The 52862-nt window shown below is 39.4% G+C and overlaps 2 protein-coding genes and 2 long non-coding RNA genes across 5 annotated transcripts; 1 reads left to right on the forward strand and 3 right to left on the reverse strand.

Annotated features, from left to right (window-relative positions):
- Positions 1-322: 322 nt before the first annotated feature.
- LOC113237331 lies at positions 323-2280 on the reverse strand. The gene is made up of 5 exons (XR_003311028.1): positions 1694-2280; positions 1279-1383; positions 1124-1201; positions 555-998; positions 323-462 (listed from the first exon to the last, which is right to left on the reverse strand). It is a non-coding gene; the product is annotated as an uncharacterized LOC113237331 (long non-coding RNA).
- A 19-nt stretch (positions 2281-2299) lies between these two features.
- LOC113237332 lies at positions 2300-4441 on the reverse strand. Of its 2 annotated transcripts, XR_003311030.1 has the most exons (4): positions 3672-4441; positions 3270-3390; positions 2836-3085; positions 2300-2448 (listed from the first exon to the last, which is right to left on the reverse strand). It is a non-coding gene; the product is annotated as an uncharacterized LOC113237332 (long non-coding RNA). The 2 variants fall into 2 exon arrangements; XR_003311029.1 differs by having other exon boundaries at positions 2300-3085.
- A 12236-nt stretch (positions 4442-16677) lies between these two features.
- LOC113237610 (ubiquitin-conjugating enzyme E2 S) lies at positions 16678-24567 on the forward strand. The gene is made up of 2 exons (XM_026474202.1): positions 16678-17151; positions 24095-24567. The coding sequence occupies exons 1-2, from the start codon at positions 16992-16994 to the stop codon at positions 24565-24567; spliced, it is 633 nt and encodes a 210-aa protein (XP_026329987.1). The 5' UTR covers positions 16678-16991.
- Positions 24568-29506: 4939 nt separating this feature from the next.
- LOC113237628 (lens fiber major intrinsic protein-like) lies at positions 29507-49483 on the reverse strand. The gene is made up of 4 exons (XM_026474235.1): positions 49390-49483; positions 31415-31986; positions 31257-31337; positions 29507-29778 (listed from the first exon to the last, which is right to left on the reverse strand). The coding sequence occupies exons 1-4, from the start codon at positions 49400-49402 to the stop codon at positions 29650-29652; spliced, it is 795 nt and encodes a 264-aa protein (XP_026330020.1). The 5' UTR covers positions 49403-49483; the 3' UTR covers positions 29507-29649.
- Between the last annotated feature and the right edge of the window lie 3379 nt (positions 49484-52862).

Genomic DNA, 52862 nt, shown 5'->3' on the forward strand with positions numbered 1-52862 from the left:
GGATATTCTGTATCTATAGTATTACGGCATCGGAATAGACTTTTTTTTAATTTGTAGGCAACGGTAACGTTTATTCAGCCGCAGCAAGTACCACCAGGGTACATACCAGCTACCTGTATTGTACTGTAATATAATATAATTATACTGTGTTGTAATTAAAACTGTTCGAATTTATAATAAATAAAACAAGTCTTAGAAATTCTTTTTAATGTTATTTATTGAATTTTTTGTTTTTAATTTTTTTCTTAAATTTATTCAATGTACACACAATGCTACAGGTTGCTGCCATTTACAGACAGCGCCTCGTAACAGAACGTGGTCTGTAAAGCTGTTGGTTTTTCCATTTAAATCAACAAATCCAACAATGTCGTCCTTGTAATTTGAATATGTTAGAGCAGTTTCTAGTGACATTTCATCAAATAGCACTGTACACAATCTTCTTTTGCTGTCCCAGCTTTTTACCTGTAATTTTATAGTAAAATATAAGTTTTTCATAATTTTATTACATACTACCAATATTTACAACACTTGCTAAGTAGTTATTAAATATTTACCTGATTTTTTATAAGGTCGAATATTTGTGGATTTATGCCAGCACCAATATTTAGTTGGCTTATCAAGTTCTTCAAAGTTGATTTTGAAGGCAAAATGAATATCTTTTGGAGAAACTTGTAACATTTTGGACCTTGCTTGTAAATTGAAAGAGCAATAAGTTTCTCTTCGGTTGTAAACCTTCTGGCCATCTTTTTTTTCATGTAAAGTTTCATTTGCATTGACAGAACATTTCTCGACAATGGGTTCATCTTATTTAGAACTTCTTCTAAACACTCAGTTTTACTGAAGGCCAGTCAGTGCCCTTTTGACTTGTGTGTTGTATTCTTTTTGGTTTCTAACCTTTTTATGTTCATTGTATAAAAGTTTGCACCTCGGTGTTAAGGCCTTTACATTCTTAATAAGCCTTCTTTTGACTACTTTTCGTGGTGTTTTACATATTGAGGCTAAAAAGATACAGTACATGTTTTATAAAATATAATAAAAGAAGTAAAACTAGTATTCCTGTTAACAAACAAAATATGTTCGTGCTTTCATAAACAATAATTATTTATTCAACTTCAAATATTACCTGATGCATAGTGCAGTGCGGAACTTGATGATGCAACGGGCACAAGTTGACCTGGTATTGTAGGCAAGACATATGTATCTGCAATGAAATAATTCATATTAATATGCTTCTTCTTTTGCGATCACATAAAACATAGAAAAGGATGATACACATACCAGAAACCTCAGTTTGTGCACCTTTATTAGGTTTTTGCTCATAAGGTAGTGTATACGAGTGATCAATGTGTCGCTTCCTTGAGTAACTGTGGTCACTGAATATATCTAAAAAAATAATAGATAATAGGTCATTAACACATTACAGAAACAGACACCTTCAATAAGTCTAGAAAATGAAATTTCTCTATACATAACTGCCAGTCAGTGTGATGTACAGTCAACAGCACATCAAGCTACACACTGATGAATCTTGTTCCATAGCACTGGGGGCGATATTCGAACTAAAATGTGTAGTTTGATGTGCTGTTGACTGTACATAGTTTGCTTTATACCTATTTAATAAAATTTTACATATACGTATAGACTAACAATCGAAAGAAATTTTCAGTATTTAGGTACTAGAAGTAAATTTTACCTCTTTCTCTGGAGGCAATTGATGGTCTTCCCGGGGATATCTCCCAGATCCGTAAAATAAAGTAGGGTAAGCTCCAATCTTCAGATGATTTGACGCTGTGTGAAACCTTTGCTCGAAATGTTTATGGCAAAACAAGCATGTTTTTGGTTTCACCCATAAAATTTTCACTACGTATACACTTTAACCACTGTATTTTCCTTTCCTCGTTCTTGGGAATATGATGCAATTTAACGTCCTGTCGTAAACTATTGCATTCGGGTGCACAACACTTTCGATACATTACGAAAACGCCGGCGAAGCTGTATTTGTAGATTAGAAGAGGCGGAAATTAATCAACGCAAACACTTTTCATCAATACAAACAAGCACAATGTCAATAATACTGTATTTGTGGATTTAAAGGGCGGAAATCAATCAACGCAAACGCTTCTCTTCGACACAAAACAAGCAATATGGCGCCCGCGCAAAATGGCGTCTGACTGTAAGAAGCGCGCGGGGTGAAGATTGCAGAGAGGGCGAGAGGGAAACGTCAGTATGCTAACGTGCACTGTCATCACTACGCTTTAACTTTTTCTTAGCGGCTTAACGGGGCGTAAAAAAAAGGGCGCCAAGCTTCAAAGTAGTTTGCTTTATTTTAATTAATTTTGAAAAATTACTTTTAAGCCCTTTTTGATTACAAATTACTGTCGAATTTACTTGCATATCCGTTACTATTAATTGGGTAAATGAGTGTCTCCAGTGACGGCATCGTCCGTCCTGGAAAAAGGAAAAACGATGAGAAGAGTGACTTCGTAGAATCTCCTCCCACGAAAATGGCGGCAAACTTTTCTCGAACCCGTAGAGGACTTTTCAGAGATTATAACCACATTTACACCGATAATGATAAGAAAGAGTATACAATCCTACTTTCATCGAACAATGGCCAAAATAACAAAATGGATTTACTCAAAGTTAATAATGTTTTGAAAACTACATCTGGAGTTATCTACGTCAAACAGGTCGGACCTGCACTTGTTAAAGTATTTTTTAACAACAAGAAGGACGCTAATAACTTTTTGCTTAACAAAAAGGCACTGGAAAAATTTGAATGGTTAGCAAGAATTCCATACAATAATCTCGAAAGCCAGGGCATAATACGAGCACCTGTTGATATTTCTGAAGAGGATTTATTAGAAAACTTGAAGGCTGCAACTGATATCATCGGAGTCAAACGTTTCAACCGTAAGGTCGCAGATGACTCCTGGGTTCCAACACCGACAGTCTTAATAACTTTTTTAAGTTCAACAGCGCCTGATCACGTCACGTTCGATCATATTTGGTTTGATGTGAAGCAGTATATCAAGCCGTTACTTCAATGTTTCACATGCTACAAATTTGGCCACAGCAGAGGGTCCTGCAAAAGTAAGCAAATCTGTTCAATTTGTACAGGAAATCACTTCTTCAAAGACTGTGACAACAAAGACACTGTCAAATGTGTAAACTGCAATGGCTCACATACAGCAGTTTCAACACTTTGTCCGCAAAAAGCTGCAAAAGTTGCTGAAATAAAAGGGAAAATAAAAGGTAATGTAACTTACGCCACAGTTGCTGCAAAAGTTAAAACTACTTCCGATTTGTATTCTAATCAAATTCCAAACAAAAGGGCTTTATTTAGTGATGTAATTAACTCCGTTGACATATTGGGTGTTATGATTAAAACTGTAATAGATGTTGTTAAATTACATAATACGAAAGATACTAGTAGTCCAGATCCTATCTCTGCAAAATCTATAAAAGAGTTGTTGATTACCAATTTTGCTGCACATAAATAATGGATAGCACTATTGGTGTTGGACAATTAAATATACTACAATGGAATTCTCGTAGCATCTTACCCAAATTAGACCAACTCAAAAATTTTGTTTATAGCAGTGATGTAGATATAGATTTGATCCTCCTCAATGAGACTTGGCTGAATCTTAATAAAATTTTTAGACTACCTGGTTTTAATATAGTGAGACGTGACTCTGACCATCCACATGGAGGAGTTGCAGTGGCAGTTAAGGACAAGTATAGTTTCTCCACTATTGCAACATCTTCAGATTATCATTTTCAAAACATATTAATCTCCCTCAAACTTCATGTATTTTCTGTAGACATATTATGTGTGTATATGCCTCCTCCTCCCAACGGGAAATTTAGAATTCAACAGTTATCAAGTGCATTGACGAAAATCGCTAACAGACATTATTTAGTTATAGGAGACTTTAATGCTCATCATACTTCATGGGGTTCTAGAAATAATGATCGCAGAGGTAATAGCTTACACTCACTAACAGAGACCCAAAACCTAGTCTGCTTAAATGACCACACCACCACTACCTTGGCTCCTTTTGGACAGCAAGGTAATGTCTTGGATTTGGTAATTGCTTCGCAGTCGATAAGTTCCAGTTGTTCATTATCGGTTCTTGATGACCCTCTCAGTAGTAATCACTTCCCGCTTTTATTGAATGTTATTTACAACACCGGCTCCACGGGTGCTGTCACACGAACTCAACCCAATTATGTATCGCCTCCGATAAATTCTTTATCTGAAATTAATTTTAAAAAGATTGATTGGTCTAAATTTACTGAATTGTGCAATGAAAGATTTTCTTTTAATCCCAATACAGATCCATTACAAAATTATAACAACTTTGTTTCTAAATTAGTTGACATTTTATTGACATTCCGTAAAAAAGTATATCCTTGCCACAGAAAACGTAAACCTTTACTGTGGTGGAATGACATATGTAACCAAGTTGTGCTTAGAGCCAAATTGGCATTGAACTCGTTTAAAAAGTATCCCACTATGGAAAATTTCATTTTATACAAGAACTTTGATGCTAATAAAAAAAAAAATCCTAACAGAACAAAAAATATTAGCATGGACTAACTTATGCTCCTCTTTTAATCGAATGACTCCCACTAAAGTTATTTGGGACTATATTAGGCGATTCAAATTCTCTAAACTAAATTCAACCGCTAATACTAATACACTTTTTTTGGAAGATCCAGTTAATGCTTTAAACTTTCTCAACAAAATTGCTTCTCGCGACAGCATCGCCATTGATATGCGTGAATTACAAATTTATTTCTTATCTCCTGGTGCTGACTCAGCACAATGGCTCACCTCTAATTTTCAAATGCATGAATTTGATGCTGCTCTCATGTATAAAAAAAATACTTCCCCGGGTCCCGATTTCATTCCTTATTTAGTGATAAAAAAATTACCATCCCAAGCTAAAATCATTCTTCTTAAAATTTTTAATCAATTATGGCTTAATAATTCTATTCCCCCTGTTTGGAAAGATCAACATGTTGTTCCAATTCTTAAACCGTACAAGGATATTCATAGCTTAGATGCATATAGACCCATCTCGTTGACATCGTGTTTTTCTAAATGTTTTGAAACTATGATCAAAAATAGGTTAGAATGGTATATTGAAAGCAACAGTTTGATTCCGGAGTTCCAATTTGGTTTCCGCAAAGGGAAATCCACCATGTATAACTTGGGGTGTTTAATAGGTGATATAAAAAGGAATATGAGGCGTAACAAATACACTCTTGCTGTTTTTTTTGGACATCAAAGGCGCATTTGACAATATAAATCATGCATATCTTATCAAGAGTCTCTCTTATCTGGGCATTCCAGGCCCCATTCTATTGTGGATATTTTCATTCTTAAATGGTAGAAATATTTCTTTAAAAATTAAAAATAATCTTTTTGGCTGTAGAACCACAAATAAAGGTACTCCTCAGGGTTCCGTTCTATCACCTTTGATTTTTATATTGAGCCTTGTTAATCTCATGAATCAAATTCCAATGTCTGTGAGATATTCATTTTATGCAGATGACTTAGTAATTTATCTCGAATGCGACAATATATACGTTGGACAAAAAAATATGAACAATTGCCTTTTTACATTACATAATCTATTGTCGACCCAATTAATGTTAGAAGTTAATACAAGTAAAAGTTCAGTCATGCTTTTTGCGGCAAAATGCTCATTTACGCCCAAAATTTATTACAATGACTGTTTGCTTCCAGTCCAATCTAAAGAAAGGTATTTGGGTATTATATTGGATCCTCAATTAACTTGGGAACCACATATTCTACATATCTGCAAAAAGACTGAGTTAGGCTTAAATATCCTTAAATCTCTAGTGGGGTTGAAATGGGGAGCTGATCCCAAGATTTTAAAAGTCTTGTATATTGCTGCCATTCGCAGCCACTTTGACTATGGATGTATGTTTTTTGCCGATGCTGCTAACCATTTACTCAGAAAGCTAGAAATAATTCAAAATAGAGCTTTGCGAATAATTTCAGGAGCTATGATGTCTTCCCCTATTAATTCCCTTGAGGTAGAAACAGGTGTAGTTCCTCTTATTGTCAGGAGGAGCTTTTTAACTGAGAAGTTTTGTCTTAGATTAGTTAGCTGCGACAATCCTGTAATTTGTAGTTTTTTAGAAGACTATGATATTCCTGACTTTAATACAGCTCCTTTAACTGCTACTACGACGCTGAGCCAATCTATTGCATATCTAAATTTTGAATTTCAGAATGCAATTTATTGGTCTCCAAAATTGCCTTGTTTTAACTTCGACTTTCACTGTTTAATTATGGATATATTAGTAAATACATCAAAGTTTAGGAACAAATTTGAATTTTATGAGTTTATAGATGCTAAGAAGGATTACATTAAAGTGTATACAGATGGTTCTAAAACTAAGGATAGGACAAGTTTTGCTTTTTATAATTCTTATTTAAAATGCGGAAGAGTTTTTATTTGTAATAATTTATTTTCTATTTTTTCTGCTGAGGTTTTGGCAATGATTTATGCTATAAACTATATTTTAAATTCTAACTTTAGTATTTCTAAATATTTGATTTTGTCCGATTCTTTGAGTGCACTGTTGTTATTGAAAAATAAGATCATTGATAGCCGTGTTAATTACTTAATTTACTACTTAAGAAATCTAGTTAACGAAATGTGCAATAAAGGTTTCACTATAGAGTTCTGTTGGGTTCCGGGACACTCCGGTATATTTGGAAATGAACTAGTCGACACCCTAGCAAAATCGACAGAAAATGTAGACTACTGTGATTTTAAAGTTCCTCATTCAGACTTGGTTTTATGCCTTAAGGAAAATATGATCAAAAGATGGTGTCTCACTCTAAATTTTACAAGAGAAGTTAAAGGAAAGTGGCTTGCCGAGATAGTCCCGGTGCCTTCAACCAAGGCTTGGTTTGAAAGATATCCCACATATATAGGTAGAGATTTTATAACGACTCTAAGCAGACTTCGCATAGGTCATTGTAAGATCCCTGCACATTTATTTAGGTTAAAGTTAAATAGTAACTCGTTATGTACATATTGTTCCCATAATTACTGTGACCTTAATCATTTGTTTTTTGACTGCCCACAATTTTCTTTACAACGTCTGTTACTTATTTCTTTAACTCAAGACCTTCTCCAATATAAAACAATTCCCAGTACTGTACAGGAGTTTTTAAAGCACACAAGTTTATATAACGTAATATTTGAATTTGTAAATAGCACCTTTAAAATAGTGTAAGTTGTCTATATTTAATTTATTTTTTTAACTTTCATACTGTAGTAGTTAGTTTTTTTTTATGACATTTAAAACTCTGTAATAAATATAATAATTCATGTTTAGGCTGATGGCTTTGCCAAAGCCTTAATAAATTAAAAAAAAAAAAATTAACGGGGCGTGTTAGAAAGATTTAGTAGATACATCCAGAAAATAACGTATTTATTTTTATTTCTCTTGGCTTTTCGCGGTAAGCGTTTTAGCCACTTATAAAGTGTTTTGACATACTAAATCTATGGTTTTGACCAACTTGTTTTTAAAACGGGGAAGCTTTTCTAATATTGTGGAAAGTAATTTGGAAACGGAATTTAAAAGGAGAAAAATTTAAAAGGGATCAAGCGAGGAATTATGAAATTGAAATAAGCAAATGGTATAAATATAGAATAAATATTATATTATTATTACAGCAGTTCAATTTTTATATTAAAAAAAAACGATTATTCGGTTTTTTTTTACAATATCATGTGACGGGCCGAACAAGTCGTGCCCCTGATGGTAAGCTACACGCCTGTCCTGTCTTTATCAAATATTGCAGTGTCCTCAGAGTCACCGTTGCCAGACTAGGCGATTTTTCGCCACTTAGGCTACTTTAAGTGGTCGTGTGGCGACTAAAAAAGTGATCACACATGAAGTATAATGCTCATATTATGATATTAATTATGATAGTATAATATGATTGATATAATAAAAATATTTTAAAGTGATAGATCTTTCATAGATTTCTCATAGATGGCGCTACGACTATAAAGTCGTTGAAAAACCAAATACAAAGACACGACGTAAGCACATAGAAGAATTCGTGAGGTCCGCTGGATCGTTCCGTTGCTTAGTTGGTATAGCGTCTGCCACGGTAAGCTAAAGGACGTCGGTTCGAATCCGGCCGGATCGAAGGAATTTTTTCTAAGTGTTCGATCTTTGTATTAATAATTATAACAAACTAGTGGAGTAATTTCACAAAAAATTATTGAATATCAGCTCAATAAAAATTTAAAATACAGTGAATATCGACATCTCTCGCCAGGACTGATAGCTGTAAAGGTACTAACTGGGTGATAAGTCTTTCAAAGATTTCGCATAGATGGCGCTACGACTATAAAGTCGTTGAAAAACCAAATACAAAGACACGACGCAAGCACATAGAAGAATTCGTGAGGTCCGCTGGTTCGTTCCGTTGCTTAGTTGGTATAGTGTCAGGCACGGTAAACTAGAGGACGTCGGTTCGAATCCGGCCGGATTGAAGGATTTTTTTCTGAGTGTTCGATCTTTGTATTAATAATTAGAACAAACTAGTGGAGTAATTTCACAAAAAATAATTGAATATCAATTCAATAAAAATTTAAGATGAAACCTAATTAATAAGAAAGGCGCCAAAAAAGCCGCAAAATTTTTCATGTCGCAAAATAATGTGTCGATGTCGCATGTTGTGAAAATGTCGCTAAGGGTCGTATTCTAGAATTCTACTCAATGCTCAAGTCAACTTGAGTATGATTTAAAGCACTAGAAATCATACTCAAGTCCTTGCCATTAAGGTCCTATTTCCAGTGCTTGAAATCATACTCAAATCCTGACTTGAGCATTGAATAGAGTTCTAGAATACGACCCTAAGCATTCGAAATCATACTCAAGTCCCTGCCGTTAGGGTCGTATTTCCAGTGCTTGTGTTTCCAGTGCAATCCTGACTTGAGCATTGAGTAGAGTTCTAGAATACGACCCTGAATCTAGCGATAAAAAGTCGCAAAAAATTGGCAACACTGGCAGAGGTCTCTCGAAAGTTTTTTTAAGAGTTTGACTTGGATAAAAGTTCTTTGAGCCATGTCTTCGTTTAATTATAGGGATACTCACATTGACTTACAAATAAATGGACGACGGGTCTAATACAAAAACCACGAAAAAAATGTCCCAAGTCAATCTATTTAAACGTAGTGACATGTAAAGGAATATAAAAAGCTAAAACGTTGAATTTAAATTGTAATGTCATTGCAGTACTGCCGAATTTTGCTTGCAACAATTGAAAGGCGCAAAAAAACACCATATTCAGCTTCTATTGGAAACTTACCAAAATGCACCATATGTAGCTTCTAGTGAAAACTACTTGAACATAGGTATAATGGAGTAGCCTTTATTATTTATAAATAAATTTTATACGTAAATGTTGAATTTTATACAATGCCATTTATTACGAGCTAGGGTATTTGACTTGTTTTCTTGAGTTTCGAGAATTCTCGTACCCAATTTCTCGAGTTATTCGAGAATTTGTTTTAAAACCGTAAAAAATCAGCTCAATCAACTATAAAACTAAATGTGAACTTTTCGAAAGTTGTTTTGACCTGGGTGTTCTGAGTTATGCCCCGCAATAAATTCAATCGTTCGTGATCCCAGGTTCGATTCCCAGTAGAACCAATTTGGGAAAAGAACTTTTGTAAAATGGTTCTGCTCTGGGATTCTGTTGGTCTGATACTCATGGGGAGTGTGTACAGGGAGTTTCCTAGTTTCAGACCAGGTAATTGTCTCACAATAGAATACCAAGACCAGATCAATTTAGAAAAGTTAATTTGTTAAATTGATCCCACCGGTATCGAACCCAGGAACTTCTCATCCAGTGCAAACCGTTAGGCTATCAAGGTTGTACTATTTGTATTATTATGCATTGTTTGCATGTGAAAGTTACAAATTGTTTAAACTTTAAAAAAAATCCTATTTAATTTGCACTGTCAGTTTGCTTCAATTACCTTCTTTGTTTCTTAAGTTGGTGTATTTTGTCATTCATCCAACTTTTGATTTTGAATGCATTTTGGCGGTGTAAGATGTTCTCTGTTAATACTTGTCACTTTCTTCTTAAGTTCAAGCTATGTTTCCCGGATAAATTCCTGTATTGTCTCCTTTCTATGCACAGCTCACTCATTGATGTAATCACATACCAAAGCTTTAATATTATGGTCTTTTATCAAGCTTGCATCAGCTCTGGTTTCCTTTCTTTTCTTACCATTTTCTTAAGCCGTTTGTGAATAGTCTGAAGTTATACTGCGCTCAAAAACGTCACCACTTTTCTATATGCCGTAGTGCTTACATTGATTCAATATAATTATTACGGTTTATCACTTTGATTTGGTTGATTCCATCAACAGCCATAGTCGTACTGCTCACAATTCTTGCAATGTGTCTTGTGCTTGAAAAAGCACGGCTATGACGTTAGTACGGATATGCCGTTAGGAGATAATTACAAAAATTAAATGCGCGATATTGATTGCGCAAGAGAAACGTTTTCTAAAATAAACACTTAGGTACTAATTAATAATAAAAATAATAATAATCCCAATTGTTTTGTCCGCAAATGGGTTAATTCCAGTCAGCCTTTCTAACAGCTTGAGGCGGTTGGATTTCTGTGGCGTGTCGCTTCCAGCACAAATGCAGAAGGCGGTCCTGCTCGATACGGCACGTATTGTTCGCCGATTCTTGGACCTGAGTCCCTGACCCCGGCCGACTGTGCCATAGCCGGGAAATACCGCCTCTCCCATTTAAAAATTCAAAATTAGTCTTTTAGGCCTTGGGAGAGGCGAGAGATTAAAATAAACATAATAATAAATAATAACGCTCACACTCAACATAGCCCCGCACTAGGGAAACCCTGTGTCGCGGGTGCCATGGACACACACATAGACAACCACAAATTACACCCAAACTCACGAGAGAAATAAATGTAGGCCATACAAATATTTCTCCCGGCCCGGGAATCGAACCTGGGACCTCTGCGTGGCAGTCCGGCATGGTAACCGTTCGGCCACGGCGGCAGTTAAAATAATATTTATAATAACGCACACATTCTACATTGCCCCGCATTAGGGAAACCCTGTGTCGCGGGTGCCATGAACACACATATAGACAACCACGAATAACACCCAAACTCACGAGAGAAATAAATGTAGGCCATACACATATTTCTCCCGAAAAACCTAAAAAAAATTGTTTCGGGATTATGGAAGTTCATGCAAATGTTATTTCGGGCAAATGTATTTTCCATCTTCTGATTCGTAACCCCGAGCCGTAGAAAGAGTACAACAATATTTGGAAGTATTAGTAATATGTATTAAAAAATATTTTAATAATAACATTAGCATCAAAGCGACTCTATGAAATTTTTGTTCTAAATATTTCAAACGCTTGTGATTCAAACAATTAAAATTGACGTGATGGGTCTCGTTCAGATTTTTACGCAAGCAATGAGTCGGAAAGAGACAGTTAGCTATTTGATTATTTTGATTGCTTTTGTAATTTATATGTACGATTAATTTAAATGTACTTTAATAAATACTATATACACTAATGCATAAAATAACACTTTTAAATGATAACTATGATAACACAATGTAGTACTTACTGAAAGTATGATATACCATCCTGTTTTTTCACTTTAGTTGAGTAATTTATAAAACAAGGTTTTACCACACAACACGGCATCATTGTCATCATCGGCATCATCATTTTCATTTCGTACTTGATGACGTTACCAAATTGAAAAAACTTCCAGTCCGGTTTCAGGTTTTGTTTCCAAAAAAATGTACCTATACTATGTACTAATCCACAAAAATGAGCAAAATGAGCGCACCTAGTTTTGAGACCTCATAGACGCTGCAAATGATTTTAAAGATTGGTGGAATATATCTACCTCAGTGCTAACCTTATCATAATTTCTGAACTTACGAAACAACGGATCATTAAATGACACGTTGTATGTTGTTAGTGGCACATAAAAAAGTTTTTGCGTGCGGTATCTTCCAATCATAATCCCAACCCGCTCTAACAATTCACTAGCATCCCACACAGAGTTAACCAATTTATATAACACGGCAAATGTGTGCAAAGAGCGTCTACTCTCTAAGGTGTCAATTTTAAAATACTTTAATCTATCTTCGTATGATGAGAGCTTACGTCTTAAACCCATTTTAGTGTTTAAATGTCGCAAGAAACGTTCCTGTATACATTCAATTCTATTTTTATGTCGATCGTAATACGGAGACCAAATCACTGAGCAATACTCTAAGACACTTCGAATCAATGTATTATATAAAATAACAATGCTGCATGGATCTTTGAATGGCCGCCCAAACCTTATTAGAAAACCCATAATTTTATTGCACTTTGACACTATATAGTCATAATGCTGTCTAAAAGAGAGACTGGAATCAATCCACACTCCCAGATCTTTTATTACTGTCTCACGTTTTAATTCTACTTTTTTTTAATTTTTTTTTTATATTGTATGTGTATTGTAAAGGATTTTTTACGTATAAATGTTAGTAGATGATAATTGCTAACGTTAAGCGACATATTATTATTTCGACACCAATCTGAGAGCACGTTACACAACGATTCGCAAGAGTGGATATTAGATTCTGGAGCGTCATTTCATGACTATGTGAAGTTGGAGAAGCCAGTTCAAATATCCTGCGCGAATAGGAGCAGAGTGGATGGTGAAGACCGAGATGATATTTGTTCGGATGAGTTGAACGTGAGTGTGAAGGGAACTGTCTATGTGGCGAAACTAGCTGAGAATCTGTAGAGTGTAAGTACGTTAGTGAGTCGGAACTTTGTGGTAGTATTTTCGAAGAGAAGTTGTGAATTATATAAAGCTAGTGAATGTCAAATGAGCGGTAAGGTTAGGTTGGGTTGGTATGTAAAGAACAGAAAGGGATCTATGTAGTGAAACCTAATTCTAATCCTGACTTGTTTTCACCTTTAAAAACAACTACTGATGATGAAGTTAAACTATGGCACCGCAGACTTGGACATTTAGGACTTGGCAATATGAAATAACTACGTGACAAACTGGCGAGAGGTATATGTTTCAAGGATTCAAATTCAGAACAGTGCGTGTCGTGCTTGAAAGGTAAGCTAACGACATTACCTTTTCTGAAGCAAGAGAGTACACGTGCTACTGAAATTCTTGAATTGGTCCATAGCGACATTTGTGGCCCTGTGGAGACTGCTTCATTTGCACGGTATAGGTATTTCCTGACGTTTATTGACGATAATCCAAGAAAAACTTTTGTTTACTTTTTGCGGAACAAAAGTGAGGTGCATTCTAAGCTGATAGAGTTTAAAACGCTTGTTGAAAATCAGAATGGGTAAAAAGCTAAAAGTAATTAGGACAGACAACGGGAAAGAATACGTCAATGAACGCGTAAATATTTTTTGCGGAATAATGGTACTGTTCATCAGTTGACAATAGACTATACACCGCAACAAAATGGAGTGAGTGAACGAGCTAATCGTTCAATTGTGGAACGAGCTAGAAGTATGCTTGAAGAAGCGAAACTTAGCAAGAAATACTGGGTTGAAGCGGTCAATATCCCAGTGTATCTGAAGAACAGCTGTCCTACACGTGCTGCAAAAGGGAAGACGCCTGAAGAAGCATGGTCAAACAGAAAGGTTGAACTGAGTCCCTTGAAGGTTTTCGGCTGCCGAGCGTTTATGCATGTTCCAAAACAGAAGCGTAGAAAATTTGACTCAAAGACGAAAGAATTGCTATTTGTTGGCTACTTTGAAACAACAAAAGTATATCATCTTATAGATCCTGTAACACATGGCTTACACAAAGCGAGAGATGTCTTCTTTGAGAATCAAATAAGAGTTCATGCAAACGACTGTGATGAAATCGTGGAAGTGGTGATATTAGATGACAGCTGCGAGAAACCTATAATGACTCAAGTCGTTAATGCTCCTGAAACTCATCGAATGGAACAGCCTGAAGATTTTTTTTACTGTTAAGATGTTGAACAGCTGTATATGGAAAATATTGTTAGAAAAGAGTTACAATCAGGGGAAATGAGAAATGAAATTAGAATCAGTAACCCCAATGAAGGAGTGGAAGTTCTTGAATCTGAAGTTCAAAGTGAAGAAGTTTCTGAACTGAGATTGGAAACCACTTAATATGATGTTCCTGAAAGAAGATATTCTGTTATAGAAAGGAAGCCGAAAAAATATAATGATTATATTCTTTATTATGCAGAAGAAGATATGAAGACCGATGCTTTAATAGTTGACGAAGTTTTATCTAGACCGATAGAGATAAAAAGAGATAAAGCAATCCAAGAAGAGCTTGACGCAATTAACAAAATCAGACCTGGGAGTTAGTAGAAAAGGCTAATGGCTATTTCGTGGATTCTAAATGGCTTTTTAGAATAAAAAGGAACCGGGGAAGATACTGTACAGAGCTAGACTTGTTGCCAGAGGTTTTACCCAAATAAAGGGATTAAACTACAATGAAACTTTTGCGGCTGTTGTATCACAGTACTCTGAGATTGCTATTAGACTTAGCTGTGGAGAATGACTTGAAAGTGGATCAGATGGATGTCGTTACTGCGTTCTTGAGTAGAGTCTTAAAAGAGAAGGTGTATATGAACCAGCTTGAAGGTTTCGAAGAAATTGGTAAAGAATGACGTGTTTGTCTATTGAAGAAGGTTATTTACGGATTAAAGCGGGCTCCCAGAGAATGGTATGACAAATTACACAAAGTTTTGTTAGATATGGGTTTCAAGAGATCCGAAAGTGAACCTTGTGTCTATATAAGGAAGAAACAAAACAGTATGATGTTTATTGCGATTTATGTGGATGATATATTAATTTTCTGGAATGATCAAAAAGAAAGGACATCAGTAAAGAAGGAGCTTCAATCTAAATTCGAAATTAGAGACTTAGGTGAAGTAGATGTTTTTCTAGGAATGAAGATCAAACAACAGGGGACGTCTATACAGATCAACCAATGGGAGTATCTTGAGAAAATACTTAAGAAATTTGGGATGTGTGACTGCAAGAGAGTAAAGACTGCTGTTGAAACTGAGTTGAAGCTCGTGAAACCAGAAGATGATAATTACGTTTCACCAAGTGAACTGCCATACAGAGAGTTCATTGGTTCGCTGTCTGCTCGAGGCTGGACATTGCCTATGCAGTCATCTATTTAAGCTAGTTAATAGTTGTTACGATCAAAGACATTGGACAGCTGCAAAGCGAGTGCTTCGGTGCTTATACGGAACCAAAGACCTTGGGCTGGTATTCAAGAAAACGGGAAGAAAACTTGTTAGCTATGTGGATGCAGATCTAGCAGGTGATGTGTGTGATAGGAAATCTTACACTGGTTTTGTATCCATAAAAGTCGCAATTCTGTCGACCACGAAAGACGCAAGCAAACAACAATAGCACTCTCCAGTGCTGAAGCCGAGTATGTGGTTCTTTCGGACGGATGCAAGGAGCCAGTATTTTGGACTGCACTTCTTGCCGAGCTGACTGGGATTAATGAAGTTGTGGAACTACTCAATGATAGTCAGTCTGCGATTCAAATTGCTGGAAATCCCATGCATCATCGGAGGACTAAACACATTGATGGTGCGAATGGGTGAGGTACGCTTAGAGTATGTGTCAACACAAGAGATACCTGCAGATGTGTTAACGAAAGCATTGAGCAGAGAAAAGCATGAAAGATGTTTGAAAGGAATGCCCGTATAAGGAGTTGGCCTGGCTCTACTAACTCATTTAGGACGGAGTGTTGAAGGAGGTTAAATATTTTTAATTTGAGCAAACCTTTTTAGTATAAATAAGGATTCCTTTGTAATTAAAATTTAAATATCATTTCATGCTTCTATGCATTGACTTACAATTATATGGACGTCGGGTCCGCGCTAAAAAGTGTCCGCACTTGTAAGGCGCTAAAATCGTATACAGAGCGCGACACTCCGCTTTAGTCTTCATTTGTTCTACGGACAGCGCGATACTGCGATGACATAACAATTTAAATTTCGAATAGGTTGACTTGGGACATTTTTTTCGTGGTTTTTGTATTAGACCCGTCGTCCATTTATTTGTAAGTCAATGCTTCTATGTCGTTGTTTTTATGACATTATACTTTTGACTGCAGTCCTAAATCTTAGAGGATGGAAAAAAATAAAAGAAAGGAGCTGCCCTAAGTACAGAATCAACGTGCATATTACCAAAATTTGAAAGTTACAAATGGCCGATTTCTTTAGTGTTGTACCATAATCTATCGATAAGTCATTATCGACATGCAAATGTAATCCTAAATAAATGTGTTTTTGCATAATTTACTTAGATCTATTTTAATGTTTCTAATTCGAATGTCCTAGATCTCTGTGAGGTATCCATAAACTCTGGATTCCCCACATTATTTTTGGGATATTTGTCAGCAGCATCACTCTGTCTACGGCAGCATAAAAAAAAACAAAATGACAGAAAAAAACTTTGGTTTTTGAACGTAAACATGTTGTGACGTGATGAAGAATGAACCAATTTTATTTTGTTGTTGTAGTCACGTTGTAGTTAACTTAGTGTTTGGCATTATATGTCATCACCGTATTTGCCATAATTTTAATGTATATTAATTGGAAATCTGTGCTAAAAAGTTAAAGTGTGCATTACGCTTGTTCTGTTGTCCGTATTCTCTATTATTATTTTGCATTTTGATGAGTATATTTAGGGTTTCAGGTAGCGTTTTTGACAAGGACTAGTTATCGGTGGTTCGACTGAGTTACGAATACGTATAGCGTCAGGGCGAATATCAAAGAATCGAGTGAAACGGTGCAGAGCAAAACTCGGATGGCGATGGGCGAGGAGCGCCGTAGCTGAGGCGCGTCGTTGGCTGGGGCTGACGAGTAGTGATGGGCTCGGAGGAGAACGTATGCCCGCAGGCGTGGGGCGGTCGCGCAGGCGGGTTGGCGCGAGAACTGCGTCGGTTGGCAGAACGACCTCCGCCCGGTGTTAAGCTGCTGCTGCGCGACGACGACCTCTCCGCCATCTCAGCGCTCATCGATGGGCCAGGTCGGTACACATGGCAAGTGACGGTATTAGCAGATTAATTTCTAACCAAAGAGATTTATTACCTCTATAGCAATTCTTTTGTGAAAAGTTGCACATATATTGATACCTCACACTTAAATTGTTGTAGGGCTCAACTGTATGTTACCAATGGTTGAGTCGAGAGTTGAAATTAATATGGTGAACAGATTACATACATATAGTAGTGTAATTCTAAAATATTAACTTATGGAAACTTGTTACATTTGAAAATATAAATTATTGAATATTATTATATTTGACTGCCTCCGTGGCCGAACGGTTACCATGCCGGACTGCCACGCAGAGGTCCCAGGTTCGATTCCCGGGCCGGGGGAAATGTTTGTATGGCCTACATTTATTTCTCTCGTGAGTTTGGGTGTAATTTGTGGTTGTCTATGTGTGTGTCCATGGCACCCGCGACACAGGGTTTTCCCTAGTGCGGGGCTATGTTGAGTGTGAGCGTTATAAGTTATAATTGAAATTATTTTAAAATGAATTATTTATGTATGGTTCTATAGGTCGTTATTGCACCAAAGACGTTTAGATGTTCCTTATAGAATGCCTATGTCTTTCTGGACAGAAACGAATGGGACCAATATAGGTTAGAAGTGGTTAGACTGTGCTTTACTACCACCTTAGACACTTCGTGGTTTTTTTTTTATACAAATGGAGAAGTACTTCCGTGGACTACACTGTCTCTGTGGCCGAACGAACGGTTACCATTTGGGACTGCCACACAGAGGTCCCACATTTATTTCCCAGGCCGCAAGATATATTTGTATGGCCTACATTTATTTATCTCATGAGTTTGGGTGTAATTTGTGGTTGTCTATGTGTGTGTCCATAACACCCACGACACAGGGTTTTCCCTAGTGCAGGGCTATGTTGAGTATGTTGAGTATGTGTGTTATTATTATTATTCTTAGAATAATAACGCATAGAATGATAGTTTCATATCAAACGAACTGTCACAAGTGAGGCAAAAACCAAATTCATGTAGGCGTAAACAACTTGTATCTACGCTCGTCGGCCCGCACACAAATATACAAATAATGATGCCATGGAATAACATTTCCCTCAAAAGTGGGAAAATTGTTTCTTGCTTAACTCATCATTAAGTTAAAGGTGCTGATAGATTTGCCCGACATTGTTGATCAGGTGCCTACAGATGTGCTTGATTTTGTCGATCGTTACTGTCGATCGACAATGTCCAGTGACGAGTGCAAAATTTATTTTTGGTAATCCTTATGGAAATGGCATTTATATCTGAAGACACAATGACGGACACGACTTTTCAAATAAATGCAATATGGGAGTCATTTTCGAGGTATTCGAGGTGCTCATTACGAATATGGCACTCATTTCTAAATTGAAGATGGCGGGCACGATTTCTCGCATTTTAATTGCAAGTTGGGTATCGTTTTCAATGTATTTGGGGATGCTCATTACAAATATGGCACTCATTTCTAAATCCAAGATGGCAGGCACGATTTTTCAAATAAATGTTATATGGGTATCATTTTCGAGGTATTTGGGGATGCTCAATGTGAATATGGCACTATTTGTAAATCCATGATAGCGGGCACGATTTTTCAAATAATGGCAAGTTGGGTATCCTTTTCGAGGTATTTGGGGGTGCTCATTACGAATATTGCTTTTGTTTGAACTGTCGTGTCTGGCATCTTGGATTTAGAAATGAGTGCCATATTCGTATTGAACATCCCCACCAAATATCTCGAAAAGGATACCCATATAGCATTTTTTGAAAAATCTTGTCCGCCATCTTGGATTTACAAATAAGTGCTATATTCGTAATGAGCACCCCCAAATATCTCGAAAATGATACCCAGCTTGCCATTATTCGAAAAATCGCGCCCGCTACTAACAACTAGACAAAATTCCAATTAAAATTAATATTAATAATTCAAAACATTTTCCTATAATTAAATTACATCCACATCTTCAGCTTGTTTACTTTTAATGGAAAGTAAAAAATACTATTGTGTGGCTTACAACAACTTATGTGTGAGGTATAGATATAAAAAATATGAAGGCAATAGCAATTGATGTAGCTGAAATAAAGACAAGTTAATACATATTTTTGATTGTCATCTCAACAAATAGTAATATAAATAGTAGTCATAAAAAAAGCTGCTATTACTATTGACAATTGCCATTTTCTTCAACTTGTTTTTAAATGTCTGCATGCCTCGTTCTATTTACCCGTTGATACCACTTGGTAGGGCGGGGTGTACTGATGCCTGATGTAGTTTTTCTTCAAATATAAATTTAATCCCTTTGAACTAAATCCTTCCATTGTCAGAAACCAATTCATCTCAAAATTGTGGTATGAATCGAGCTCATCTCATAAATGGAACTATTTCTGCCTCCTGCTCCTAATCAATTCATACAGCAAATGCTAGCCATTTGCTGTATGAATTGATTAGGAGTAAAAGTGGTTTTCCTTGAAACCAGGGCCAGCAAAATCCATGTGTTTAAGCCTCCTCGGCTTATACCAGATAAACCCCTATATTGTGGATCTTTAGTTATTCCTCACTGATTCGGCAGTCTTCACATTCAGCCACCACCTTCTCTATTTTCTTGGACTCTGTTCCACAACAATAACCATTCATAATCTGATGACTCACAAATCAATAACAAATCTTTAGTTAGGTTGTATCCAACTAAAGTACTATCCAACGACAGAAGGTTCTTCGCGTTTTTAAATGCCTCTTGTTGTTTGGCAGCCCACATCCATGGTATCTTCACGTCCAGCAAACTATACAATGGTTCTAATGGGAATGTTGCCTTGTGGGCAGGTAAAAATTTCTCATACAAATGGTAGTCCCAAGAATGCTTTCAATGTCCCTTTGTTAGTGGGTGCTGCTTTACTTGGTACTTGGTGTAACGGGCTGGTATCCGCAACTCGACGTCAAGGCACCTATTTTGCGTGTGGTGGGTGTACTACTCCTACTCGTGCCACCCAAGCTCCTCCAGGAATCTCGGTTTGCTGAAGACTACGGGGAGCGACCTTGGCACTCCAAGGTACTTCGCCCTGTAGTTGGCCACGCCGGAGCACTGTAGTAGGATGTGCGCAGCCGTTTCCGCCCCCTCCATGCACGCTCTGCATAGAGGGCTGTCTGTGATACTTAAATTGAAAAGGTATTTTGTATGGACCATGACCCGTTAGGGCGGCAGTTAGAGTGCGAAGCTCTTGCCTTTTGAGTTTAATTAAAATTCGAGATAGACTGGCATTGAGCGTTGGGAGTGCTTCCCTCGCCTGTCTACAAACCGTAAGGGTGGTCCATGTATTATTATGTGAAGATGTGTTCTGGACCATTGGTAGGAGAGGGACACTATGGGTTCTGGTCCTACAGCAACCGTCTCCGACCATTTTCTGGCTAGTTCGTCTGCTGCGTCATTGCCACGTGAGCCGCTGTGTCCTTTAATCCACTGTAGAGTTATATGGTTTTGTATAAATACCTCCATGAGTGCTTGATGGCATTTATAAATGAGCCCTGAGTTTATATCATAGCTGTTCAGTACTTGAAGTACTGACATACTGTCGGAGAGTATTCGAATGGAGTGATTCTTTATTCTTCTCGCTATGATTGCTTCTGCCGCAAACTTGATGCCCATGCATTCAGCCTGGAATACTGTGTTGTGGTCACCAAGCGGTGTTGATATCCTGATATTGAGTCTTCCGAGAATACCCCAGTACCTGTTAATTTGTGAATTTGTTTTAGATCCAATAGCGAAGACGCGGACCTCTCTGGGGTTCAATCCTTCGTTGGGCTCTTCAAACAATTGTATCTTGTATTTTTTGTCAAAGATGTATTGTTTTGGGAGCCTATCCACAGCCGCCTCCAGTAGCGGTTCCTCATTGACAGTCTTATAAAGGATTTCTGTATGTGGGGTCCTCATGTGCTTCCAAAGGCCGGCTCTGTTTAGACGCACTGCTGTTGACGCCACTTCCTGTCTGATGAACAGTGGGAGGGGTCGCAGGTCCAGCATCGCTTCGAGGGCCGCAGTTGGAGTTGTCCTCATGCAGCCGGTCGCCATGCAAGCGAGTCTTTTAATTTGTCCAGCTTGTCGGTTGCGGTCGTCAGTTTGGTTCGTGGTCACCATACTATCACGCCGTAACTGATCATGGGTCTTATCACCGCTGTGTAGAGCCATAGTGTTATCTTGGGTGAAAATCCCCATTGTTTACCTACCATTCTATGGCACTGCCAGATGATAGTAGCTTTTTTAATTTTGTTGTCCAGATGCTTGTTCCAGTTTAACTTGTTGTCCTTTATTACTCCCAAGTACTTGACTTCGATTGATATCTGTAGTTCTGTACTGAAGAGTTTGGGTAGTAGGTAGTTACTCAGTAGTCTTTTGTTTGTAAACATTACTAGTTCCGTCTTTGTTGGGTTTACCGATAGTTCGTATGCTTTACACCATATTTCCACAATCCGGAGTGCAGCTTGTGTAATGTCGCAGAGTGTATTTATTGGCTTAATTTCCTGTTACCAGTGTAGCTATGTCATCAGCATATCCTACTGTAAAGAAATTATCTTTCTTTAGTTTAATGATGAGGTCATTTACTACCGTGTTCCACAGCAGAGGCGACAGTACCCCTCCTTGAGGGCTACTCCTACCCCTTCGCTACTATGGCCCATGGCGTCTCATTTGCTGTTGTTTTCAGTGGATTTGCCTTGGCTGTATGCATGTTAACCAACACGCATACAGCGTATCCGTGTACATACCACGTTCATAAGCGCTCCATCCCTCATGAGTGCTGGTTTGCCCTGAATCTTTTCTACTTTATTGGGAGATGGATGAAGTCCGTCAGCATTCAGCATATGACCCAAAAATAATTATACTCTGGGAGGAAAAGATGATTTTCTTAATGTTTACTTGAAATCCCATGCCTAGGAGTTTATTCAATACCGCAACTAATCGTTGGTTAAGCTCTTGCATAGATCTTACTGTAATAGCTACAATATAAATATACTTCCTCCGCTAAGTTTCCAAACGCCTCTGTTGGTGGTAGAAGAGTGTATGTGTCAATATTTATTAATACGTTGACCGTAGAACGGTAATCTCCGCAGATACTCAAAGATCCCTCATCTTTCTTAACAATTCTCAAAGGAGTGGCACATTTAGAATATTTGATTGGTGTCAAAACGCCTCCTCAATCATTTGACGCAGTACGTCTTTCGCTTGCTGCTTCAGCGGGAATGGTACAGGACGCGCTTTCATTAACCGCGGCACCGTCCTGGGATATACGTGCAATGACACTTATGGCCCCTGAATTCACCCAAACCTTCTTTAAAATTACTCCACTAGTTTGTTATAATTATTAATACAAACATCGAACATTTAGAAAAAAAATTTTCCTTCCATGAGGCCGGATTCGGACCGACGCGTGACGTCTTCTAACAAACCGTACCAGACGCTATGCCAAGTAAGCAGCTGAAGAATCTGGCTTCACAAAAAATAATTGAATATCAATTCAATACAAATTTAATTACAATTAATAGCGATATCTCTAGCCAGGGCTGGTAGCTGTTAAGTTACCTAAATGTGTGATGAAATATTTTTATAGATTTCTCATAGCTACAGCTAAAAGTCGTTGAAAACCAAATGCCGGCAAACAAGTTCAAAGAAAAATCCGTGAGGTCCGCAGGTTCGAATCCGGCCGAATTCTTTCGATCTTTGATCTTTGTATTAATAATTATAACTTCTTTAAACAAATTCCGATATTTCTTCTTCCATGTAATTAGTCTATCTTCTTATCAACACACACCAACCAATACCCTGACCCTGACTTGTCAAACTAGTTTCTACCAAGCAACCTCAGTCGAAGAAGAAAATTTAGAATACCAATGAAGTAGACAATCTGTATTTACATGGAACATAATAGTAAACATTTCGTTGATCAATAATTCAATAATTAACTAAATTACTATTTGATTTTGAAATAACAAAGTAAATTTATAGCAAAAGCTGTGGAGAATGTATTGTGTTATTTGCAATCTTTTTTTTCTGAATAAATAAATGAACAATTTTACGTAAGAAGCAACATAATAAATTTTTGTTCAACTAGACCGAGATGACCATATCTGAATAATACATTGTGGACTGACCCATATGTTGAGGGTGTAGGGTTTCTAATTGTCATGCATGACCCACAGATATAATTTAAGGTCGTTCGCGTAAGTCGCTGTGAGTAAAGCATTTAGAGATATTATTCTAGTATAGGTCGCAAATTAAAATCTCGAGAGAACCTCTGTGGCCAAATGGCTGCATGCTGGTCTGCTATCCAGAGGTTTGATTGAGCCGGGTTTGATTGCCGGGCCGGGGAAATGTTTGTTTGGTATACATTTATTTTTCTTCCTCAGTTTGGGTGCAATTTGTTGTTGTCTGTGTGTTCATGGCACTCGCGATACCGTTTCGTGTACCAACCCCCGTAGCATGGCTACGCATGATAGTCGCGACGCGCGCGATATAATTGAAATAAGCGCGCGCCATTGGCTGTCCCAATCAGGTCTAATTTAGATAGCGCGCCCTTATTTCAATTTTATCGCGCACGTCGCGACTATCATGCGTAGCCATGCTGCGGCGGCTGGAACCCTTACAGGGTTTCCCCAGTGCGGGGCTATGACTGCGTGCGTTAAAAACTTCCACTTAACTGCATAGCACTGAAGAAGTTCCAGTGAATTAAAACCTGTTATAGATGAAGGACGGGGACTTTGTCGGGCTGCCGGCACAGTCTTTAACAAAGAAGTTATCGGTCTAGCTTTCGCGCGGGTCGCACGGACCGGCAAAGCGGACTCCCCGAGAAGAAATAGTATCCTATATCGCAAAGCCATCTCCGGAGTCGCAGGCACTTCTCCGGCGGAGAACCCGTCCCTCAGACGTCGACCCGTTGCAGCGGAGACCCCGTACGAGGGCGGCGTGTTCCGCGTGCGGCTGCAGCTGGGGCGCGGCTACCCCGCGGCGCCGCCGCGCGCCGTGTTCGCGACGCGCATCTTCCACCCCAACGTGTCGGCGGCCGGCGAGGTGTGCGTCAACACGCTGGCGCGCGACTGGCGGCCGGAGCTGGGGCTGGCGCACGCGCTGCTGGCCGTGCGCTGCCTGCTCATCGCGCCCAACCCCGACTCGGCGCTCAACGCGGAGGCGGCGGCGCTGCTGCGCGACGACTACCCCGCCTACTGCGCGCGCGCGCGCCTGCTGGCCGACATCCACGCGCGCGCGCCCGACGCGGAGGCGGCCGAGGGGGCCGAGGGGGCCGAGGGGGCGGGGGACGCGGAGGGGGCCGACGCCGACGACGGCCCCAGCGCCAAGCGCGAGCGGCGCGCGGCGGGCAAGGGCCGCGACAAGCGCCGCATCCTGAAGCGATTATGAGTTATGTTCCGTTGTGTGCGTTAGTGATATTTGCCTGTGTACCTTTCAAACTCTAGTAAACTATGATTGTAATACTTGTTTTTACATTCTCGTTTTCGAGCACCTCGCAGAAAGTCGGCTCGTCCTCTGGAAAAGAGAGGACCGAAGCCCCGACGGCGGAGCGCGATAGGTGTTTTCGATAATAATTGCTCGACGACGCCGAAGCCGGTTCGTCAAATAGGGTAAAAGATTGTTACGAGACGAAGGTAATTATTTTTGAACGTAACTTCCGAATCGAAAATAATTTAAAATAAATTATACAGAGTAATAAAACAAACCACGAACGATTAATAGACGTCATTGCGTCGGTGGCTGAACGGTTAGCTCTGCAGACGCTGAGGAGGTTCCGGATTCGATTTCCGGTAAGATAGGGTGATTGCTGTAGTTGGGCTCCATAATTTTCCAAGCAACTACGGTCACTTTTTAAAGCGTCAAATGTTCGTCTCGGCTTTGAGCTTTGTTGAGATCCGTTAAGCCCTGAGCTCGTAGACGGACGGCGCTCTCGAGTTTCGTGAGGACTCCAACCACTTACGATAAAACACGAATCACTCGTAATACCCCCGATGAGAATACATTGTTACGGAATTAACCACGAGCTATGCCGGAAACAGTAACGGACATGTACCCTATTTGCAACTCTCAAATCTACTAGCAACCATGCGTCGGCGCCGTTTGCCGTCGCGGAGACAGGCTGGTGCAAGATACGGCGGCGCCAATCGTTTTATTTACTATTTTGAGGAACCACGCGTTAGAAATTATTGGGAACTGTTAATATTTTAAAACTGCCAAAAATGGTGATTTTCAATTTTATTTCACTAATGGGTTGTATTATTGAATCGAATGTACAGGAAGAAATAGACAGTGATTTTTTTATCACCTGTATATATATAGATAAACATTAATACATATACATTATATTATACACACATCAAAACTGTCTCTGGGGATCAAGTATTTTTTTGAAATACTTGGTTGCTCTCCCTCTTTCCCATTTTCGTTTGCCTTGCCATTCATCAATTTGATCAGTTCCTAACAGAAAACCATCTAGTAAAATTAATTAAGGCAGTCGCAAGTTCTTAATATATGTAATGACGTGCGTTTTCATTATTTAAGTTAATCAATAAGGCCCTCTATTAAGATATATAATAAGCTCATTTTATTGGAAGGACAATAATTTTAATATTTGAAGTCGATTAAAAATTAAAGTCTTAAGTAATCTAAAACAAGTAAAATAAAAGACTTAACTATCTTATTGTAGTATTTTTCTACTATATTAATATCACGACTAGGTACTTGTAATCAACAAATACTTGAACAAAAGTTATTCTGTTTAGAATCGATTAATTGAATGGAATACGCGTGTTTACGCGAGTGGCAGGTTTCCATCACTAAATAGTTCTTGTGACGTCATAGAGGGTACAAAAAATGTGGCACGCTTGGTTTTCATGCAAATTGCTGTACTTGCGGTGTCTATCTAGATATATGTCTGTGTTTCAAACACAGAGTTAAAACTCCCGTGTGCTAATATGAAATAGGTTTGGAAAAAATACTCAGTTCTTACACCTTTTATACCTAGAATGTAAAAAAAAAAACAATTTTATTAAACATTTATTAACATGATTTTAACAGAAAATTAGAAACACTATTTACGTAGGTATGTATCTATCACTTTTCCAAAATGCAAGCTGAATTCAAGACCACTGCGGCGCGCGAAACTTTCATCATTGACGACCCCCTCATACCAGTGCCACTCACGGGTGGAACGCGTTGCAAGCCAGCGGTAGTCAACTCGGGGTAAAAGTCAAACTGATCTAAAATAAACTCACTGTGTCCAAGACACCTATGGCCATTTAGACAGCCTGTTTAGTCGTGTGAGTCAGACTCTGCCTCGGTTGGCACTGGAGAGAGATTATAATTCAGTTATAACTGTTTGAGGGTCGTATTCCCGAACTGTACTCAATGCTCACGTCAGGATTTGAGCAGACTTGAGTACGATTTCAAGCACTGGAAATACGACCCTAATGGCAAGGACTCGAGTATGATTTTCAGTGCTTTAAACCATACTCAAATCCTGACTTGAGCAGTGAGTAGAATTCTAGAATACGACTCTGAGTCCCTGAGTTATTCGTGACTGCGAACCTAGGTACTTACACGCACATACTCGCAACGCCGATTTACCCAACTTACAATAATACTAACTATTATTTACTCGTGCCGGTGACTGTAATTATGACGTAATCACAATATTAAAAAATATGGAAACGACTGTCGATGAAGAGCGATTGTCGAACAGTGTAGTATTTTTATTCCGTCCATTTTTTGGGTTATTAACAATAAAAGATGTTGGTTTGCAACGAAATATGAATCTAATATTCTATGGACATCGTAATGTCCCTCAGTAGACATGTATCGTATAAGTAATAACTGGGCTCGGGGATCATTTATCTATATCCAACGGCGACAAATAAAACAAATGTAGGTATCAGTAAACAGTTTTATTTATAAAGAGTATTTTTTTATATAATAAAAGGGACTCTGAAATTGAACTACGACACACGCTACTCCTACACATGTCACATCGACATGATTTTACTCCGACATTACGCTACTCCGACTATATGTTACTTCGACATTACTCAGACACTACGCTACTCCGACAATATGTTCCATCGACATGATTTTACGCAAACACTACGCTACTTCGACAATACAGACGAGATGTTTCTAAAAAAACCTGAGTATAATACTCAGATAAGAAAAATCATCATTACAAACCCACGTAGGAAATGGTTACTTACACATATTGATCAATATAACAAAAAAAAGGACAACATTATATAATGGGAAATTTATTTTATTAAAATACAGTGTTTTTTTTTATGTGACAGTATGAGGAAAACGAAATCATAGAAGAAGATACAAGGAAACTATCTTAGGAACCATAAAGTCGCCTTTTTTGTGAAAATAATTTAAACCTACCCTCAAAATTTAAAAGTTATCGGTAATAATGTAGTATATTAATATAAAATTTTACCATATTATAACCAACGCCATTACGTTTATTCGAATTTGAATGAATACCACTTTTTGTTTACAAAAACCTAATTACAGTAAACAGAAAAATCATATATTATTATTTTCGGGACGGAAGAAAATTTGAAACTGCTTCTCGAAGCAGAATTTTGGATAATGGATTTTGAAATAGTATATTTTGTTTTATTTTAATAATTTTTTTTGTTACACTTTATACAGTGTTTTTTTAATGGGATAATATGAGGAAATCCGAAACCATAGACGATACAAGAAAACTGTCTTAGGAACTTATTTGAAAAAAAAAATAATTAAATTTTGTTTAGTGCTGATCGACTCCGAATCATGAAGGATCATTTCATTGTATGGGACGAAAAAATCGGGACAACAGAAGTTGATCAAATTCCATAAAATATTGTTCATACAACATAAATAAAATTGAGAAATTTTTTTTTAATGTTAGCATTACTCATATTCTTAAAAGACTGACGACTTCACTGTACCGGAAGAAAAAAATCGGGGCAGCAAAAGGGCAGTTAGTCAAATTTATTTAATAAAAAATTTTCATACACAATAACATTTTGTTAAATTTGACCAACTTCTGCTGACCTGATTTTCTTTGTCCCATACAAAGAAATGATTCCGACATGAAACTGAGTCGAACGACACAAAAAAATATTTTGATCAATTTTATTCGCTTTTTATGGACAAGTCACGCTTGACCAAAAATTTTACAATGCTAAAAGTGTTTTCACAAAAAAAGACGACTTTATGGTTCCTAAGATAGTTTCTTTGTATCGTCTATGGTTTTAGATTTCCTCATACTGTAATATCATTTTAAAAAACCACTCTGTATTTTAATAAAATAAATTTCCGATTATATAATGTTGTCCTTTTTTTGTTATATTGACCGATATAAGAAACCATTTCCTACGTGGGTTTGTAATGATGATTTTTCTTATCTGAGTAGAAATTTTTTTTTTAAGAAACATCTCGTGTGTGTTGTCGAAGTAGCGTAGTGTCTGAGTAAAGTAATGTCGTAGTAACATATTGTCGGAGTAGTGTGTCGAAGTTCAATTTTAGAGTCAATAAAAGGCAATCTGTCAGCAGAGAAATGAGGGCGATCGCCATGAGGTATTAGTTGGCTATTGGTGGTACGTAGAATAAATGTGAATTGTTTATTTGCAATAAATACATGGCAACGCCTAATTACCTGACGTCATAATTTGGGAAAAGGTTTTCCTTATAAGGGTCAATTTTCAAAAGGTCTAAAGGTGGTATTCCACCGGCGAGGCGATACGAGAGTTGAAATTTGTATGGCAAAATTTTAATTCTATTCTAACGCATCTTCGGTGGAAATGGTCTGGATTGACGAGGATGGGCGAGACTTGGATTTAAATATTTGTTGATGTAATATTGAACCGTAATGCCGCCTACATAGGGTATTATATTCTGTAACGGAAAGATGATTTCTCGTACGTCATAATATGTTACTTCAGCCGCGCGTTTATCTCGACCGCTAGACGATCCGAACAGAACTAAATAGTCACTATCCAAAACCACAGTGTGAGCTCGCGCGAGTTTTTGGTGGAAATAGGCCGGCGAGATTTCTATTCTCGTCTGGTCTCGCCTCGCCGCTGGAAATCACCTTTAAGCTACTCGTTTAAATATGGCTTTGTTTTTGAAGATTTAATGTTACAACCTTCGAAAGAGGTCGTTCTCGCAGTTCTGTTGCGTAGCCGACGACACCCCGCGCAGCCGAACTCTAGGCTGACAGTACTCACGACTAGGTACATCTCAGTCAGTTTAGGTATCAAACCGCGACCGATCATTCGAGCTTTCGATATCGAGTGAAACAAAACGACACAAGGGTGTCCCTTAACCGGTACCTAACGAGTGAACGAACCTTCGATAGGTGATATCGAAGTCGGTACAAAAATGCAACGAGGAGGTCGTGTTCGATGAAAGCGACCGCTTCATCGAGCGGGATCGAGCGGCGGCAGGCAGAGGCGGTCAGAGGTCCGGCTTGTCGCGCAGCGGCAGCGCCTCCGCGGGGCGCGGGGGCGCGCGGCGCGGCAGCAGCACCCAGCGGTGCAGCAGCGCCGCCAGCGCCGCGCCGCCCAGCGGGCCCGCCCAGTACACCTGCCGCACAACTACATGTCAACTGCGCATTTGCAACTATCTAAGGGCCCAAAGACACTGTATTCAGCTTCTACTGGAAACTTAACAAAACGCACCATATTTAGCTTCGACTGAAAATTACTTGAACACAAGAGTAATGGAGCAGCCTTTATTGTAAATTTAATTAATTTTTATATATATTATTATGTCAAATTTTGTACAAATTCACTTAAAAAAATAATTAAGAGTTGGGCAAATACATACAAATATTACAAATGTGAAAATAAGCTTGTACTATAAGAAATGTACTGATATTTAAACTACACGTAAACTTAAATATCCGTCAGCCAGTCGAACGAACGAATACTGTTGTGCGATTGACGCTCTGTATGCGTGTTTAACCTCCCATACATTGATTTACAAATAAATGGACGACGGGTCTAATACAAAAACCACGAAAAAAATGTCCCAGGTCAACCTATTTAAACGTAGTGACATGTAAAGGAATATGAAAAAGCTAAAACGTTGAATTTAAATTGTAATGTCATCGCAGTACTGTCTAATTTTGCTTGCTTCGCTGTCGTCGAACAAACGAAGACGCGATGAATGACGCTCTGTATACGATTTTAACGCCCTATAAGTTCGGACCCGTTTTAGCGCGGACCCAACTTCCATATAATTGTAAGTCAATGCTCCCATAGGAAAAAGGTTCGGTCAGAGCGATTGGAAGATACACTTGCGCTTTTTTCGCTAAAGTTTTTGCTGTCTATTTTCTTACTGTTTGAACTGCGAATTTGTTTATTTTTGTGGATTATATGTTAGTGTTCTAAACTCGATATGTCACATGACGATCTTCGAGAATTAGTTATCTCAGCAATGATGATTTCTTCAGTGAAGGCGGATTTTGGACGTCCTTCACGGGATTTCACGTCACCAAGGGTCGTATTCCAGAACTCTACTCATTGCTCATGTCAGGGTTTGGGTATTATTTCAAGCACTGGAAATACGACCCTAAACGCAAAGACTTGAGTATAATTTCTAGTGCTTTAAATCATACTCCAATCCTAACTTGAGCATTGGGTAGAGTTCTGGAATACGACGCTAAGACTGGTATGTCCACGCTGGAATTCTAAATACCAGCGTTCGACAGTCCGCAGAGATGGGGCTTCACCATGGAACACAGATGTTAGCACTCGAAAACACTGAAGCCGTGTAGGCCTCTTTTAAAGTTGTACAAAATTATTGCACGGACATTTTCCTTAGTAAGATTCATTTTCGTACGTTCGAAGTTCCAAATTCAAAGCTGCCGGTAAATACGTAAACGCCAGAACTTAAAAGGCATGCCGCGTATAATAGTCTACCAGTACATGATGAGTGCTGAGAAAGGGCCGGCCTGCAAATCCGCCACTGAGTGAAACGGTCGTCTAGATACACGAATGAGTTCATAAGGATATGCTGCAAACGGTAACCCGACGAGGAGGCGCACGCCCCGCACTCACCCAGTGGCCGGTCCAGGAGCCGAGCCACAGCGCCGGGCCCAGGCTGCGCGCGGGGTTGAGGCTCGCGCCCGAAATCGGCCCCTGCACGGACATTGCAACGTCAGTCACGTCAGTCACGTCAGTCGCCGGGGCGGGCCTAGCGGTAGAGGGCCACTGACGCCGGCGTAGACGAGGCCGGCCACGGTGAGGCCGAGCTTGACCGGCGCGGAGTGGTCGGGGCGCGCGGGGTCGTGGCCCGCCCACACGGCGCAGGCCACCAGCGCCAGCAGCCCCGTCAGCAGCGCCTCGGTCAGCAAGGCGGCCAGCGCCGACACGTGCGGCGCGGGCGCCGTGCAGCCGTGCACGCCCCGCACGACGCCGGCGTCGTCCAGGTCCAGCAGCGCGTGCGGCGGCAGCACGCCCACCAGCACGCCGAAGCCCAGCGTGCCGCCCAGCAGCTGCGCTAGCACGTAGGCCAGCGCCGGCAGGGCGGGCAGCTGGCCGTGCAGCAGCGCGGCCAGCGTCACGGCGGGGTTCAAGTGCGCGCCGCTGACGGGGCCCAGCGCCTGCACCAGCGCCGTGACGAGGAAGCCGAAGGCCAGCGCGGGGTGCGTGAGCGGCCGCGGGCCCGCCACCGGCAGCAGCGACGCCACGCCCAGCAGCACGAGCAGCGCCGTGCCCAGCAGCTCGCCCAGCAGCGGCCGCGAAAGCGCACGCGCTCGTCGCCAAGCCCCGCCCTCGCCGTCGTCGCCTGCGCAACGGTCGGTGCTCGTTATGTGCTTTTTCCGAGCGGCCGTGTCGCTTCCGCGCTCGCCGCTTACTCGACGTCTTTCTTATTTCTTTCGTACAGACGGTCTCGACGAATCTCGCGATCGTATTCTGAAACAAATAACCTCATGCGGCGAGTTCAACATTGTTCGTCCGTAAGTACAATTATCCGACCGGTTTACGCTTTTCACAGATAGTGTTGACATTTGTCGATGTGTGATATTTTGATGCGGCCGGTCCTCGTCGGTCGTCTATTTATATGCCTTTCGTTGAACTTTACATTTGCACTCGAAGGTCGACGGCCTGCTCCTATCTAGGAGGTGATTCATTTAATAATAGTAATAATTATACAATAACAATAATTCATTTATTTCCTTAAAACACGGTAGGTACACGATGAAACAGTGCCACTATAAAACATGTTTCGCGAAGGTAAAGTCCTTATAAAGTCATGTTAAATAACGTGCAACTGTCTAGCTACACAATGTTAATTTACTACTAAAATTAAGTATTGTGACATGCCATTGATATGATTTCACAAATTCAATATGTCAAGAATGGTACACGCGTAGGTATAGTACGTCATTACCTTACCTTACAATATGCCAATTTTTTCGTTCCAAGTGTTCATTCGCACTAAGAATTTTGTCATTTTTAGCAATTTGTATTTGCCAATTCAGCTATCATTTATTTAAATATAAATATTTTTAATTCATCCGGTATAATTATAGGTAGCTGCACACACACACAAGTCAGTCTTGAAAACCCCAAACATTGTTTTACATGATTCCCGTGGACTAATTTATGTATAAGTATGAAGGGAAATTACATATTTGTTAACTCGATTTCAAAGTGTTGAACAATACTCTATAGTAAATCTTGTATATTCAGTTGTGCAAACTAGAGGCGTCAGGCAGAGTAGCGCTCGCCAGGCGTCGCCTGCGTCAATGGTTTTTATTTCGATCGTGCAAGTTGAAGGTGAAGAATTGATAAAACACTAATTTAGTACGAGCGCTGGATTCTGTCACTGTTTGGTTTTGGTCAGAACAGAATGAACTCAAAGCGGAGGACAGACGTCACACGGTCACTTACGGGTAAGTAACCTACGATGCAAAGAATCACAATGTATGCGAACACGCTTCCTGGCATTCTATGCAAATTACGTTCTATTAACTAAATAAACCGAATATCTACATACGCAATAATTTCTGCGCAGATACCGAACCTGTTGAATCTGGGTGTATTGCACAGGTGCCGGCAGGGAGGGCGAACGCTGTGGGTACCACAGTACGGATTGCTTTCTGATTCAGCATTCGCAACGAGGATAACCCGTGGATAACCGCGAACACAACACAGTTTTAATTTCCTATTGACTCCCATTTTATTGTTATTATTAATAAATGTGACATGATACTCCAGGTCGTATTCCAGAACTCTACTCAGGGTCGTGTTCTAGAACTCGACTCAATGCTCAAGTCAGGATTTGAGTATGGCTTTAAGCACTCGAAATCATACTCAAGTCCCTGCCATTAGGGTCGTGTTTCCAGTGCTTGTGTTTCCAGTGCAATCCTGACTTGAGTATTGAGTAGAGTTCTGGAATACGACCCTCAAAGAGCTACTCGACTAGATACCTAGAAACCTTAGAGGATGGAAAAAAAATAAAAGAATTGCCCTAACTACGGAATGAACTTGCATACCTAAAAAATTGAACGAACAAAAGGCAGATTTGTTTAGTGTCGTACCAGAATCTATCGATAAGTCATTATCGACATGCAAACATTTAATTAAAGTAGATCAATATTCCATTTGGGAATATTTTAGGTTATTATGAGAATATCCGGGAGCGTCACATGAAGTTTTGAATTTATTGTTTTGCATTTACAAATACTCAAATATTATGAAAAGTGAATTTGCACAGAAAAAATAATTTGTATAATTTAAAAGTATATAAAAAGAGAAAACTGAAATATAAATCCTATGCATTTCCAACCTCAAGATTCATATTTTCATACAGAAATTTTTAAACACATTCCGATAGTGAAAGCTTTTTTGTATTTATGCATTGGTATAGAATTAATATCAGTGACTGATTGAAGTGAATCTTTAAGACCTCCATTTAATGTTGGATATTATGAAAGTAGTAATATTATCAATAATAATATTATTATCATACGTTTATTTGCTTAAAACATGGTATAACAGGAGATGTAACCAGATACAGTGTTAGTATAAACATGTTTCGCGTATATTATATATAATATTTTATAATATACATATAATATTATATATAATAGCATGCAAATGTCTGATTAAACAATGTCAATTGACTACTTACTATTAGTCGAGCGCCTTCGATTCGTGCAGAAAAATCGAACTTGAAATAGTAAAAATAATAATAAAAACCTGGTAGTGAATTATTTTAATAACAGAATATCGATAATATGTTGGAAGCATACTTATTGCATAAGCGTACATAGAACAACGCTGTCTCAAAATAATCAAATCATCAAAATATACAAACAAACAGGCAATCTGAAGAAACCAAAGCAAAATTTGGCAAGATTTATGAATAAACTACATAAATATGTCTAATTACGTGAGATATGTGGGCTTTTGTGTGATTTATAGACAGAAAAATAACACGTGAATGTTACATTCGGTCGATCTTCGCATTTTCAAATGCCACATCCCGTAATGCTACAGCGACGTATTTTTATTGATACTTAATTGTTCTCACTGTCAATATTTTTGTCCATTTTATTACAATACATGGTCAATGAATACATGCGAATAATTCAATAAAACACTTGGAAAAACATTTGTTTTGACATTTGATGTACTTCCCTTTGACAACCGTATCATGTACCTCATGTACTGCGAAATGGACACAGTTGGCATTGAAGATGACGTTACGTATTTTCGATTCCCGTGTTTGACACAGACCAATGTAATGCTATCTCTTTTGGCTTAAGACGGCACGCAATAGTTAAACAAAGACAATAACATGTTTATGTTTTCGACGTCGAAATGCATCATATACATATAAAGTCTGATTTATATATGTCAACATAACTTGTCCTTTAGTTTCCATAATCTAAACTAGAAACCCATTGACTTACAATTATATGGACGTCGGGTCCGCGCTAAAAAGTGTCCGCACTTTTAATGCGCTAAAATCGTATACAGAGCGCGACTCTCCGCTTTAGTCTTCATTTGTTCTACGGACAGCGCGATACTGCGATGACATTACAATTTAAATTTCGAATAGGTTGACTTGGGACATTTTTTTCGTGGTTTTTGTATTAGACCCGTCGTCCATTTATTTGTAAGTCAATGTAGAAACCCAATCGCTTTAGGTTGTTTTGACTTCTGTCTTCGCAATTTTTAAGGTTCTAAAATTTAACGGTAAATAGTATTTTATGCAATCGTTGCATAATAAGGACTCTGCCTAAGTAATAGGTAGGTACCTACGGGATTTTAAGACCTAATATTATGTAATTATTGCATACAATACTTTTGTTCGAGTAAATAAAATAATGAAACAGAACCAATATTTATTGTATATTTTGTTAACAATGCAGGACAACAGACGCAATCTTTTTTTAATAAAATTTAACCCGTTTTACAAATCTGGAGGCAGTATAGCGTTTGAGTAGGGTCTAATAGATGATCAAACAAACTTCTTGAAGTGAAGTTCGATCACTATTATGTGAGTTGCTTCATTCGAAGATATAATGTTTAACCAGTTAGTTTCCTTAACTTGCTAGCGAACACTGCACGGTTTTTAGAGAAAAAAAAATGTTTTGACGTTGACACTCCCTACCAGACATGAACCGCCATTTTCTATCCTCATTCCTTTTACAGTGGGAAGCAAAACTTATTTGAGAATTTCAGAATCTTTACCATATGACGATGTCAAGGGAGGGAGAGTGTTGATTATATCTTCGAATGAAGTGACTCACATAATAGTGATGGAACTTCATTTAAGAAGTTCGTTTGAGCATCTATTATATTTCGTCGCTTCATTCTCGATATAATGTTTAACCAGGTAGAGTTTTAGTGTTCAGTTTTGCTTCTAGTTGATTTTATATAAATTAAAAACCAGGGGCTTAATGGGTAATATTATATTTTTATTAAAAATATATATAGATATGAACATATAACGGTTTCTCTCCTGAGATCACAATCATAACAATTTTTAAATCGTACAATAATATCATAATTTTATTTTATAAATAAAGATTATTATTATTATTAATTTAGAATAGTATAATTTGCCGTTTTATTATGTTGTAAGCAAATGGTTCTTGCGAACGTGTGTTCGTCTTCAGTAAGCATTAGTCTATTATAAAATCTAGTAAAGGATGTGAGATGTCGGAGTCCAACTCGCAGCCTTGCGTATGAGCTTTATCGGCACCTCAGCCGCGCGCGTGGCCGGCGTGGAGGCGAACCGCGTGCTATGCGCGCCGAAAACTGCTGTGTCCACACCCGCCGCGCCGCATCCAGCACCTGCCGTACACATTGGCTCCCGGTCTGACTCGTGGCTACTCTGTGGGGAGCTCTGTGTTGGCAAGGCAAATACTTGGATCCTCTCTAAAATATGGAAAATTTAATGTGGCCTGTACGCGACCAGACGCAGACGTTTTGATTAAATCAGGTATTGCAATTTTAATCGGAATATCTGATATTTATATGTTTTTCATTTTAATCAATGCCAGTTTGTACGCTGTGCGCAGTACAAAGTGCAAGTAAAAAAACATGGTTTTTCATAAATTTTTCAAGAGGAAGTTCTGTGTTGGGAAGCCACGTTGAAACTAATGCGAGAACGACTTGGGGATTCCAAGTATTGCTATTTTTTTTTTTTTTATATTAAAAATGGACGTACTCTTGACCACTACCTAACCCTAGAGCAAAGATGAGGTCTACGTTGGTACGAGTTCGCCCAGAAGATGCCTATTCAATCGCACCTTGAAAATATTCGGGTTGTATGTACTCGGAAAAATAGACGCAGGCAGGGAATTCCAGTCACGGGCTGTGCGCATTATAAAAGATGACGAAAAGCGCTTAGTACGTCTTAAAGGAATATCAACTAGGTGAGGGTGATATCCCGCCGTTCGTCTAGATGTCCGATGGTAAAAGGGGGCGGATGGAATGAGCTGGTGGAGCTCATGGGCACACTCTCCGAAGTATAATCTGTAAAAAACCGACAGACCCGCGACCTTACTTGGTACTTGGTGCAACGGGCTGGTGTCCGCAACTCGACGTCAAGGCACCTTTCGCCGATGGGCTAAACTATGAAGTTTATATTCGAGCTCATCGTCTCCAATAAGCCTCCTGGCTCTGCGATCAATCGAGTCAAGAGCCTCTAGTTGGTATTTCGCTGAGCCATCCCACAGGTGACTGCAATACTCCATGCAAGACCGGACCTGCGCTTTATATAAGGTTAAAAGCTGTCCAGGCGAGAAGTATCGCTTCACCTTGTTAAGGATACCCAGCTTCTTGGCTGCAGTTTGCGCTTTAGACTCTATAGAAGCGCCAAAGTTGAGGTTTGCGCTTAATGTCATGCCAAGAAGCTCTAGGCGGTCGGTAACTGGGACAGATACACCCCGAAAAGTAGGAGTCAGATCAAATGGACTCCTTTTTGCGGAAAAAAGACAGGCCTGCGTTTTGGTGGCGTTGAAGCTGACCAGATTGTTGTCACCCCACTGGGCAACAAGACTTAAGGTCAGGTTCGTTCGCTCTACCATAGCCTCTCTCAGCGAACGAATATCTTCCCTGCCGTCTCTTGCGCTAGACAGATATCTCTCGGTAACTGTACTGTCATCTGCATACCCAACTATACCCGGGACCAATAGGTCATTGATGTGTAGCAGGAAAAGAGTCGCCGAGAGAACAGACCCTTGAGGAACTCCAGCATCAATAGCCATCAAGTCAGATGAGCAGCCTTCAATGACTACTCGAATCGACCGTTCCCCAAGGAAATCTGATATCCAGCTGCAAAAGTCGGCAGGGATGCCGTAAGCAGGAAGCTTGCTCAGCAAACTTGCATGCCAAACCCTGTCGAAGGCCTTTGAGATATCGAGCGATACGGCCAGTGCCTCACCGTGTTTCTCGATGGCCTCGCCCCAGCAATGCGTAACATACACGAGAAGATCCCCAGTTGATCGTCCCCGGCGGAAGCCATATTGACGATCACTGAGTAGGTCATTTATTTCAAGGTATGATAGCAGCTTACCGTTCAGAACTCTTTCCATAACCTTGCAGAGTATGGAAGTTATGGCGATTGGTCTGTAATTACAGGGGTCGGCGCGGCTTCCCTTTTTAGGGACTGGTTGCACATTTGCAAGCTTCCATGATTTAGGCACTATTCTCGTTTTTAGTGAGAGGCGGTACAGACACGTCAGTACAGGAGTTAGCTCAGGCGCGCAAAGCCTCAGTACCCGTGCTGGTATACCATCAGGACCACTGGCCTTATTCACATCTAGACTTCGCAGAGCTCTACGAACCTCTTTTGCGTGGATTGTGATCTCCGGCATTGAAGTGTCACAACGAGGTAAATTTGGTGGATGTTTTGAGCCTGCATCTAGATGCGAATGCTTGCAAACATTGCAGCAAATAAGTTTGCTTTATCCGTTGCAGAGTGAGCCAGTGATCCGTCAGGTTTTTGCATGGGAGGCAAGGTGGGACGGCAGAAGTTGGATTCAACTGCTTTGGACAGGGACCAGAACTGCTTGCTACCAGGAGGGTAGGATGCAAGCCTGGTCCCGATCCTGCTGATATGGTTGAATCTAGTCTTCCGGAATTCGCGTTTGCAGGACTTGGCGGCAGAATTAAAAGCTCTCTTTCTCGCGCGAACCCTCCGGGCTCGAACTTTGCGGTCGCGAGCTTGTACCCATGCTTGGTAAGCAGACTGCTTACGGGCCTCAGCACGTGCGCAGTCCACGTTATACCAAGGTCGGGCTTTGTGACCCAGTGGAATGTCGGAGAATGGAATAAAGTACTCCATTCCCTGCCGGATCTCATCTGCAACCGCATCAGCAGAACACGAGGGATCACCTGAGGAAAAGCAGACTTGCCGCCAAGGATAAAACGCAAAGAAGTGCCGCATCTCATCCCAATCTGCTGACTCGTATCGCCATACTCTTCTTGTACCTCTTGGACAGTCATCAGGAGGAGAGTAAGTGCTATACTTCGGTGCACTGGGTTTCAATCTAAATGCGCCCTTAAGTAATATTTTTATGCGGGCGTCTGAGCCTGTTTCAGACTGATAAAGCGGACAGTTATTTTTGCAAAATTCCCACCAGAGCTTTAGGGATACATTATTTTGTCTAATTGTATTTTAAGAAAGAGAAGATAAGGGTAAAGTCATCCCCGCTTGTGGGACTCCGCGGGAGGCGAAGGGCGCGCTGACAACGGCAGAAAGGGTAAGGCTGGTGTGCAGTCGATGAGGCCGCCTGCAATAAGATTTAATAATGATTCGCTTGAGTTAAAATATATCACGTCGGAAACCGACAGGCTTTGCAGCAGGAGGAACCGTGGCTGGGAAGGCCAATATGGAAAACCAAGAGTACCATTTGCTTGGTCATCAATAATTACATACGCAAATGCATTTCAATAATAAAAAGAAGGATGGGAATGCGTAGAAAAAAAATTTGAACTCCGATTAAGTGTAAAGGCACCTACGGCAAATGCATCTAGTTCCTGAAACCGAGAAACAAAAATAGCGGATTTGGTATTGGTGCGGCATGCAAAAAGATCAATCTCAGGTTGTCCGAAATTTCTGACAATGGTCTGGAAGGCGCGAGAGGACAACTCCCACTCTGTGTCGGGATTAGTCTTCCTAGATTCTATATCAGCGCGATTATCTTTTGTATTTACATAATATGCACATATGCATACAAAATTATGTTGCGCTTTTCGCACCATTGCCAAATTGGTTTACTTAAATTTAAGGGTACGTTAAGGGGGGTATTAGATCCCACCTTTGCGATTCATGTAACTGATCGTCGTAGTATTGCGTACTTGCAACAATATAAAATAACCAGATTATACTAATATAATATAAGAATACTGCAATTCTTAGTAATTGATAATGGTGCTTCATCTCAATAGCCTTCCGTTGGCCTCTTGTGCTACTCGCGCCACATACGGAATCCCAACCGATGCGCGGCGCATCTGTATAAATTCTAATTTATAACTTGAGGTTCTCATATACGATGAAGTCGAGTAAATATTGTCTGTCCACCAACGCAAATCACTTTCTCATCACGCCTTGAACCTCTGCAACTGCGTAGAGACGTTGCATCGCTTAGCGCCTTTTACCGCATGCACCATGGTGAGTGCTCTGAAGAGCTGTTCAACCTCATCCCCCCTTCCCCGTTCCTGCTCAGAAGCACGCGTGCTGGCCTTCGTAGTCACCGTTTCACTACCTGCCGCATTCCATCGCGTACTAAAAGGTTCGGTGGCTCCTTTCTCTGCCGCACGGTTGACAAATGGAACTCCCTTCCGGCACATGTCTTCCCTCCCTCTTATGATATGGGGTCCTTCAAACGAGGCGTGAAGAGGCATATTGTAGGCAGGCAGGGTGGCGGTGGCTAGTGCAGTGAGGGTTTCATCGCTGCACTAGGTTCCTTCGCGTTTAGATACCACTTTCCACTTAACATCAGGTGGAGTGGAGTCATTTGCCTGTCATGTATAAAAAAAAAAGAATTAAATCTGGAAGATAAATTGTTGTTTCATAGTTACCGTCATATTATTAATTTTGTATATAACCAACAAGCGGCAAGCTGAGATGAGGACACCAATCAATTGAGCGTACTCCCGTATGGTACATCGGGGTAACCTCATTATTTTTTAGAGTGGTACATTTTTTGACGTTTTTCTAAAGGTAAACTTATACTTAAATTTCATGAATCAAAGTTGAATCTTAGAAATTTACAAACTTGACATGGTTGTAACACAGACTGGCCGTTATTAACGATGAAGCCTAAACATTGCAATAAGTTAACATTAGTTGCATTAACATTATTGATGCATCGTCATAATCAGCTGCTATACAACAAACATCATCTAAATATACCACGAACTTAATCCTTGTTGTCTCAAGTGTGTTACAACTTCTTTCATGATTTTGGTAAACATTGTCGATGCTGTGGACAAGCCGTATGCCAGAGCAGTAAATTCATAGGTTTCAATGTAATTCGAGCCACAAGGTAAATACTGCAATCTGTGGTACTTTCGATCTGCTTCGCAGATAGATGTCAGTGAATACACCTCTTTCAATGCGAGGTATCATTTTTAATAATAATAATAAATAATAATAAATTTCTTTATTTCGGACTAAGTCCATAAGGGTTAGTAACAAAACATTTAAAAATAGGGTTAGTATTACAAATTGCTTATTTTACAATTTATTATTATAGGCCACAAAACCAATGTGCATCCTAGACCAGTGATTTAGGAAGCAACCCTGTACACGGTTTGCAGTTATACTCAGGAGGCTGTTATCGCCACCCCGAATCCTGCGCAACAAAGAAGCCGCCCTTTTTTGCATGATAGCTAGCTGAAAAGCCATCGAAGCGAGTCACGGCGAACATTCCCGATTAACTGCAAAATAGAGGGAGCTTCAACAGCATCCTGAATAAATTATCATACAACACACGGAGTGAGCTTAGAGCTTTTTGGGTGTAATTGACTCATAGGCTACATGTATAAAATGACTGACAGTACGCCTTGAACAACATAAGTTTGACGTCGTCAGTACACCTAGCAAACCTACGAGCCAACATGTTGCCCCTCACTGCTAGCGACCTACGCTCCCTTTCAACATCTAAATTGTCCTTTAAAGTCTCAGAGACCCAGTGCCCTAGGTACTTAAATTCGGTGACTTTTTTAAGAGGAGTGCCACACAGAGTAACTTCGGGCACAGTGCTACAGGTTTTGCTACCCGATTTAAAAACTAGCAACTCACTCTTACTCGCGTTGTACCTAAGACCATGAGCCTCTGCATATTTTGTACATATGCCTAACAATTTCCGAAGAGCACTTATTGAGGGACTCAGCAACACCATGTCATCCGCATAACTAATTTATTCACCATTATTCCATCTATCGAGCATCCGACCTTGGTGTTGCTAAGCTCATCAATTAAACGATTCATGTAAAGGTTGAAGAGACTTGGCGAACTTAACCCACCTTGTCTCACTCCACACTCTAACCTGTACATGCTCGACATTGAGCCTCCCCATTTTACAAAATTATTACTAGTTACAGTACCAATACTTAAATAGACCTATACACTCCCTTGGAAGACTGGTCTCCTCCTGCAGCTTTGTCCATAACCTGTCATACGATAGAAGATCGAAAGCTTTGGACAGGTCAAGGAAACAAGCATAGATTGGAGTCTTCCTAGAGGTATAATACTGGACAGTGTGCTTGAGGCAGAGGATAGCAGCTTCTGTAGATAGACCTGGTCTAAACCCAAATTGTGCATCATGTAACTTCAGATGCCTCCTTAAGTGCTTGTCAAGGAAACTGTCCAGTACCTTTCCAATGATAGTAGCCAAGGATATAGGTCTATAGTTTTTAAGGCAAGAAATGTCTCCCGTCCTGTTCTTCACTACGGGCACTACAACTGTTTTCATAAGTTCCTGAGGCAAGTATGAGTGGCTGACGCACAGCGTGAAAAACAGGGCGAGTACACTGTGTAGGTTTTCACTACCGTACTTCAAATGCTCCACACTGAGCGAGTCGTGACCCGGTGTACATGCGGCTGCCCGTTTACTTCGCCATCAAGGAACTGACCCACCGCTGGCCCCAGAGGTGACTTTAACTCAAAATGAGTTTTAAATAATTCCGCAATCTGGACTGGCTCACACACACCCTCAATACTGACAGGTAAGCTCGATTTCGGGCTTAGCTTATTTGTCTCTTTCCAAAAATCTGATTTTTTTTTACTTGAATGGAGAGACGTTAATAAATCCATACGTATTTGGTTTTTATTGTCTTGGCACCATTTAAGTTTTGACTTAAATAGGTTCCTAGACTTCTGCATTCTTTTATATACAGGCCCGTATCTAGGTTTGCCACAGTACGCCCACTCTAAAAAATAAAGTCGTGCCTCTCTGTGATACACAGCAACATATTTATTCCATCCGATTCTTGGTTTTTTATTTGATATGTGCTTATATTTAACTATATTACTCTGTATTGCTGCTTTTGACAGAATATCTATAATTAATCCATACATGTCATCTAAGATTTTTCTATGCTGTACATTGTTACGCATCTTTTCACTACACCTATTTAATTCATGAGGAAAATTTACATCTTTAAAATGATTAAAACAATAAATTGTAAATAATTCGATCTGCCTCTCATCTCTCTCCCCCATGTAATTTCACTTTTTTGATTAAAATTTGTTGCAATTTTAGGCCTAAGGATGTTTGGGTTACATTTTTATATCACGGGATAGTGATCCGACCAGGATACATCATATTTTACATGCACATCCTCTACTGAACTTCGTACGGCTTCCGACACTACACAGTGATCAATCCAACTTCTAGTCTCATCTATGTCACTCTGGAACGTATACGTATCTGATGTTTCACCCAACCAGTCCAAATCAACACACCTTTGATCTACGCAAAAACTACGCAGTTCATCACCAAATCTTTTTCTCATATTCGCATTAAAGTTCCCCAGAACAAACACAGAATCGACACTACTTTCTTCCACAATGGAATGAATTTCACCTAAGCACTCTGAAAATTCAACTAGATTATCTAACGAACCACTGACGTCAGTAGGCATGTATACTGTAAATAACAGAAACGATCTGTCAGCTATCTGCACTTTTATGGCCGCCAAACGATCACTACTGCACACAATAACTGACACATTATTAAATACACTCTTACGCCATAAAATCGCATTTTTGAGGCAATTCGATAGTCCTCCATTTAAAAATGAGTTTTTGTTACAAATTTGATAAAGAACGTTATGTTCAATATAAAACGACTACTACCGTTGCGTTTTGGGGCTAAAAAAGTTCTAAAAATGTTTTAAGACTTTCGTGGTTATTCACTAAATGATTATCACTAGTATCAGGTTTCTTACCACGGTATGACTTCTTTTTATTTTCCCGATATTTCGGAACAGTTGCACGCTCCATGATCACGGGTTGACTGGACGGCGGCAGATGACAACTTTAAGAGCAGACAAATCTGTCTACCCTCTTGCGCTGTCGACGACTACCTTCATCGCGATTTGTTGTGGCGTTACCATTGTCACTCACTTTTTTCACACAAACCACACTCGCTGTATCCACACGCGAAACTGAACTCGAGGTGTTTTTGTTTTTATTACTGCACGCACTAAGGACCGGATTCTACGCACTGGACAGTTTAAAACCATCATCACGGTTAAATGTTTTGTACTTCGTGATCTCGATGGCTTCTCGTAACCGTGGTATGTAGTGACGTTATGTCGAGAGTACCTGGGGGTTATGCAACTCGATCCAGTGGTTGGTGTCAGTCTGTGTGAGATGTTTAATAGAATTTTTTTTAATTTACCATAAATGTATTGATGTTTTCTAGGATAGCACTTTGTTACTGCTCCCAAGTCAATTAAGTTTTTAATTGTGATATGCAATTTTTTCTATTGTCGTCTGGCGATAAACTAATGCCGGGTATTACAGACTAGTGTTGGTACCTGTTTACATAATGGTATTGCTGGCGAAGCTGCATATTGGTTTTGCACGTGGCTGTCGCCTAAAGCCATTAACGATCTTCTCTAGAACTGTATTAGATAGGTAATTGACTTTTAACTACGTTGTGTGTTATGTTAAAATAACTCGCAGTTGATTTCTTATCGCAGTTAACTCATGGTTAACTCCAACTAAATTCGATTTTAAATATACTTTTCTTAGAATAATATAATTATTAAAATCGGCTCTTAGTCGACTTCATTATCGCGATTAACTCACGGTTAACCCTGACGTAAATTTATTTAAAATTAATTTTACTTATTAGCACTTAGGTACTAATATTGTTCAAATTAAAATCGACTTGCAGTCGATTTCATTATCGTGGTTAAATCGCAGTTAACCTCGACGTATTTTTTTTTTAAATACTTGACTTATTAGCACGTAGGTACTAATACTGTTCGAATCAAAATCGACTCGCAGTCGATTTCGCTATCGTGGCTAACTCACAGTTAGCCCGGACGTAATTTTACTTAAAAAATATGCTGTACTAATTACCACGTAAATACTCATACTATTTAAATTAAAATCGATTCGCAGTCGCTTTTATTATCGTGGTTAACTCGCGGTTAATCCCGACATAAATTTATTAAAAAAAAATACTTTACTTATAACTACGTAGGTATTAATATTGTTCAAATTAAAATCGACTCGCAATCGATTTCATTTTCATGCTTAACTCGCAGTTAACCCCGACGTAATTTTATTTAAAAAAATCTTTACTTATTGTATAATATTAGCACGTAGGAACTAATATTATTCAAATTAAAATCGACTCGCAGTCGATTTCGTTATCGTGGTCAACTCGCAATTAATCCCGACGAAACTTTAATTTAAAAAAAAACTTAATAATATTAGCACGTAGGAACTAATATTGTTCAAATTAAAATCGACTCGCAGTCGATTTCGTTATCGTGGTTAACTCGCAGTTAACCCCGACGTAATTTTATTTAAAAAAAATCTTTACTTATTGTATAATATTAACACGTAGGAACTAATATTGTTCAAATTAAAATCGATTCACAGTCGATTTCATTATCGTGGTTAACTCGCAGTTAACCCCGACGTAATTTTATTTTAACAATTCTTTACTTATTACCACGTAGGAACTAATATTGTTCAAATTAAATACGACTCGCAGTCGATTTCATTATCGTGGTTAACTCGCAGTTAACCCTGACGTAATTTCATTTAAAAAAATCTTTGCTTATTGGCATGTAAGAACTAATATTGTTCAAATTAAAATCGACTCGCAGTCGATTTCATAATAGTGGTTAACTCGTAGTTAACCCCGACGTAGTTTAATTTGAAATATATACGTTACTTATTAGCACGTAGGTACTAATACTGTTCCAATTAAAATCAACTCGCAGTCGATTTCAATATCGTGTTTAACTCCGAGGCAGTTTTATTATAAATCATGTAAAATGCACATATTAATATATCTGTTCGCATTTTCATCCACCCATGTTCGATTTGGTCATCGGGGATAACTCGCAGTTAACCCGATGTTTTATTAAATGTAGGTTAGATTCACATTTGCGATGTATGAAAGCGATGAAGGAATGCGATATGAGGATAGAAAATGGCGGTTGATGCCTGGTAGGGAGAGTCAACGTCAAAACATTTTTTTTTCTCTAAAAACCGTGCGGTGTTGCCAAGCAAGTTAAGGAAACTACCTGGTTAAATATTATATCGAGAATGAAGTGACGGAATATAATTAATATTTTATTTAGCAAAGATTCTTTTTTTGAAACTCATTATATAGTTCTATATAAAGAACATTTCTCTTGTTAGCTCAGTGGCAAGTACTATATATAGACTATAGAATTTTGATTCAGAACTAAAAAGTGCGCTGAGGACTATGCCGTAAAGGGGGCGTTCATTATCCTGCATTGCAGTCCGCCGCGTAATGCAGGATTAATGAATGTAGTCGCAGCGTGCAAGCCATCCTGCATTGCGTCCTGGGAGACTCCATACGTGGGCCATACGCGGGATAGTGTGTGAGCAGTCTGATGCCTGCGCGGCGGACTGCCATGCAGGTAGTGAATGGGCCGCTTTATGAAATTATAATTGACAGATTAAAGTAGAGGAGTAGAAAAAGTAATTTAAGTAGGACTCCTACCTAAGAATGCCTCACCTATAGATACCTACACGTAATTATATTATGCGTCGATATTTTCTGTTATTTATTGAAGGTACCTTATACGCGATTTACGCAGCGGCAGCGTTGAAATACTCAGTTTAAAACGTTACAGTTTGTATAGAAAATTATTTCCTCAAAAATATATTAAGTATGTAAAGCGTTTATTCAGCACAAACACAAGACGAAACAAACATTAACAATCACTTCACTAGGTATAACACAAAAGCACATAGAACATAATTAAATTAGTACACATTGATATAAACATATACCTACTTGTAGAGAAAAAACAAAATGTTGTACTGAAACAGTTGTGCTGAAATGGCCCTGACTCAGCATGAATACTGTAGACCGCGAGAAGTCAAACAGCACTGGTTTTCTGCCAGTACCATATTATGGTGAGCGATCGCAACCCAGTAAGCCATGCCACCAAATTTACTTTATTACTTGTCTATACCTAGTTTTTGACGCAACCGCGTCACAATTTTTCTTAGAGGACGGAAAAAAATAAAAGAAAGGAGCTGCCCTAACTATAATCAACTACTAGAATCAACGTGCATGTAACCAAAATTTGAAAGTTACAAATGGCGGATTTCTTTAGTGTTGTACTATAATCTATCGATAAGTCATTATCGACATGCAAATATATGGCTTGAATGTTGAAACTGTTTTTTTTGTATCTTTAGTTTACTGCACCCAAAGTATGCCTAAACAAACACAAGCCAAAAAATTACTCTCGAGTAGTATATTATTATGAATGTCAACACACATTTTTAAACTTTGAAAAAAAATATTTTTAAGATTACAACTGGTAACTTATTCAGTAAAAGTCACCAAACTGCTGTGCAGTTTCTTGGCGACATGCGCATTCTTACTTAATTATACCTACTTTACTGGTATATAATATTATATAGTATTAATTGTACTTACTAAATAAAATATAAAAATTACTTTAAGAGGTCCCGGGCCTTTAATCTACATTTTAGTACATATTTACATTACGTCTTTTAACTAACTGTCAAGTACAAGTCTATTCAGGTTTCTGCGGATTCTAGTATTCACGTTAATTCCCGGGCTTTCTTAAGCAAATGAATCTATCAAGCAATTTTAACACAGAAATAATGGAAGTAGTTGTAAAAATCTATTAAAACCATAAAAACCTCGTGAATTGGTTTAATAACAGAATATCGATAATATGTATGCTTACAAGATCAACACTATCTCAAAATAATCGTTAACAACAATCATCAAAATATACAAACTAACAGGCAATCTAAAGTAACAAAAGCAAAATTTGGCAAGATTTATAAATAAACTACTTAGATAAGTCTAATTACATGAAATATTTGGGCTAAGTCAAGCGCCTTCGATTTGTGCAGAAAAATCGACACTTCTCCGAAGTGAGACAAGTAGTCATGAGCGACTGCGAGTTGTGACAAGCCACGTCAAACGAGCTTTATACACGTTAGCGCTCGCCTTCACTCGGTCAGCTAGGCGAGTGACACCGAACGATGGCAAGGCAAGGCAAGGCAAATAGACTGTCTATACGTTAGTATTGGCCTTCACCCGGCAACGTTAGACCAACATGGTCTTTGTACTGCTGGCTTTATAAAATAAGAATTTTTAGTAATTAGAGTTGTCCTGAGTTTACCTACAAACTTGAAATAGTAAAAATAATAAAAACCTGGTAGTGAATTATTTTAATAACAGAATATCGGTAATATGTTGGAAGCGTACATATTACATAAGCGTACATAGAACAACGCTGTCTCAAAATAATCATTAACAACAATCATCAAAATATACAAACAAACAGGCAATCTGAAGAAACCAAAGCAAAATTTGGCAAGATTTATGAATAAACTACATAAATATGTCTAATTACGTGAGATATTTGGGCTTTTGTGTGATTTATAGACAAAAATAACACGTGGCTGTGCAATGTAACATTCGATTGATTTGCACTTTTTCTAAAGCCGCATCCCTTAATGCTGCAGCGTCGCATTTTTATTAATACCTAATTATACTCACTGTCAATATTTTTGTCCAATTTCATTATAATACATGCAAGTAATGAAAACTTGACAACGGTATCATGTACCTCTTGTAGTGCGAAATGGACACGGTTGGCTTTTACGATGACGCTGGCAAAATCGTACTCGTTGAATATTAATCGTTCGGCCACCACAACGGACCGAGTAATAAATAATGTAACAATTCTTAAAATTGTAGGTATTCGGAAACAGCGAGCCGGATAAACACCGAGTCGAGGACGCACTTACCTGCTTACGATCGCGACTACATCCGCGTGCTAAGACAGCGGATTATCGGTCGGTAATCCGTCCGATGCGGCTCGCGCGATTACGGCCGGTTAATGAGTCCCGGATTAAGGACGTAACGGGGCGGGTCGGAGTCGAGCCCCGTGTCGCAGGGGCGGCGGTGGCCGTGGTGGCCCGCCGGGGCGGCGCACTCACCGTGGTGCGGCATCGTGCAGTGCGTGCGGAAGTTCGCGGAGCGGCGAGCGGAGCGGAGCGACGAAGTCGGCGGTCGCGGGCGGACTGGCGCGAGCGGCGCGCCCGCAGCCCTGCGGCGCCCGGCCACTCGCCGCCGCCCGCCGCCCGCGGTCCGTAGACGCTACAGGACGTGTGGCTACAGGAGCGCCTGTAGCCACACGCTCAATTGTCCTCCGCTTCGACATTATTCTGTCGTAAACGTGGACAATCTAATTTCATCACTGCGAGTGCTCTACGTTTGTGCGGAGCGAAAGAGTTCAATATTGTATCGCTAAGCATACGTTATTTACAGTTAAGTAGGTGTATTGTTATCTCGCTAGGTATTGTATCCACCGCAAAATGTAGAGTGGGTCGGTCCTACGCCTACGATCGTCATCGAAATTAATACCCGCTGTTGTTATCTGTACCTATGTATTATCGCATGGGAATACAATTTTTACATCCTAGTAATATTATTGTATTAAATTCAATAAATTAAGCGTTTTGTTGTTGTAACACGTGTAAAAAAGAGTTATTGTGAAGAGAGTTCGTGACGTTTTCCTGCTTAATATAAGGGACAATAAATTAATCCATAAGCTTCAAACATTGAACCGTGCTTACTAGAAGGCTAAGCCGCAAAGCTGAGTAAAAAAGGGCCTAAGCGAGAACTGTACACGCTAGGCTGTAGGATTACTTATTTGTTCTCTGCTGTAGGTACGGGCGGCAGATTGGAGATGATTGCAACTTAGTCTCCTCTTCTAACTGTGCAATGATTTTTTCTATGAATCTAAGGTCTGCAACCACCAAAAGAAAAGTACATAAATAAAACTACATAAAGATTACGAGTAAACAGTGACGCCAGTCCAATTAGCTCAACAAACTTGTCGTCACTGCTTCCACATAATAGATGATTGATTTCAAGCCGAACTAGCTTCATGAGAGCTTAGCGCTGTATTGTCAACACATTGCATAAATTAAAACTCTCTTTCTGTTGTACATACTTATCCTCGCCATATAAGTTAGTAATAAATACTGAATACCATAAAATAGAATCGTCTTCAGCAATGATACCTATGTACAAGTTATCTCTCGGCAGGCAGTCGACAACTCGGCGACGTCATCCGCCGGCTTGGCCACGGTTAACGCGCCCGTTGTCCTCGAGTTAAGTGGCATGTCGCTGTTGGGAAACGCCCGGACAGAACGACACTTGTCCCTTGGAGTAGGGCCCGAGCACTGGTGCGCGACGCCACGTGTGCCGACACATTTGCCCAATCCCGTCCCCAACACACCAGCGAGAGGGCTGGTTCCGCAGCTGAGCTGGCGGAAAGACTAAAGAGAAACACGTGCCATGGTTCCGACTTCCTCTCTACATCCTATGGGTCGAAACACTCGACCCGTGGGGTTTCGGTGCCTTTCATCTGTACAAAATTGTATCCAAAAAATGAATAGACTTTCCGGAAAGCCCTTGGGTCGGCTTTCTATCGCTATCTTGCCCAACGCATTATTACCATAGCTATATAAAGTGGGAACGCATCACCAGCATCTTTGGCACCGCCGCTGGGACACAATTTAACTTGTTCATATAATTTAATCCTAAGTAAACAAAAAGTATTTAAGGTTTTATTGTATATTACCCGTATTTCATTTTATTTATTTTATTATGTTAGGGGAGCTTACGGCTACTTTTACAACATGGATTTAAATATAAATAATCAGATGCCAATTAAAAGCTTCCACATATGAAAATAAGAAAATAATACTACCACAAATAACTAAATAACACTTCTATGAGAAAACAACAATCGCTTTAGCAGTCACTTGAAAGAAGTTAGTTATTATGCATTAGTTAATAGTAGTGCAAAGTACCTATATTTTAACTTATTGCCTAATAAAACTGTGCTGCGCTACGTCTTCAGTAAATCTGTACAACGTATAAGAAAAAAATGAGCAAGTATTTAGGGCCTGCTTTTGAGATAGTATTGTATAATATTAAATAAAATGTACATTGAATGAAATATAAATTTATAATAATATAATAGTTTTATTTTTTGAGTACTTATAACTAGTGTCCCACTTAATGCGTGTAGTTACAAATATATGTAATATATACCTACAATAATTGCATCACCAATACAGTGGCTGTCGATTTGGCAAATGAAATCAGTGCGGCCGGCGGCGGAGATGAGAGTGCGAGTGGTAGATAACATCGGGGCAGCGGCGCTGTTCGCGGCTGCGGCGTGATAAGATAGCCGCAGTGGCGTCGCTTATCGCGCGGCGATTGCGCCCGTAGCTGTCACATCTGTCGTGTGCGGTGTGGCGTGACAAGTAGGTACCTACTTCTATCCAAACATCTCGACCCCTCTCTTGTTCCGAGAATATCCCTTGGAGCCATGCGTATATCTAGTAGCGTCACAGGGTCGCGGTCTAAACAAAAAGGGGCTATTCAGGGCTATTCATAGCCGGCAGGAGCATCGGGGCGTAGGGTCAGAGGTCTCCACGATACAGGGTTATCGTAGTTGCGTGCTTGTTATGCAAGTCGCGGGGCAACTCGCGAGCGATAACCCGCTCACGCGCTGGTTCCAGCCGGCTTCGGCGCAAGACCGCTGCTGCGGCACGAAACTACCGCCGTTCATCCAAGCCGACGATGGGCTTCCTGCGGGGAGGCTGATATCGCTGTAGTAGGTATAAGAATATCTTGGTACTGGCATTTTTATCATGTTCATTCCATACCACATCGGTTAGTCTACAAACGGTGGAATTAAATGCGACTTTTTTAACCGCCTCTTTTTAAAAGAAATAATCAGATAAAAATGGAGTAGGTACGTGATAAGAATGTACCTTAAATAATATATATATATATAAATATATATATATATATATATAGTTGAAGACTTCCCACATTTTTATTTTTTTGCGATCGTTAGGCGGCTTCGATGTGCACCTTTTACCATTTCATCAAGGAAAACCTTTACCGAGTTATATATATATAATCATCGAAACCGCCTAACGATCGCAACCTTAGGAAAACGTGGGAAGTCTCCAACGGGCATTTGCGATCAATTGTTTCCAAAAGTTATAATTAATCAATCACAGACAATCAAATTTTATTGTAACAGGCATGTAACAGGTCATTAATATTGACATATTGCAATTCACAACTAACAAAAATCGAGTAGTACGGGAAAGGAGAATGGTGGTAGTTTAAAAGATATTCAGCTTAAAGCAGATGTAAAAGCGTTGAATGATAGACAATTTATCTATTTACATGTATTTTACTAAAAACGTTTTATTTTTTGATCTTTCATTATTATATTTAAATATTTTTAAAACCCTACCAAATTATCGTTTTAGACACCGGGGTGTCCAAGATGATCTTAAGGTTATGGGCAAGATGATACAGGGGATCACCTTGCCCCTATTTTGGAAAATTTCTAGGTTTTTAGTCGAAATAACTG

The sequence above is a fragment of the Hyposmocoma kahamanoa genome, unplaced genomic scaffold, assembly GCF_003589595.1.
Source record: "Hyposmocoma kahamanoa isolate Upper Pololo Valley unplaced genomic scaffold, ASM358959v1 93, whole genome shotgun sequence".
Lineage (NCBI taxonomy): Eukaryota > Metazoa > Arthropoda > Insecta > Lepidoptera > Cosmopterigidae > Hyposmocoma > Hyposmocoma kahamanoa.

What these genes read in the sequence shown, in the direction of transcription:
- LOC113237610 (XM_026474202.1), top strand. Translation starts at nt 16,992, where the DNA reads ATGGGCTCGGAGGAGAACGTATGCCCGCAGGCGTGGGGCGGTCGCGCA. An exon ending in AGCGCTCATCGATGGGCCAG is followed by an intron (nt 17,152 to 24,094) that starts GTCGGTACACAT and finishes GACCCGTTGCAG; the next exon opens with CGGAGACCCCGTACGAGGGC.
- LOC113237628 (XM_026474235.1), bottom strand. An exon ending in CCGGCCTCGTCTACGCCGGC is followed by an intron (nt 31,338 to 31,414) that starts GTCAGTGGCCCT and finishes ATGTCCGTGCAG; the next exon opens with GGGCCGATTTCGGGCGCGAG. An exon ending in GCTCCTGGACCGGCCACTGG is followed by an intron (nt 29,779 to 31,256) that starts GTGAGTGCGGGG and finishes GTTGTGCGGCAG; the next exon opens with GTGTACTGGGCGGGCCCGCT.